Source organism: Polypterus senegalus, chromosome 10, assembly GCF_016835505.1.
Source record: "Polypterus senegalus isolate Bchr_013 chromosome 10, ASM1683550v1, whole genome shotgun sequence".
Classification (NCBI taxonomy): domain Eukaryota; kingdom Metazoa; phylum Chordata; class Cladistia; order Polypteriformes; family Polypteridae; genus Polypterus; species Polypterus senegalus.
Window position 1 is genome coordinate 73,473,538 of NC_053163.1, and position 72,089 is coordinate 73,545,626.

Genomic DNA, 72,089 nt, shown 5'->3' on the forward strand with positions numbered 1-72,089 from the left:
GCCAGTCACAGAGTCTGTGTACTCCTCCAGATTTATGGAGTCACCATCCATAGCAGCCTCCCTGAAAATGTCCCAGTCTGTCAATTTGAAGCAGTCTTGGAGAGCTGAAGCAGCACCAACCTGCCACACTCTGATGTTCTTGCAGGCTGGTTTAGTGTGCTTCAGCAGGGACTTGTATGCAGGAACCATAAACACACTGATCTGGTCTGAGTAGCTGAGGTGGGTACTGGGTAGGGCCTTGTAAGCATCTGGAGTGCTCAATGGAAAATTGTATATTCATTTTCTGCCAAGGATGAGAAATTCTCTTTTTTGTTATGATTGTATAGAGTATGCTGTCATTATGCATACAGTATGTACAGTGCATATGTGTGTTCCTGGGGGTATTTAAACAGAATACAGTATAATACCATACATATACAGTATAAATATAATAATTCTACCCAATTCGCAGGTGCCTGATATTCACAGAGGTCTCAAGGCTGTCCAGTGGTTACTGAATATCTGGTAAATGTTCTTCCAGATTATCCAGTTTTTGTGTTTACTGTGTTCATTGCAGATGCTCTTGGAGTCTACCCACACTGGGCCCGATGTCGTGACCAGTCCTACAGTGCATCAGCCCACACCAGATTCTCAGCTTGCATGGTGATCACAGTTTATCTTTGCCCAGTTGGTCTGATATCCTGCACTGTCTTTTGTTATTCAACTTCTAAAAGGTTTCACTTTTTGTACCCCTTTCTTTTCTTATTGATTTACCAATACATACCAGATAAAAATTTATAATATCAAAATCTTCAGTTTAGATGCTAAAACCAGAAAAATAGTATAAAATAAAATAAACTCACTGAAGAACAAACAGGAACAACAACAACCCCTTGAAATACACACCAGAATTGCTAAAGGAAAGAACACATCTGACTTGGCAGTCCCATTCCCAGTGTGTCATTATACAGACGTATTGCTGTTGGTATAAAGGAGCCCCCGTAGCATTTCTTGACACACCTGCTGAAAGTCCTCAGTGTTGGTGTGTCAGAGAGGGGATGTGCAGCATTGTTCATACTAGCACTCAGTTTTGTTTTAATTCTCTCCCTGCTACAACCACCAGGGGGTCTACGGGGTGTCCCATAAATGAGCCCATCCTTTAAATTACCTTGTTTATCTGGTGGGCCTCTCTTGAAGTGATGTTACTAGACAAGCACACCACAGGGTACAAAATTGCACTGGCCATCATAGAGATATAAAAGATGTGAAGGCTGTCACTTCCCACATTAAAGGAACACAGTCTTCTGCCTGCGCTGGCCTTTCTTATGTAGTTCCTGTGTGTTCTGAGACCAGTTCAACCTGTTATTGATGTGGACCCCCAAATACTTGTAGGAGTGGACCAGCTCTTCATACACTCCTTGATTAATGACCGGACATAGAGACTTTTTGGTGTCATTAATCAGTTCTTGGTTTTGCTGATGTTAAGATGCAGACAATTCTCTTTATACCAAGAAACAAACCTCTCCACCTGAATGCTATACTCTGTCTCATCTCCTTTACACCCGATAAGTGAAGAATCATCTGAGAATTTCTGCAAGTGACACAACCTGGTGTTATATTTATAGTTTGATGTGTACAGCTTGAAGTGAAAAGGAGACAGGACTGTCCCTTGTGGTGCTCCAGTGTTGCTCACATCCGTATCAGAAACACAGTCTCACAAACTCTGGTCTGCCCAACAAATAGTCCATTATCCAGGACACCACAGGCTCATCCACCTGCTTATCTCTGAGTTTACAACTTAACAGAGTTAGCTGGATTGTATTGAAGACACTGAGGAAATCCAAAAATATAATCCTCACAGTGCTGCTGGCTTTGTTGAAGTGAGAATAAGCCTTGTGGAGCAGATAGATAATTGCATCCTCCACTCCAGTCTTTGTACGACAGGCAAGCTGCAGTGGGTCTAGATGGTCTATCATAAGAGGATTTATACTCCAGAAAGAGTCTCTCAAAGTTCTTCATGCTCAAGAGCAACTGAATTACTTGAAAATAGTTTCTGCATCTATAAAGAATCCTAATCTATTCTCATACACCAAAAAGGTATGAAACCAGAGTCTTTATTTGTTATTAATTTTACCTAAATGGTAATTGTTTTAGCTTAAATATAAGAAAAGCACCATGTACAGCAAGTTTAGGAAAGTATTTAAATATTTATTCATTAAATAACGGTTAAATAAATCTTTGGAAAAAACACAATAAAATGACAGTTTTTGTAGTTGAAGGCAAGGATTGCCACACAATTTCACAAAATCTAACATGACATTTTAACATTTTCACAGTTTTAATCAGTCATATACACTTGGACTTTGCTTGTCCTTTGACTGAAACTGTGAAGGCCCAGCACACGTTCTTTAGTAGCATTTAAAACAAAAAGACCTCGCTTCACATGGATACGGTTTGTTCAAACATTTGTCTTCTGTTATAACATGGTGCTTAGTTTTAGTCACGCACACATAATCAGGGTTTTTCACACACTGGATCCTATAACGAATATGTTTTAAAATTAAAAACACTTCATTGAGAACCACAAGGACACGATAATATAATTAACAATACTGCTGTAATTGATTAAAAGGTAAGACAGACATGAGTATGCGATGTAAAGGTTACCTCCACTTTTAGGTTTATTCCTTAGTGGTGTACTGGGGGCTAACATGCCCTCCTTTCCTTTCAATGATTTTTCCTTTATAAAATGATGCTTTAATCTTAATAATACTAGACACTTAATCAAGAATCATTACAGAGCTCTCAGTCAAAGCTCTTCTCTGATAAATAGCCAACCATTTTCTTGACTTCTTTGCAAGTTTCCTAAAAAAAAAATCTGTGGAAATAATTTAAGTGTAATTTTACAACAGCAATTCCTTAACTGGTATTGGGCAACTTTTTAGATAAACATCAGTGGTCAAGGAACAGGAATTGGCATTTGTGTATCATCTAAAGAAATGAAAAGCTTATTTTTTTCTCTTGAGAGAGGGTTGTTCTTTTATCTTCTCTTTTAGGTTTGTAGCAAAATGTTGAAATGTCTTGCATGATGAGTAAACGGAGCCCGCCATATGTTCTGCTTTTTATTTTAAGGTAAACCAGGTTTTTAATGCTACTTCCTCTGGTATGAGAGGCCTCACAGTGCTGTTCGGCTTAACAGCCACAAATGTTCTGCCTGATATCACCTAACACTTCTAAATGCAAAGCTCGAATAAGGATAAAGTGCATTATGCAACAAAATGAAGGCAGCTGCACTGTGTGGCAAAATATCAGTTGCTGATCAAAGTCAATTCTTATTTTGCTGTTCTGAACCTTTATACAATACACAGCATTTGTAAATCCGTATCCCATACTTGGCTGCATTTGCATGCTATGGGTAACACCAGTGGGAATATTTCACGTGACTGCCCTAAAAAGAGAGAGAAATTTCTAGAAAACGTTACCTGAATTAGCCAGGCAAAAGGACCTTCCATCTCTTTCAATTGCATAAAATTAAATAATAACCAGGTTCGCCAGAAATTGCATTTTTTTAAGGTAGAAACTGTATGTGGAGTAATACAATATGCAACTTGCATTTCATCTTTAGTTGATTGTTGTGCGGGTAGAGCAGCAAATTAATAGAAACCATTTCTCCGAAAACACGAATTCAGAAATTCACATGAATGAGAGACAAAGTGGGAAGGTATGAGACCGCATGTAGTCCTTGAATTAAAAGTGTCTTCTGTCTTCTTCATTCAAATAATAACCAGTGATGTTGTGATTGCACAACAGACAGTCATATTAAAATGTAAGTATGAAAGTTTTCTTTTGTTTTTAAACAAATGTGGATATATCAATGTTTGATTTTCATTTAAACAGCATCCATTGATAAAGGTGATATAACAAACATCACGCCACATTTATATTTTGTAGTCGACTGTGAATGCAAATTTGAAATGTGGAAAAAGTAAGGACACCCCAACGTTCATCTCTACCTCAAATATCTCAAATTAGAATCGGATGAACCCAGGGCCGATGCCACCATTAAGGCAAATTAGGCGTTCAGATCATAAGGTGGAGAAAAACCCAGCTGCACGGGTTAGCTACCAAACAGTCAGTTGGCACACTAATAAGCTTGGCCTAGGGTGCAAGATAACACACAATAAGGTGAAAATGATTACAACATTTTAAAAGAGGACCTTGTCTTATTTAAACCACAGACATTTGGCTTGGTTTGCTTCTTGTTGTTGACGGGTGTGTTAACACCAACCTAAGATTGGAAGAGCTCTCTGAGGACTTCAAAAGGAAGGTTATAGATGCCTGTGAGCCTGGGAAATGATTTCAAAAGATCTCTAAACAGTTACAAATCCACCATTCCACTGTCTAGAAGATTATCTACAAGTGGAGAAGACTTGAAAAAGCTGCCAACTTCTTCAGACAAGGCCACCCCAGCAAACCTAACCTGAGGGCAGAACGCAAGATGTTAAAATAAGTCTGCAAGAATGCCAGAATTTCATCTTGCGGTCCACAGGTAGGTCTAGCCACTGCTAATATCAAAATGCATGAATCTACCTTTAGGAAGAAGCATCATGGATTAAATCTACATGGGAGGTGTGCCAGGGGGAAATCTTTGCTCTGCAGAAAATAACACCAGGGCAAGAGTGAAGTTTGCACAAGGACAAGGACTTTGGGAATAATGTGCTCTGGACCAACAATGTATAGATAGAGTTATTCAGCTAGAGTATAAGAAGACATATTTGACAGCATTTGATCTGAAGAACATAGTGGTGGAAATGTTATGGTTCAGGGCTGTTATGCTACATAATCCAGGGCTGTTATGCTACACTATCTACTAGCGGAGGGTGCTTACCTGTGAAATCATCTGTCACAAGACTGAAGCTCAACCAATAGTTGACTTTGCAATATGTCAATGACCATAAACATACCAGTCAATCCACCAAAGGAATAACTGAATAGAAAGAAACGAAGAGTCCTTGAATGGGTAAACCAAAGTTTGGATCTAAATTATTTTGAGATGTCATGCGGGAATTTGAAACAAGGAGTGCACACAAGACACCCCACAGGCATTACACACCTGGAAGAATTCTGCACAGGGGTGGGAAAGACTTTCTCTCAGTCGAAACCAGAGACCGGTAGGCAGTTATTGGAAATGCCTATTTGAGGTTGTTTCTGACAGGGAGGGCAATGCCAGCTATTACAGCCAAGGGTATACTTTTTTCCACAAACAGAAATGGCATATCTGTTCATTGTTCATTATATCAAATATGGCATAGTCAAATTTCCATTGTTTTTCTTTCCCATTTGCATCACCTTTATCTAAAAACAGGGTTTAAATGAAGATCAATTTGTAATATATCTATATACTGTATGTCAAAAAGAAATAATTTCATGGGGTGAACTTACTTATTCCCATGAATGTAGAAGTCTCAAACCTGCTTCATTCAATTCAGGGTTCTATGGATTCAGCATGTCCCAGTAGCTTTGGTTGCACATTATTAATTAACCCTGGATGGGGTGTCAGTCCGTTACAGTGCACACTCACATTCACATTAACAATCCCTGGTATCAATCCACAACTACCTCAATGGAAGGTTTCTGCTTTGGAAGACAACCTGATTTGATAGAACAAAAATGATCACTTCATTATCCATATAGTTCAAAAAGGGATTAATCTTAAAACACTGTTGCAATTAAAAACCATTATATGTGGGAGTCCAATGTTTTGTCGGATTATGGAAAACGGTCTTGTTAATATGAGGCCTTTAATGAAGTTTGGATGAACAACATAGATTTGTCTTTAAAAACTGTACTCAGGTCCAACTTTTTTCACATTTTCAGGATTCAGATGGTACTGGAGTCAATGATTCCAGCAGAATAATTTCAGTAGTGCCTGTGCCATTCTGATCCTCTTCCACTGGACAGGATACAATCCTGTGAAACTGGCCATTCTTTAATAGTTCTTGCCTTGAAAACCTCCTTTTGAACTCGTCTGTGGTAAAGTAATACATTATAGGATCCAGTACAGAGTTCATGCTGGCCAAGCACAAAGTTATAGGGTGGATATGTAAAATGACAGTCCTCGCTGAGCATGTAGACAACTTGCCTGACATAACAAGAAAATGAAAAGGAAAGGTGATGTGGTAAGGAGCAAAACAGATGAGGAAAACAATTGCACAGCACAGCACCATTTTAAACGCTTTTTTCTTCTCTCCGCTGTCCTGCACACCGTTTTCCTCCAAGAGGCTCATGGCAGTTTTCCAAGAGCAAGTGAATATCACACAAAGAGGTAAAAGGAAACCCATCATCTCCCCCAGAATCATCATAGTCACGCCTGTCCCAAGTGTAAGGTTTGCTACTGGAAGTTCAGTGAAGCAATGGGTTTTGTTCAAGGAATGAGTGCTAGAAGAGTCTCGTCTCATTAGGGGGAATGAAAGACATGACAAGCAGACCACAAACCATCCAATAATACTGACGTAGACATCACATTTGCGCTTCAACGAGTCCCCAGTATACCTCAGCGGGTCAATGATGAATAAACAGCGCCTCACACTAATACACGCCAGGAAGAAAATACTTGCGTACATGTTCACGTATTTCAGATAAAAACAAAACATACAGATAAACTCCCCAAAGGGCCAAGAATTATTCAGGTAGTAATAGATCCTGAGAGGTAGAGAGAGAACCTGCGCTAAGTCCGCCAAGGCCAGGTTGATCATAAAGATGACTGCTTTTTTGGTCTCCTTGATATAAATATAGAAGATCCACAGTGCTAGAACATTGCCAATTAAACCAGGCACCAAGATCACAGTATACGTAACGGCATACGTGAAATGAATGTAATTTTTTCCTGCGCCGCACTCCATTGAGCTGTTGGCCATTTTCCACTCAGAAAATCAGTGGTCCTTTACAAACACGATTTTCACCTCTTTTTATTTATACGTCTCCCCACTTTAATTTTTTGATATTTCTAAGAAGGAACATGTTAAAGTAATTTTAGGACTTCATCAGCTCATGCTTTTATTTTTTCTTCATCTGGGAGCTTATAAGGAGGATGATATCCCGTTTTTGGGGGCATATCACTGGTTTCTTTGGATTCCCATCCATTGCCTGTGTCCCATCGTATTCCTCAAGAGGGATGTCTTCTTTAAGACACTTAGGCACCTATGGACTCTTTCTCTTCTTTTTCTTCTTGTAACTGAATTCCTGGAAAATATCAAAAGAGGCAATGTATTAGGTGTAAGCAAGTAGGGGTTTGTAAGAAGTACTTCCTTCATTTTACATTTGGCTTTAATCAAACTAGAGTACCAAGAGTATGTTTGTTATTAGTAGACTTTAAAAGCTTGTAAAATCACATAAAATAAACTCTAAATACATCCATTTTTACATTCACTTATTTGGCTGAAGCCTTTATCCAAGGTGACTTACAAGGGACGTTCAAAAAGTTTCCGCACTTTTATATTTTTGTTGGAAGCGGTGAAGGCGGAAAGAGTAGTAGTTGGTCATGTCTGAGAGTGTCATGTGACTAGTTCTGTCTGGCAAGCCAGCTGCCCTTGCAGTTTAGTATAAGAGTTGTCACCCTGTGGTGAAGAAGGAAACTTATAAATTGCACCAAAGAGGAACAGCGTTCTGTCATACACTTTTTGTGGGCAGAAGGTGTGTCTGGAACACAGATTCAACTCTGCATGTGTGCTCAGTATGGGGATAAAGTTCTCTCTTGTACAGTCATCTATGAGTGGATTGAAATGTTCAAAAATGACAGTATAAGTGTGACGGATGCAGAGCACTCCAGACGTCCAGCTACAGCTATGAACAGATTTTCATGTGATGATGATGTGAAAGCAGCGGTCCGTCAGTGGCTGCACACTCAACCAAAACATTTTTTGCTGATGGCATTAAAAATTTTGCACGACACTGGGAAAATTGCATCACAAGGGAAGGTGACTATATAGAAAACTAGTAATTTGTTTTTGAAATTCTTAATAAATAGAGTTAAAAAAAAGTATAGAAACTTTTTGAACGCCCCTTGTACAACATTTATAATACAATTGGTTACATTTCTTTTGGTTTTCCAATTGTAGTACAGGCAAGTCAAGGGACTTGCTCATGGTCATGCAGTGTAAGTCACAGGATTTGAACCCACAGCCTAAGGACATCCTAAAATTCAAAGCCTTCACCACTACACTACACTGCCTGCTATCTTTTGGTGTGTTGCGCATGTAACAAGTGAAAGCAGCCATTGTGATAGCCGTTTCTGTCTGCCCATCCGTTTTTCATGTTGCATGAAACAACTCTGCCCCAGTAGACCAATTCTGTTAAAATTTGGCACACCTTTTCTTCAAATAAATTTCTCCGGGTAGTACAATTCTCATTGAGTTATCTCAAATAGATCGTGCTGTACAAAGTTTTGAATTTTTGAAGTCTCTCAATGAAAAGTGTTGGTGGTGCATTTGAGAACTTGTTTATCGTAAAATGGAGAAATGTTCTATGCGACCTCGACTACGGATTAGCTTACTGTTTCAGTTTTACCTTGAGAGCAGTTACTTGTACATTTTCCTCTTTTACTTTTCCGGCAGCTGCTTGGGTACACGTGAGTCAGATGATGGGGAGGCACGTAGGCAGGCCCCTTGTACAGAAACACACACAAATATAACAATCTGGTAATGAACAGAGTAGGAAAGAAAGTCTTTAAGCTCCAATCAAAAACTATAGACAGGACTATAGGTGTTAAAGTTACAGTATAAACTACCTCATGGCTGCATTATCTGCAAATTATTATTGTAAAGAAAAGACATTATCAACCTGCAACTAAAGCATGATCAAACTAATGAATTATCCAAGCAGGGCAGAACTCCCCAAAGTCATATGAAGATAGCACGGGCTAAGAAAGGGAGCTGCAGTTTATGTACAGGTAGAAGATCAGAGCCATGGGGCGTATAGCAAGGAACGTACCATGCTTAGTGGTTTCTATGGTTCACAATGAGCAAGGACAGAGCAGAACTTGTGCCACGCTAAAACAATTGCTTAGTGGCACAATGCTTGCCAAAGAGTTTGGGTTACAGCCTGAAGAGTTGTTTTTTTCTTCTGTGTATTTTGACACTGAAATTAAGTGTCAGCTTTGGTATTCCCATTATACAATAAATCAGATCCTTTTCAAGTTCTTAGTTTTTTAGATAGTGTCACACACGTGCGATTGGTAGGCAGCTAAAGGGTCTGAATAATAGTAGTACCACGCCAGACCAGGTGGTGGAGAGCTGCCTGACTTTCTCTCTCAATCCTCTGTAGACCAGCCACAAAAAATCCCACTCGCTTCTGGCACCTATGATGACATCACTTCCAGGTCCGGTCCCGATGATGTCACTTCCTGACTCGGCCTTTACAGCTGCCATTTTCTCATCCAAAAATCAGTTCTGTTTTTGACTGTGATCTGTGAACAACTCAACCATTTGCCCATTTGCAGCTAGGGCATAACTTTTTTGATGTCTCTGGCTCATTCATATGACAATATTTTTACTAAATTATTGTGTTTTAACCAATACTAATAGCTAGATGGGGAACTTATTTCAGGTGCTTTTCTTCGTTCATGGAGGAATATTGACTGTGATTTTATGCTAGCATTGTTTATTTTCTTTTTATAGTTATTTTTGTGAAATTTTAACTTTATTGTTCAGCTCTCATTTCGTTTGTGGTGTGGTATTATTACTCAGAGGAAATTGTTGTGTTATTATTACTTGGAGCGGATTGTGTTTACTGCACTAAATATTTAGATTTTTACCTTTTTGGGATTCCTGTTGTTATAAAAAAAACACAATTAGTCACAGACCTTCTTTATCTATCAATGGTACACTCGTCAATGCCATTTTCATATTACATGAAGTAGAATTGTCTGTATATTGAAGCTATTGAGCTGCCATAAATTTGTTTGTGTTACATTTTTAACTGCATTACTTTGTAAGGTGGTGTTAAAAGCAGGTGTTTGATGTAGTCTATTAATAATTATAAATATCTTTTATTATCATGGTTATTTTTGAGTATGACTCATTGTTACAAAAATAATTAATAAAGAAAAATGTGATAAAGTAACTGAAAAATGTAAAATGAATCTATTTTCATATTAGTTAACTAAGTGCCCAAACACACCTGAATGTTACTCCATGTGTACATTTTCAAACTTGTTTAAACTTATTTTTTCCAACACAATAGCAACATTGAGACAGGTGGCAGTCCTGGACATCACGTCAGTCTCTCAGAAGATACTCATACATATATTGAACTAATTTATCATCTCTGGTCAGTCTGATTGCATAACTCTGGACTGCAGGAGAAACAGGAGCTGACTGAGGATGCACATACAAAACCCTGCTGAGACCAAACCCACTTCTGTGAAGTGGCAGTGTTACTTGCTGCACCATATTTTTGGCCTACATAAATATGAAACTCGGCAATGGTTTGGAGCTCCATCCAGAGTTGGTTCCTACCTTGCATGCAATCCTGCCAGGATAACTTCTTTCTCCATCATCCCAGAACTGGATTTGGTGGGTTTGATAAGAATAGTCATGAACACAGAGCTTAAAAGAGCAAAAGAGTGAAATGACTGGCATTGAAAACCATACATCTATGTTGCATCCAACCAATCCCAGTGCTACTTCTTCCACTTCATCTTTTCCCACTTCTATGTGGGGTTGATGTGATCGATCAACTTTCTCCAAAGAGCTCAGTCCTGCACCTCCTCACCAATCAAACCCTTTTTCTTCAGATCTTCTTTTATTTTATCCATCCACCTCTGCTTTGACCTTACCTTTAATCTTTACCTTAATTCTTCAGTCACATAATACTCCTGATATTTTCTTCCAATTGTTCGACACATACTACACTCTATGGGTTATCTCTGGATCTAGTTTTCTATCTCAGGCTTCCAATCAGATATTTAAATTTATCTACTCTTTTCAATCCCTAGGTTAATTTCTGTATCCTAGACATCATTAAACCTCATATATTATGTCTTCTTATTTATCTTCAACCCTCTGTCTTCTAAACATCATCTACATTCTTCCAGCTTCCTCTTTTCAGGTGCTACACAGAAAAGGGTCATCAGCAAAAAAGCATGGACCAGGGATATTGGTCTTTTTTCCTATAACCAGATCAAAGAAGTAAGAATTTAAAGATCCCTGGTGCAGACCTACTCTAATTGGAATCTTGTTTGTTACCTTAACAATACTTTTAATTCGAGTTCTCACTTCTTCATACATATCCTGGACAATCCTCACATACTTCACTGGTACTCCTTTTTGTCACATGCACCTGAAGACCTCTTGACGTGGCTCTATATCATAAGCCTTCTCCAAATCAATAAACATCATTTGCAGTACTTTCTGCATTTCTTGATTCTTCTCTATGAGCTGTCTCAATGCCAAATCTGCATCATTTGTACCTCTCCATGGCATAAAATCAAACTGCTCCGCCCCTATGGTGATCTCTTCCCTAAGCCTTCTCTCTATAACACTTTCACACATTGATATAGTTTCCACAATTCTGAATATCACCCTTCTCCGTATAAATGGATACAATCACACGAGTCCTCAATTCATCAGGTATTCTTTAAAACTGATCAGTCTTCAGCATTTTCTGATCCCATGACGCATAAGCGCCCTCTTCTCCGAAACTCTTCCACACTTGGTATTGGTATTTCATCCAGTCCTACTCAACTAGGTTCAATCCTAGTTACTTGATCTAATTAGAAAAACATCTTGAAGATACAACGCATGAAGAGTATCACAACTACATACTATTGCACAATAACCTGCTACACAAATACCGTAACCAAAAAAGGATAATTATGTTATGTGGAGTTATGCTCTTATGTTATGCTAAGTTGTGCAACACGGCCCCACAACAAACAGAACAGAAATTCTGCTGTAGCAGTTTATTTATTACAAGGCTGCAAAGGTGCAAACTAAAAGTGAATTAACTGACTTACTAAGTGAAAGATAAATTAAAAAAATACTTCTTAATGTACATTTCCTTTATCAGATTCAATGCTCAGATTGACTATGACAAAGTATTAGTAAGTATAAAGCTATAAATCCAGTTTACTGATAAGAAAACAAAAGCTTGGTCTATATCATCATTCCAGCCTAATAATTTGCACTTCATGCTAGTTCACAGAGTACTACGTTGATGTGAGCATCAACCAAGAGAGAGAGAATTTCTGCTGCAGTAGCTGCTTCTTTTAACTTGGCACAAGAATGCCAGCTCTCTCTGTCACAAAGTAAATATTTTATTTTGTCAAGGATGGATGTGTCAGACCATACAAAGTGAAACAGAAGGGTACTGTTTTTGATAGACGGAATGGTGACACTGATTTGTGCAGGAGTTTTGGGTGTGTACAGCATAAGTTTGTACTTCACTTGATTTCTCCTGTAACTTCTCATCATTTATTGTGGTTTCTCTCTGTATTCTCCTCTCTCCATCATCTATCAGTACCTTAAGTTCTTTGACTTTTCTTACCCACGATTTATAAAGTAGAGGTTTCATTAATGCTGTTGCTACTGACAGAAACTGACTTGTAGTAAGCCATCTTAGAGTAAGTATATGAGGTGAGTATCGTGCCTTGCCTCGGTATCAAGATCTAAGATGTCACCGTCTTTTCATAAAGCATTCTGTTTGTGGCTAGCAGCCAGTTCCTGTGCCATTTTGTCACTCGTAGTATACTGACAGACCCAAGTGAGCCCTTTTCAGCTATAGGAGTATTGGACCCGTTATGTAAAGCTCATCCAAAAAATCCTTCACTGACTACATTTACTAATTTAATTGCCATGCTGCCAGATTCAGATATCTTGTAATGAAGTGTAACCACAGACTGGTAGCACAAACTTTCTGAATGAGGAGTTCCTGAATGATGTTGGCAGAGCTGGTAGCATTACCTTTATTTTCACACCCTGTGCAATAACTGAGATCATAGCATATATATCTACTTCACATTATTTTCAGGTCTTTAAATATTTGTGCTCACATATCAGCTACTTGCGAGATTAAAAATAATGGTATTCTATTAAGACTTGGATACCAATGCCTGCGATGGGCTGGCGCCCTGCCCGGGGTTTGTTCCCTGCCTTGCGCCCTGTGTTGGCTGGGATTGGCTCCAAAAGACTCCTGTGACCCTGTAGTTAGGATATAGCGGGTTGGATAATGGATGGATGGATACCAATGAGACAGTATAACCAATACATTTGATTTCCAAGGTAAATAATACTTTTGAAAGTTTGCATGTTCTTCTAGTGTCTACCTAGAGATTTCTCTAAATTGTTCAGTTTCTGCCTACACCCTAAAGACATGCTTGAAAGCTTAACAGCAATTCTAAAGGGCCCCATTGTAAGTATGGCTTATGATGGACTTTCCTTGTGTCTAATGGTACCGTGACAGCTTTCAACGCCAATAGCCTTATAACTGGATTAAACGGGTATGAACGTTAATTAAACTTGTTTAGAAGTAATACTTTGAAAAGCAATGTAACAATCCAATTTGTTGCCATGTGGGGCCCAGAGCCAGTCCCAGCAGCACTGACATCCAGTCCATCACAAAGCACACTCACACAGGCATCAAATGTGAATTGTGAATTAACCATCTTTGAGAATTATGGAAGTAAACCCAGGCAGACATGGGACAACATCCATGTGGCAGGACTAACCTCTGTACTGCCATAAACTGTTTACTTTAAAACTGGATATTCTTGGCCTTTCACAAATTAACATTACAGGAATTCCTAAGTAAATGGTTCAGTAGCTCCAATCCAGTAATAAGACATTTCCATAAATGTCTTGAAAAATGATTCATGATTAGTTCATAATATGAAGAAGCAATAGACTCAGTAGTCCATTATAGTTACAGTAAGTTTATGTAATAGTGACCTAAGGTAAGTTTTATTGGTGTTTTTGGAATGAAAATTCTGGTTGAGAAATATGTTCCAAATGTGTGCTGACTTCTCTACCATGAACCTTAATGTCCCCAACTAATAATATGACTCCCTCTTTTGCTAATGACTAGTAAAAATACAGATTCATGCACCTTTCACATCATAAAAAATCAATCAGACACTGGGATTGTGGTGCCTCGTTTGCCATCCCTACATTGTGATACCCTCTGACATTATCATTTATCTAACAAAATCCAGAAATATTGATTTTAAAGTGAAGTAAAGTGAGGGCCTCACAACCATTCAGAAAAATCTAATGGTTATGAACTGCCTGAATGGAAACGGCAACACCTCGAGTTTAGAATCAAGTGGCTTTGAGGTGAAAAAGCACAAGTCACGATAACATGGACAGGACACGCAGAATACACACAGCAGGTCTGAGAGCAACGTTAACTACCATATTTGCTGATGAACACAAGGACAGAAAAGAACGGGAACAAGTTAGACAATGTATGCATGGCGTAGCACTCACGTGTGTTCAGAGAATAAGTTAACTGATATGAAAGTTGGAGAATTTCAACATTTTGTATTGATTTCATCCCAGAGTCAGTTATTACAGTCTTGATTATTAAATTTTGTTTAAAATTTCAGTCACATTAAGGACTAAAAGTGATAATAGAACTTTTTTTGCTTCACTTTATCATTTCCCAAGGGGAAATTGCCTTTTCACATGACCATTGGTGGTCAGATTATAGAGTCAATCATTGTACAGCACCCCGGAATCAATTTTCAGGTAAATGGCTTTATGGAGTGATGGCAGTAATGGGATTAGAACCAGCAACCTTCCAGATACCAGTGCAGATCCTTACCCACAGTACCACAATTCCATGTGTTAGTAGATGACATGAAATCCATGTCTTTTAACAGCACTTTACACTTGAGTTAAAAAACAGAGGACAACCAGGCTTGTGGGGGCTCAATGGCTTTCATACACAGCAGATTGCAATTCAAGTGATGTAAAAATGAATGGCTGTTAGTTTTGGAGGATCTGTAATTAGTTCTTGTTCAATTTTTTCTAAACATAAAATTTTGGAAAGTGAATCCAACAGAGCAGTAGCCAATAATTAGCATTTTAAACAAATCTGTTAATACAAAATGACCACTACTAGCGATAAGTCCCTCTCAATATTAACCTATGAAAGGAGAAAAGCAAGTGAAATAAGTTTCTCTGTCTAGCTGTTATAATTAGCTAACACTCAGTAATTTATTTAAATGATAATAATAAGAAAGAACTTGGAAAGAAGCTGTTTATTGTAAAACAGGAATATGAGTGGTACATAATGGGCAAAAAGATCAGGGGCTTGCCAGAATTGTTTGTATATATCTGGGATTGGAAGATCTGGGGCTGGGCACCAGAGATCAGGGTCTTAAGCCACCGAAGCCTCCCACCTTTTGAGACCACTGTGCATTTTTAGATCTGTCTTTCATTTAAATCAGTTGCACCTTTCCCATGTTATTATTAGTTCTAACGCCGTTTAGCTGCAGGTTGCGAATGTTTTTTCTTTACAATAATAATATGCAGATAATATTGTTGAATCAATTCAGTCTTATATACCCAAATAAATGCTTTGCCCTTCCATTTATTTCCAGAAAAGTGACTTTTTTGTACTCTTCTTGTCATCTTTCCTAATGCAGCAGGAGAAGGGTGCTGCTTTATGAGCTGTTTGCTCCCACACTCATCCGAGAGTCTGATTCACGTGAACTAGGCACCCGAACACCCTTCTGAAAAGTAAAAAAGTAAAATATGTAAAATATACCAGTTGCTGTAACTGCTCTAAAGGTAAAATTGAAACAGTAGACTAATTCCTAGTTGAAGTCAAACAGACGTTTTAAGACGGACTACCTCACAAATTGACAAATGTGCCAATGCTTTTCAAACAGAAATTTAGAAATTTTAAAACTTCGTACAGCACAATCTGTTCGAGATCTGAACAATAATTGAACTGTTTCAACAAATTTCTTTGAAGAAAAAGCATGCCTCATCTCAACAAAATTGATCTACCAGTTGGGTTGTCTCATGCAGACATACGGCCAGACAGACATGACAGGCATGGTCTTTGGCAGTAGGTGCTTTGCAAATTATATGCAAATAAACAGTTTTCCGGATACTTGTACATTCCTGCCTTTTTTGAATCAGGATTCTGTGCTTTTTGGAAATAAGTGCCTCCTACAGCCCATGTAGGCTTCCTTGGTGACATTTTTAAATTTGGCGCAGCCCTCCACAACAGTGACATTGATCTACTTTCTTTCTTTTCTTTTTTCCCTTTTCAAATTATTGTGGCTACCTTTAAGCGAGCAAATGGTACTGGATGTTTTGGATCTTTTGCTGTTGCAAGGCTTTGATTAGGAAAAACTTGAACTGGAAGTGCAGACATGCAATTAATAAAAAGAAAAATCCAACAACAACTACAACAGATGGTTTACATTTTGATATCACTAAACTGGACGGTTCAGATGGCACAAACGCAAACACTCAAGAGTATGGAGGACACTGCAGGGCCAATTGGTCCAATCCCTCAGCCAGAAAAAGCCTTGCAGCGCCAAGCACAGAGAAAATTTCATATACCATCAGAAGTAATATTTTTCTAGATAAGTAATTGAATTGAGAAAATGACAGAAAACTGGAGAAAAAACTCTTTAAGTAGACAAATTTGAAATAAACATTTTAGCAATTAGTGAAATTGTGAATTTCCCCTTGGGATTAATAAAGTATCTATCTATCTATCTATCTATCTATCTATCTATCTATCTATCTATCTATCTACTAAAGGAAGAATATCATTCTTTTGCACAAAATCTGGTGGGGCACAGCCCCTTAATACAGACATGCCACTGCACCACACAGAAATACTTGCTCTGTTTTTAAAAAATGGCTTAATATATTAGGAAGTAAATTTTGTTTTGCATAACAAACTATATTACAATTTAATTTCTAGAAGATCATTGTAGCCCCGGCAGGTATGGTGTCCTACAATTAGGATCCTAGGTGAGGGCTACACTGATAATCTACTGCCTTAGAGTGCAATGCCTGGAGTACCAGACCACCCAACTCTCTGTGGTTAAGGTTTTCAAATTAAAAATGCAATAAAGACAAAACCACACGCATAATACATACATTACCTTCAGCTTTTATACAATTTGTGGGAGTCTTTAAATATCATGCCCAGGCCCAAATGTCACACAGCAGTAAATGTACTGTAATATAGCAGAGTTGTCACTTTATTTATCAAGAACAAATGAAGAATAAATGTGAGATCTTACGTTGCTATATCACACAGTTTTTTTTAAATATGTAATTCATGTTATTTTTGCAGCTTTCACCCTCAGGTTGTTCATTGACTTCCTTTTGTGTAAAGACAGAATAACTCAGTCAAACAGAAATAATTTTAACTCCTTATTTTGCTAAGATACATTTTGTAATTCTTGCAGAGATTTGTTCTTCTGTACTGCAAATGTGCGCATTGGTCAGAAATGGAGGAAGGATTTTAAAGCTCAATGTAGAAATAAATGTAAATAAAAAGACATAAAGGCTGCCTGCTTACTGGACTCTTGAGGATCTGTGGAATAGCTGACCCACTTCCCAGACAAATACACCGTTATAATAATAAGAATACATTTTATTTATATAACACCATAACCATGCTTAATGTGCTTAACAAATATTGAATAAAGGTACCATAGGTGCAGAAGGACAGAAAAATCTCAATAAATAACACTGTATAGAATCCAGAATCAAAGCATCAAACACCAAAAAAGACACATATGTTGTAGAAGCCAAGGTGGATGGACAGAAATTCCGACAAGGCTTTACGTAATCAGGAGGCCATAAGGGAAGGATTTGGTTGCTGGTACCTTTCCTGGCCAGGAAGATATATTTTAAGAACAGGGAAAGACCCTTGTCCCTTGGGGCCATGTAGTCCCCCATTATGCCAGGTGGCATTTCTCTATCTGCAGGGCACCTTGGGAATTGTAATCCTGATGAATAACCCTGTCAGGGTTTGTGGGTGTCTCTAGATGGAGCTGTGGGGAGAGGAACCACACATTTTAAGGAGGTTCTGCCTGCCCTGGAAGTGCTTTCAAGGTGTAATTGTGTGACACCAGAAGTATTCCCAGGTGTGGTATTAAAGAAGCTGCTTGACGTCATCCAGAGAGATGGAGCTGGTAGGGGGAGGACAAGACTTTCCTGCAGGAGAGTAGAGGAGATTTAATATGGGAGCTGTAATTGTGAGTACTTGTGTTGAAGAAAGGGCCTGAAAAAGGTATTTGTGTGTAATAAAATTCACTTTATTTGACCCCCTGGTTGCATCCATGCATTTCGGTTTAGGGCTCTGGGTCACCCTCTGTTGGTCAGAATGTGAATGACACAGTTCTCAGTCAGTACAAGAATCTATAAACAGAAATAAGGTACAAATGCTAGAGTATGGCAAACAACTAACATAATCTGCAATCATGTCCACCTATCATAAGAACTCTGGCAGAAGGGTGAAATGAGAAAGGGTGTAAGAATGGTAATGTTAGTTTCCTGAACAAATGTGTTGTAAGCGGCCTTTTAAAAGAATAAATTGAGCCAGCAAATATAATCATATTGGAGATGTCATTCCAAGGTCTGGATGAAACCAACCTGAAGGCTCAGTCATCTATCGAGCGTACGTTAGTTTGGGGCACCACAAGGTTCAGTGGACCAGAGTAAGGAGACACAATTGCACTGATGCAGGATGCTATTGAAGTGGTCCAACACCAGGACATTTAAAGATGCAAGGGTTAACAACAGCATTAAAAGACACAGAGAGGCAGGGAAGACTAAACAGCATACAACAGTGCAAGTGGTATATACTGACTGCTCTGTCTGAGTGAGGACTCTTTTAGTTTCCCACCAGTCTGAGCTGAGATATCAGTTCAAAATGGCCACCCACCAATAGAGAATTATAAAAGGCAATGCAGGGTGTGAAAAAAATTCAAATTATCAGATAGGATAGGAATGAGCAGAAATACTATTTGCTGTGGAGGTGGGAGCAGTTCCTTTATGTCAGTTGAATATGAAATAGACAAATCAAATATGATACCAAGACATCTTCTTGAAGACAAAGTTAGAATAGTATCATCAACTAGAGTAAATGAAAAGGAGTTCATTTTCCTAAACTAGGCTTCTTTTGAGTTGTAAGTTCAGTTAAAAATGTTGTCCTCCATCCTGCATTTAATTTTTTCAAAGGCAAGTTGTGAGCCGAAAGATCATTGATGAACTTTTGTTGCTAAAAGTATTACCTGCATTAAAACAATGGCCTGGTTCAAAGCTATAAGTAATATGACCAAAGGATAGCAAAAAATAAAGGGGTGTAAATTAAGCTTTGAGGGACTCCTTGTGTGACTGGCATTAAGCTGGTCCTGCCATTGCCCAGACTGAGAAACTTCTGCCTGTCAGTTGAAGATGACTTCAACAATTGGACACCAGAGCCAGAGAGACCCAAATATTGTATGAAATTTGCACAGTCTACTATTGGAATTAACGGTATCAAATGCTGCACTAACAGCTAACAAAATTAATGCACTTATCTGCCCACAACCTGCTGCCATAGCTAAGTCATCAGCGACTCAGAACAGAGGAGTTTCAAAGCTGTTACTTGAAATACGTTAAGAACTTGTCAGTTGAGAAGCCACACCATGTTCAAGAACTTTAGATAAAAAGATCAGTGCCAGATAGGGTGGAAGTTATTCAGATTGTCAGCCTCAAACCCTGACATTTTTAACATTTTGGTTACAGAAATAACTTTGAAAACAGTTTGCACAGAGCCAATATTGTATAACTGTCATAACTGCTGGGTCTACACTGGTGCTGGGATCTCGTATGCAGGTGGAAGGCATCGTTTGACTGTGCAGGCGAAATTAGTGAAAGCATAGTAAAGGAGCTCAATGGAGAGGGATGATAAGAGAATGATGAATAAGCATTGGCCAAACTGTTTTGTTTTTTAATTTTATGATGAAAAAAGTGATGGAGAACAAAATCTTTTAGGTTATCATGGCCATTCTCTATCACTCTACCATAATACTTTATGACAATCCTCTTACTTCTTATTTCTATTTCTTATAACATTTTCTTTTAATTTTCAGTGTAATCAGAACAACCATTGTGTCAATTCTTTCTTAAGGCTTGTTAGCTGTGAGGGTCACCACACTATCATGCCACCTGGTAGATCTTGCTGTTACTGCTCTCTTAATCCCTAAGTTGTATGTAAGAGGCTATCGACAATTTAATGGCTATTGCACAGTATTGATTTAGATAAATCTATGAGTGAAATGATTGGTGCAAAACTGAATATGCAGCTAATCTCAATGTTTTACTTCCAAGAAATAAATTGTGTTTCTCATCCAGCAAAATGTGAGCCATTTATACAGTAAAAGTAAAAGTCATCTAGTTCCTGCCTGGAAGTGATTTCCAGCATTAACTCCTAATGTGTCTTTTTGTCATTTACTATTTAAATATAAGATCTCGGGGCGGCACGGTGGCGCAGTGGTAGTGCTGCTGCCTCGCAGTTAGGAGACCCGGGTTCGCTTCGGGTCCTCCCTGCGTGGAGTTTGCATGTTCTCCCCGTGTCTGCGTGGGTTTCCTCCCACAATCCAAAGACATGCAGGTTAGGTGGATTGGTGATTCTAAATTGGCCCTAGTGTGTGCTTGGTGTGTGGGTGTGTTTGTGTGTGTCCTGCGGTGGGCTGGCACTCTGCCCAGGATTGGTTCCTGCCTTGTGCCCTGTGTTGGCTGGGATTGGCTCCAGCAGACCCCCGTGACCCTGTATTCGGATTCAGCGGGTTAGAAAATGGATGGATGGATATAAGATCTCAAGTGAAAAAAAAAAAAATCACCAGAAGTGTGTGTATCCTAAGTTTGACTAGGGCAGTGGCTAGGTAACGGCATAGTTATGTGTAATTTGTTTTCCCATAATGAAAGCATAGCAGTGTGCACAGTCGAATGATTTGGTTTGTCTTTGTGTGGAAAGTATGTCACATTTTTTTTTAAAAAAACATATTGCACTCCTAAACAGTTATGTGAATGAAAGGGACAACTGGTTTTACTGGTGCATTATTCCTGCTCTTTGCAGCTGCTGAGAAAAAAACAGCTAAAAATGGAGGGGTGAATGAGAAAGAAGCAGTATTTCTTGTTTTCAACTCAAACAAACATTTAAAACCCAAAAAAACCTTTCCAGTGAGTTATGCATTTTGCAATTGCAAAATCGCATGCTAAACAAATTTTAGTATCGGTTTCGCAAAACTGCATGTGAATTGAAACATGCATGTTATTCACCAATGAGATAAGAATGAAGGATTTCAGCTCCTACAAACCAGCCTTGGTTTGAACATCTGATGCACCCACAAACGTTTTCAACAATACATTCTCAGGAAATAGTCATGTGACACAATGGCAAATCAGATCATCTGGAAACAGTCAAATTGGAATCCTGGCTCTGCCCCTGTGTCTCACATTATTCCTATTTCTCTATAGCTTTTTTCACAAAAACACTCTGGTTTCCTCCGATGTTTCATACATGTGTAGGTTAGGTTGGTTTGTTGGTAATTTTACATTATCTTGGTACATGTGAGGATGAATTCACAAGTGTGTATCTGTGATGGACTGGTGTCTGCTGGTGGCTCCTATCTTGTGCACAATACTGCTGGGATATATACTCAGCAAAAAAAGAAACGTCCTCTGACTTTCAACTGTTTTTACTTTCAGTAAACTTAATGTGTAAGTATTTGTATGAACACTAAAAGAGTCAACACCATAAGACATAAACTAAAAATGTTTCACAATGTGTCCCTGAATGAAGGGAGGCTCAAAATCAAAAGTACCAGTCAGTATCTGGTGTGGCCACCAGCTGCTTGAAGTACTGCAGTGCATCTCCTCCTCATGGACTGGACCAGATTTGTCAGTTCTTGCTGTGAGATGTTACCCCACTCTTCCACCAAGGCACCTGCAAGTTTCTGGACATTTCTGGGGGGAATGGCCCTAGCCATCGATCCAAATCGATCCCGCTCCAGGGTACAGGCCTCGGTGTAACGCTCATTCCTTCGACGATAAACACAAATCCGTCCATCACCCCTGGTGAGACAAAACCGTGACTCATCAGTGAAGAGCACTTTTTGCCACTCCTGTCTGGTCCAGCGAAGGTGGGTTTGTGCCCATAGGCAGCGTTGTTGCTGGCGATGTCTAGTAAGGACCTGCCTTACAACAGGACTACAAGCCCTCAGTCCAGCCTCTCTCAGCCTATTGCGGACAGTCTGAGCACTGATGGAGGGATTGTATGTTCCTGGTGTGACTCGGGCAGTTGTTGTGGCCATCCTGTACCTGTCACGCAGATGTGATATTCGGATGTACCAATCCTGTGCAGGTGTTGTTACACGTGGTCTTCCACTGCGAGGATGATCAGCTGTCCTTCCTGTCTCCCTGTAGCGCTGTTTTAGGCGTCTCACAGTGCGGACATAGCAATTTATTGCCCTAGCCACATCAGCAGTCCTCATGCCTCCCTGCAGCATGCCTAATGCACGTTCACGCAGATGAGCAGGGACCCTGGGCATCTTTCTTTGGGTGTTTTTCACAGTCGGTAGACAAGTCTCTTTAGTGTCCTGTGTTTTTAGAACTGTGACCTTAAATGCCTACTTTCTGTAAGCTGTTAAGGTCTTAATGACCATTCCACAGGTGCATGTTAATTAATTGATTATGGTTAATTGAACATGCATGGAAAACATTGTTTAAACCCTTTACAATGAAGATCTGTGAAGTTATTTGGATTTTTAAAACATTATTGTTGAAATACACAGTCCTGAAAAAGAAACGTTTCTTTTTTTGCTGAGTATATATTGGCTCCTTTGACTAGAATTAGGATGGTTTGATAATCATAAGGATGGGTAGATGGATGGACAGGTGGATGGATGGGAAAACATGAAATTATTGAATATGGACAGTTCACACTCGTACAGTTTTCAGTCACCACTGTGGGTTTCTTTTTTTGGGTTTGCTATTTGGTCATCAGTCACAATGAATACAGTGTAACTTATCTAAAATGATGCTCTGATTTCCATGAAAATGGTTTTGGAATGGTGTGGTGAAAAATGTTACTCCTTTAAGTCCAACAATCTTTATTTATATCATTCTTGCAGGCCCGGATTCTGCCTTCTGCTAAGTATGTTTGGGACTGGCTTTGGATTGAATTAGATGATTCTGTTAATACAAAAAGAGGCTTCTAAACTGGTATAAATAAGTTTGATCAATGCAGATACGGTTGGAACAAACCTAAATTTGTGCAATGTGGTGAACAGGTAGTCCCATTCAACCAGGTTAAATGCTTTTTCTGCATCCAAAGATAATATGATCTCTGGTGTGTTATATTTTATGGGTGAGCATATTACATTAAACAAACATTGAAAATTAGCTGCCTGCTTTTAACAAATATGGTTTGCTCTTGTGATATTACAGAAGAAAGCACTTTCTGAATCCTTCTAGCTGGAACTTTGGAGAGTATTTTAACACAATTATTCAGAAATGAGATTGGTCTGTATGATGCACATTGTAGTAAGTCCGTATTTTTCTTTGGGAAGACAGTAATTAATGATTGGCGAAACGTTTGAGGTATAATTTTGTTGTGTCTAGCTTCTATAAACATTCCTAACAGTAGTGGAGCTACTGCAACTTATTTGAAAATATTTTATAAAATTCCCCTGGGTAATCAGGGCCTGCTGCTTTCCCACTCTGAAGTGAGTTAATAGTGTCTAGTAATTCTGAGAGTGTCAGAGGTTTATTCAGTTTCTCTGCATTAAGAGTATCTAGCTGTGGTGTTTGTAATGAAGCAAAAACTTTTTAATTTGTATTTTGCGTCTTAATAATAAAAAAATAATAAAATAAAAAGAATCAGATGGTTCTGAAGATTATATGGATAGCTAGAGAGATGTTTTTTTTTCTCCATGAATAAGCATCTTAGGTTAAAAGTGTGAATTATTTCATATAAAGTAAATATATTTCAGTATTGTTAGAATTTATAAGGTAGCTGCTGTCTCCCCCAAAAAATAGCTGCAAGTGAGGTTTTTTTTCTGCTTAATTCATTACTGTAAAATGTTACAGAAAACACGAAAGCTTAACCTAAAAATATATATTACCGCATGCAAGAAAGAGTTTTTTTATTATTTAGGAGGAAGCACTTTGGTGGTGGATACATCCCTCGTTTGCATCATCTTTGAATATGTTGAAGACGCATTTTAGTACAGAGATAGCTTTGCCAAGCAAACTTCTTGTTTTTGATCACACCCGAGCTAAACCTGCTCACAGAAACACTTCCCATTTTTTTGTTTTTTTTGTTTTTTTCAGAGAAAAACTTTGGATTTTTGTTAACATGATCAGAGGCTGAATCAAGATAATGTCTGGTTTGAAACATCCTCTTGTATTGTAACTTGACAGCCTTTGTTGGCCCCGTTAGCATGGAGTCTAAGTCTGCAATGTGCAATTTTTATTTATGTTTATTTGTTTGTTCTGCTGGCTCAATCTCTTTTAGCCAGAAGTTACTCTTTTGTGCATTGAATTTAATCCAAAAGTATTCATTACATTGCATTATCTATTAAATGAATATCTGATATCTAGTGAATATGGCATTACAGTCAAGTGCCCACCCTGTCAGCCACAGTCCTGCTGCCTTAGCTTCTTATGATCTTAATTTGGAATGGTGGCTCAGAAATTGAATTGCACTAAACTTGCATTTTTACAAACCACTATCTGTATTTCCACAGAAATGGCAGTTACATTTTGCAGAAACAAAGTTCCTCCATTCTATTGTAATCAAATTAAAGCTCACAGGACAGCTACTGAATGCAAAGATCATTTGTAACCATCCACTTGGCTATGGTTAGACCTCTAAGGTTTGGCAGCAAAGGGTGTTTGTAGATGTTTGCATAAGATTTCTTTCCAAAGCTAATTTGTCAGGAAAATTCAGAACCTTACATTTGCACAATCATAACAAGCAAATACAGACATAAGAGACTGATAGAATGATATTGGACCACATCATTATAAAATGGTCCTTCAGCTTAGTGAAATGTAATTTTTTGAACTGATTATTTAATGAAATAATTGCTTATTATTTAATTGTTATATAATTAAACCGTCATAATATCTTAACAAAAAAATTCAAAACATTCATCCGTCCATTATCCAACCCGCTATATCCTAACTACAAGATCACAGGGGTCTGCTGGAGCCAATTCCAGCCAACACAGGGTGCAAGGCAGGAAACAAACCCCGGGTATAGTGCCAGCCCACTGCAGGGAGCACACACTCACACACACACCAAGCATACACTAGGGACAATTTAGAATTGCCAATGCACCTAACCTGCATGTCTTTGGACTGTGGGAGGAAACCCACACAGACACGGGGAGAACATGCAAACTCCATACAGGGAGGACCCGGGAAGCAAACCCGGGTCTCCTAACTGCAAGGTAGCAGCACTACCACTGTGCCACTATGCTGCCCCAACTCAAAACATAATATTAGAAACTAGCCAACCCGCGGCGTAGCATACGCCACATAATTATGTATTATGGGTGAACACTTCCTGAAAGACACAGTTGTCCAAATGGGGTTGGTTTTGAGGATACGACTGTAGGTGAATGAAAAGATGTAACTCTGGAGAGGGCAACATACAATACAGCATTTTACACGCTGCATACAGCGATTCACATTCGCAACAAACTGTTTTACACGCCGCATACAGCGATTCACATCCGTGACAAATATGATTCTTCTTAGATGGTGCTGTCATGTCCACCCACGCTCTTGAAGCATACACACTGCCTGGTCATGTGCCCGCTCGCAAGAGCAGCCAACAGAGACCCGCCCACCAACTGTAAGACCATGGGACACTCCTCGCAAACTGTTCTACATGCCACATACAGCGATTCACATCCGCGACATGATTTTTCCTAGATGGTCCTGTCGCGTCCACCCTCGCACTCGAAGCATACACACTGCCTGGTCATGTGCCCGGTCGCAAGAGCAACTGACAGAGACTCGCCCACCAACTGTAAGACCATGGGAAACTCCTCGGAAACTGTTTTACACGCTGCATACAGCGATTCACATCCGTGACAAACAAACTGTTTTACACGCCGCATACAACGATTCACATCCTGCGACAAACATGCCTCTTCTTAGATAGTCCTGCCGTGTCCACCCTCGTTCTCGAAGCATACACACCGCCTGGTCATGTGGTGCCTCTGTGTGAACCAGTCAGGCATAGACAAGGTCAGCTGCTGAGAGAGCGTCTCGACTGTTGCAGGGCCTGCATTGGTGAAGCAGGTGAGACGGTAATGAAACAGAGGCACAGGGCTTATTGGTTTTTAAAGACTGCTTCCTTCATTGTGTTTTAACCTCAGTTTTAAAGGATTGTATTAAGGATCCCATGGGATACCCCTCGCAAACTGTTTCACACGTTGCATATAGCGATTCACTTCTGCGAGAAACATGCCTCAATGAACAGTCAACGTGGCTCAGAGGTGCATGTGGACTCTACGACAGATGAACATAAATGATGCCGTTTCCTGTGTCATCACGTCCGAGTTGGTGGGCGTGGTTCTGCGAGTTGTCATCGTATCCAATGGTCTTAGAGTTTGTGGGCGTGGCTCCTTGCTGCGTGCGCCATGGGTGTCTTACTTGTTGGCGGCTTAGTGAATCCACGCCCCTTCCGGCGTGTTTTCCATGGGTGTCTTGCCCTAATGAATTATATATATAGATGTTATTAGTGGCTAACTTTGTCACACCCTGGGTTTTTTTTTTGTTACTCATTTTGAGTTTTGTCCTTTCTTCCTTCATTTAAGGAATTTGCCATTCAAAAATGATATTTCTATTTTCTTATTACTATGTTACTTACCCCATGTAGTTTGTAGAGTTGACAGACAAAAATATTTAAAATAACCACATGGAGAACAGACATGACAGAGTTTTTAATAGACCTCGTGTGAAGAGGGACTACTTTCATTTTCTGGAGTTATTTATTTAATAATATTTTAGCAAATAATATATACATTTTGCATGTTGTGGTCCTATGGCTACACGACTTGACACGTTGGATTATGTGACACAAGTAATTTGTGATTTATTTCACGGATGTTTTTGATGTTGTTTGCTGTTGTTTTGCGTTAGTCACCATTTTGTTCCGTTCTATCAGAAATGTTATTATGTCTGCTCTCCATCAAAACATATGATTAAGAATTTTTCTCTTCATCAGTACAAAGTACATGTCCTAAGTATAATATAAAAAATATTTACTTTTTGGGTGGACCTATTCCTTTAAGATATTCTGTTAAAGTTTCATTTCTGTTGTTTTCTAATTATTAATCATCTTCTTTTCATTTCTTTAGTTGGTTTAATTATGGTCTCCTTAGCTTCTCTTAATTATGCAATTAGGCTTATAAGCATGAATTTGATACCAAACTTCAGCCTAACCACAGTACCTCATGAGTCTTTCTGCCTCTGCAACTTTGCAGTGTCATTTGTGAGGCCTTCTCCATATTAACAGGGAAGCTTTTGAAAAAACATCATTTTTAAAAACATTTTGGCCTTCAATTCACAATGATGCAGCATTTTTGACCAGTCTTTTTGTAAATGCTTTCCAAAGAGCATCAATTTAAAAATACTGGGCCTCACGTGTCAGCATGAATGGGAACAATAAAGCTTTTTGAAAAAGGTGATGAATGGTTGTCATGTGATCGCACACAAACTTTAGTTTTGTTTGAATATATTTCTTCAGTCTGGGGATATTCCTTTCTTAGCTTCTCTGAATTAACATTAGAACATTAAAATATTTCTGTATTTGTGTATTTTGGCAAGAATCCTAATCTTTATTTTCCATGACTCTGGCTATTTTACAGATTTTTGTGGCCTTTAAAAATAGTTGTATTTCTTTGCCTGGACAGACAAAGTTTTCTTCAGGCAATCTTTGTTTCAATTCTGCCTGTGGGAAACTATAGCCAGTCACTAGCACGGATATTGGAGGAGGGTTGGGGCAATGGGCTAGCAACCCAATCTCTGTAAAACCCTTTATCGCTACAGAAACAATAAGCAATATCCAAAGAAATCAACAACGCCAGCACAAAGATGATGGTAATTCTATGAAGGTACTGGATGAAAGCCAACAGGAAGTTCAGCACCTGATGTGTACCAAGATTCTGAGTGCAAAATTAACAATCCGAAACTTTGTTTTCCTCATGCTTTTGGCATTCTGGTTTATTTTTTATATTCTCCTTAAACAAATACTGCCCTTGACTGACAAACCAGCATATACTCAATCAATCAATCAATCAACATTTATTTATATAGCACATATTCATACAAAAAAATGTAGCTCAAAGAGCTTTACAAAATGAATAGAAAAATAGAAGACACAATAAAAAATAAACATATTCAATGGGAAGGAGTTGCACATTTTGGCATGTGACGTACATTAAACTGCAGACACTAGTGTGGATGAAGAACTTGTGAAATAATAAAGACATTTTCAAATGTTTCCACGTTAGTGAGAACTAAGTCTTAGTTAAACTCTAACTGTGATTTTCTACCCTCTTCATACCTTTCTGCTTTGCTGTTTTGTTTAGTTTCTTTAGTCCTCCCTCAGGACTATTTTGTTTTGGTTTTGGGTATTTGAACTTTAAGATTTTTAATTTTGGCTTGTCTGATTAAGATTGTTAGTTACATTTTTGCTTGTTTATTTTCCATTTTGTACACTCGCTGGCCACTTTATTAGGCACACCTTTTCATCTGCATCTTAACGCGAATATCTTATCAGCCAATCACAGGGCAGCAACTGGATGCATTTACGCATGTAGACATTGTCATGACAACCTGCTGAAGTTGCATCAGAATGGGAAAGAAAGGCGATTTAAGTGATCGGTCCAAAAAAGGGAAAATATCCAGTGAGCGGGAGTTCTCTGGACAAAATATGCTTTGTTGATGCCAGAGGTCAAAAGAGAATGGCCAGACCAGTGTAATAACCACTTGTTACATATGGCAGAAGAGCATCTCTGAACGCACAACATGTCAAACCTTGAAGCAGATGGGTTAAAGCATCAGGAGACCATTCCTGTGTGATGGGTCTCGATTTCTGCTGTGACATTAAGATGGTATAGACAGAATGTGGTTACAACAACATGAAAGCATGGATCCATCCTGCCTTGCATCAACTGGTTCAGTCTGCTGGTGGTGGTGTAATGGCATAAGGGATATTTTCTTGGAACACTTTGGGCCCCTTAATACCAGCTGAGCATCATTTAACACTAGAATCCCTGAAGCCTACGAAAAAAGTCATAATCCTGGGCCACCTTAAATTCCTTCGCAACTCTCCATCAGCGTCTTTTGTTTTATAAATGTGTCAATCAGCACAAGCAGCAAGCAGACTGCTATACCATACCCCCCACCGACACAGATGAAATTCTCCCAGCTCAAGTTTGTTTATCGTGGTGTGAGGTGCCTGCAGTTGTATATAGTAAATAATTATTTGGAATACATTTCATGTGTGTTCCATGTCTACAATGATCTGGTTAAATATAGGATGTTTTTTCTTCACTCACCTCTGCCATGAATATTTCTTTCAACTAGGTGAGCGTCAGTTCCACATACTGTATGCCTTAGGACTGATTGCTCACTCACTTCTGTGTTCTGTTCCACCAAGAATTGGCTGAATGATTTAATTGCAGATAAGGCAGTCCCTCAGCTACCTCAGGGTCAGAAAGAGGAGGAGGTGGATGAGGTTCATAGTGGTTGTAATGGAAGGAGACAGAGGTGCTTGTTATTTCAATTAAATTGTATGGAATTGACATTTACTGTGTTAAGCAACAATCTTAAAATAAACATTATTTTATTTTATTTACCCTTGAATGTGTGTTCGGCTGGGTTGTGTCTTGCAGCTAGGGCTGTGGAGTGACCCATACAATCCACAATACATATACTGATACAGTTACATCTGACATCAGTTTCTGCATTCCAACAATAAAAATAAGCATGGTTTGAGAAAAGAACCAAAACATGGCACCATACTAAGGAGGAAGCTTTCAAAATTGGAGATAAGGCTATATAAAAAAAGCTAATTATTCACTATCAAGGGCAGGTGAGAATGTCAAATGCAAATTCGAGAACAAGCTAGAACAGTATTTTTCTTATAATGAGTGTTCTTCTATTTGGAAAGGATTGTAAATGTTCACTGATTATACATGCAAATCCCCTGTGCCTCTGAATGACCACTCTCTTGTCAATCGGCTGAACAACCAGCTGATAGGCCCACCTCACCACATACCCTGTTTACAGCCCTGTACATTAAATATAGTTGTTTTTACAGAAACAGAACTGTTATTCAGCAGGTGGCAGACATAGACACTCTATACCTCCACACTGAGATGCTGTGCAGATGAGTTAGCGCCTGTGTTTACAGACATTTTTTACTCCAGAGGGTCTGTTTCAAAATATCCATTTATCCTGATGCCCAAAAAACCATGCGTTTCCTGTCTTAACGGTTACAAATCAGTAATAAGGGAAACATTTAAACATCTATTTTGTCAGCATCTCTGAGCAGTTCACAGATTCTGTTCTTGACCACCAACCCCTTCAATCTGCTTACTGTGTCATCACATGAGTTGATGCAGTTGGCATGGGCATCTACTATTATTTTTTACAGCATTTACATTCCCCAAATAATTATACCAGGATTCTGTTTGTGGATAACACTAACTCTTTAACATATTATAGCCGACTATACTTCCTTAGAAGGCTGGCATCCTTCAAAATCTGCAATAAGATGTTGCAGATGTTCTATCAGACGGTTGTGGCGAGCGCCTTCTTCTATGTGGTGGTATGCTGGGGAGGCAGGATAAAGAAGAGAGACGCCTCACGCCTGGACGAACTGGTGAGGAAGGTAGGCTCTATTGTAGGCACACAGCTGGACAGTTTGACATCTGTGGCAGAGCGAAGGGCACTGAGCAGGCTCCTGTCAATCATGGAGAATCCACTGCATTCAGTGAACAGTATCATCTCCAGACAGAGGAGCAGCTTCAGCGACAGATTGCTGTCGCTGTCCTCCTCCACTGACAGACTGAGGCGATTGTTTCTCCCCCACACTACGCAACTCTTCAGTTCCACCCGGAGGGGTAAATGTTAATATTATACAAAATTATTGTCTGTCTGTTATACTTTCATTGTTATCACTCTTTAATTTAATATTATTTTTATCAGTATGCTGCTGCTGGAGTATGTAAATTTCCCCTTGGAATTAATTATAGTATCTATCTATCTATCTATCTATCTATCTATCTATCTATCTATCTATCTATCTATCTATCTATCTATCTATCTATCTATCTATCTATCTATCTATCTATCTATCTACTAGCAGGACTCTGCCACTTGTTTCTGGGTCTCTGACTTCTGAGAAACAGATGTCAGACAGTAAAGCTGGGCAGACATTAGACAGAGCTCCTGGCCCTTATTACAAGTTCCCCTCAAGGCTCTGTTCTGTCTCCTCTTCTTTTCTCCATCTATACCTGCACTTCTAGTGACCCCTCTGCAAAACCTCTGACATTTGCCAGTGACACTGCCCTGATCACAGATGGGAATGAAGCATCATATCGAATGGAGGTGGATCAGATGACCAGTTGCTGAAAACACTAACAAAAGTGGAAATGGTTGTGGATTCTAGAAGACAACCTCTTCTACTACCATGGCTATAAATGGTGTAGCTGCCAACAGGTCTGAATTACTTTAATAGATCCTCATTTACAAAGAGAGCAAATAATTTAACTTTTCACTTATTTGTTGATTTTATCTACTCTCTATATATAAAATCCTAAGCCTAAAAGTGCAACGATTTTATGTGACCTTTTATGTCATGTTTTTTGTCACGCTTTAAAATGGGCTTATTTTAAAACCTACATATATATATTTTATATCATTCTTTTCAGAATTTATTGAAATTTAATGTGATGTTGTTAGATTTTCAGATTCTTTTTCCGTTTTTAAATTCTAAACTAAAAAATATCAAGTACTCACGTCCGGTGAGACAAGACTTTGTGCCAAGAGACTTAAATAAAACGGAAATAAAAGACAAAGAATAGATAACAAAGACAGCTGCTGTACAGGCTTTTAAATGTTTGAAGCACCGTGCGAGATGCAGATCACGTGGCACAGCAGCAGCAGCAGCAAGCCAGCAGCTGATCGAGCAAAGAGGAGATAAAAAAAAACTATTTGTTTCCCATTGTATCACCATTTAAGAGGGGATTTCGGAGGAGTGACTCCATCTCCTTGGGGTGCATTCAGCCCCCCTTTTCATAACACGAGCGGCAGAGATGCAAAGTGGCTGGCAAGTAAAGAGAGCAGGGGGTTGGAGAGCGAAGCAAGCAGGGGGTAAGCCCCCTAGTCATATATAACTTCATACAATGTATACATTATATAAATAGAAAAAAGAAAAGCAGAGCATTTTTACATGGTGAGCTTTCCTCTACACTCTCTTAGTCAAAGTAACAGTAAAGCATCTATTGAAACAGCCACATCCCAAGACAGAGTACTGAGCAGAATAATCAACTGTACATTTAATATACAAAAGTTTTTTTAACAAGCCTTCCATGGCAGTCTCTTTTTCACACGGTTTATAAAGTATCAGTTTGTTTATTCTTTAGGCATGTGAACACAACTTAGGAAGCAAGGAAATCGGCAGCGGATGTCTTTTTTCCAAATCAAGGTCAATTGCTAAATGTCATATTTTGATGTCATTTTCTTCCAAGCTGCAGTGTTGAATTTTGGAAATGTATGCATAAATAAATGATAATCATTTAAAATGAATAGAATTTAATAAAAAATTAAACAAAACCTTATAATTATTTCTAAAAAGCTTCAGCCATATAACCAAAAGGAATCTAAAAGGAATTTTGTTATGAGAATGCTGCATATTTTAAACGCTTTGAGAGAGACAGAGTTTATGATGTATATTTTTTCACTAGAAATGTATAATAAAGAGCAATTTTAGATAAAAAAAAGAGTTAAGTAAGAGGAAAGCATATATATAGCTTTGTTGCATTCTGACCTTTTGCCTGTTTTATCTCAATGTACCATCAAGTGTCAAGGGGGTGAATAGGTGAGAGTGTTGTAATGGCTGGAAAAATGTAACTGTTCACTTTAAAAACACTGAATTTCTTCTGGAAGTGTATCATTTGTCATGTTTTCCAGAGGTGTCAATATTTATGAGAAGACCAAACAGATGCCATCATTCTCATTTGTATGTTTATATTCTGGAACACTGACGCCAGAGACTGTTAGTGAAAGTCAAATCTGCATGCTTGTTTAAAGCATAGTCAGAAATGATTGTGCTTAAAGGTGATATTAAAAGTTTGTGCTGCTCATGGCAAGTGTAGTCTCAAAATGTATGAAAGTGATACAAAGCGAGCTTTTCAAATGGTGACTACTGAAGGAAGTGGTAAAGTGATGACTGAGATTGTCCTCTTTATTGCTGCATGTTACAATTCCACAACTGTGCTTTATTTCTTTTTACCATAGTGATTGAACTGTAAATATCTATAGCTTCCTTTCTCATTTACCATCTTGACCTTTCATTAGTGTGGAATGAGACATTTAGTTTACTGGATATGTTTAAAAATATGGACAATTTTTGAAAATCTTTTGAGCCATAATTATTTTTAGTAGTAATATAACATAAGTGCTGCTAATGCAATTAGATATATTTTTACTGTGAATTTAAAACATTTCAATTTTTTTCTGATTTTTATTATAACAATTAAACAAACTAAAAGCTATTTTAATATTTTGACATGCTTATACATCAACATTACTAAAGCAGCTAGGCTTTCTCCCAATAATTAGCCAAATAATTTGTGAGCATTGTTAAACACTGTGCACTTGCTGATATTGGCAATGAGCCTTAATATTAGTTAATTTTGTTGTCATTTTAACAATTACAGATGTAAGCCATTTATCCAAATGTGCTTCCTATTTATTTCCCATGCCGTTGCCTATTAACACCATATCATTGTTGGCCATTCCATTGCTTTTGTGGATTTTGTATTTTTTCGTTATGGTGGTGCAGGCTTTCTTCTTCTTCAGTTTACAGTCACCTTGAATACCAAGTCAATTGGTGACCCCAGATTGGCTCAGTATGCATGTGCCTGTGTGTGTGTGTGTGTGAAATCTCTCTGTATGTGTGAATGTGTCGAGCCACTCATCCAATGCTGCTTCCCACCCTGCAACAGACAAGGTGGGTTCTGAAGGCATATGTCCTGCTATATTTCTTGTTTTTTTGATCTTGACCATCTTAAGAAGGCAGCGTCAATATTATCAGTCAAGGCTTCAAAAGAGAAATTTGGTGAATCTGGAACAGCTATGTTATTTTAATTAAATGTCGTGAATATTGTAGTGACACAGGCTGTACAAAATTTCAGGATCATATGGGAATCTCTTTTAGATGTCATAAAAATAAAGAAAAACAGAGAACAACAGGTGAGAATCTAATGCAAAGTATATATTTTCCTAAATGTTATTGTACTCGTCACCCCTTATAAGGAAGAGACAATACGATAAGATAACAGTACCTTACTGACATTGCTATGTGATTACTTGAAATCCACAACACATTTTTTTACTTCAGTGAGAGTAAAATCATATGAATGTCATTTGAGCAAGTCAAAAGTGTCATTTTTCTTTGCTTGTGTTGTCATCCATGTAGCTGGACACTAAACATGCATGACTGCTACACTTTGTCCTGTCCATATTAGTCTCCCCACCCAAAAGCCAATGGAGTTTTTATTTCAGATTATGTGTCTGATTAATTATCTAATCGCTGTAATAATCACAATTCATCATTAACCTTTCACCAACATTCTGGTTACTAGTTTGGAGTACATGAAGATATACAACAATGATTTGTCTCTTAAGGGCCACCATTTGCTAAATATCACAGTGAAAGAAAGAAAGAAAGAAAGAAAGAAAGAAAGAAAGAAAGAAAGAAAGCAACAAACGTTGTGTAGTAATCAGCTGAAGAGATCCCAGTTATTTTTGACTCCTTTCTTTCCATTCATACGCAGCTGCCCCTAAACCACTGAATATTCCACTCCATAGAACCCCCCGGGGTCTCAAAGCTACAGTGGTGTGAAAAACTATTTGCCCCCGTCCTGATTTCTTATTCTTTTGCATGTTTGTCACACAAAATGTTTCTGATCATCAAACACATTTAACCATTAGTCAAATATGACACAAGTAAACACAAAATTGAACTCAGGTGTGATACACCACAGTTAGGTTATTTTTTAACAAGGGGGCAATTACTTTTTTACACAGGGCCATGTAGGTTTGGATTTTTTTTTTCTCCCTAAATAATAAAAACCATCATTTAAAAACTGCATTTTGTGTTTACTTGTGTTATATTTGACTAATGGTTAAATGTGTTTGATGATCAGAAACATTTTGTGTGACAAACATGCAAAAGAATAAGAAATCAGGAAGGGGGCAAATAGTTTTTCACACCACTGTAAATTGCTGGAGAGCTGCAATGGCAGCATGTTTTTGTTCCAAATTTAACAACATGAAATCAGAAGCCACGAATGAAACGCATCATTTATGTAGAGGATTGTTCTCCTGTAAATACATTTTAAATGATAAAAATTTTCTCTTACCTCACATTCATTTGTTGCCTGCAATCCCTCAACATTTTTCTTTCTTGTCTCTCATTTTACAAACTGATCGTCTTTTCCAACTTGACTTTGATCATTTGTGAGGTTCTGTTTGCAGAAGTCTATTTATTACATAACATACTCCAATGCCTTTGAAGTAAAGAGCTGGATGGAACAAACACCTGCAACGAAGACGGCCATTGAAGAACAGAGCATGAAGTCTGTAGTCAGTGCAACTGTGAGGAGCTAACATAGACATCATGATGAATCCAAAAAGAGCTCGAAACAGGACAGTTACAGATTTGAGAGGACGGGATCTTCAAGAGGATGTTACCTTTAATGCCTCACTAATCAGTTGCGGAGGATTCCTTTTTTTTGTCAAACTGCAGTTCTATTAAATTGATAATCAAGCTCATTCACATATTGTATGTCCAAAAGGTATTTTATGTATCAACTTTAAATATGTGACAATGACAAAAAAGAGAGTTAAAAAGTAAGTTAAAAAACTGCTTTTTTGAATCTACACTGTTGGTGAAAGTTATTATGAATAAAAAGGCAAAGACTGAGTGCAGATCAAGGGCATCACTGATCTTCGTCAGTTGGTCAGTGTGTTTTGAATTGTGAAATCCAACATTTTCAGCCAGTTTCCTCACTCTGCTGTCAAGACACTGCAATGTGCTTTATTGCACTCAGCGAGATAACGTCTCATGACCTGATTGTCAGCATCTTCCCACTCGTTATCAACAGGATACCATATATACAGTGGGGGTCACCTTCATCCAATATTTATACACGATACTATTGTTTTCTTAAGTTTTCTTCCAAAGCGCAGTTCTGAACAAAACCTTTTTCTTTCTTTTTCAAAAAATTATCACAAATGACCACTGGGGACAGGAGAGAAATGAATAAACTGACCACTACAGATCACAGTATGCCCAGGTGCTTATTCTCTGAGAGTCGCCATACACTCTTAAAAATAAAAGGTGATCTTCAGAACAAAGCCATCGGGGAACCATTTTTGTTTCCCAAAAGACCCATCCACGTGAAGGTTCCTGAAAGAACCTTTATTTATTTAGATCTATAACACACTCCATACAGTAAAGAACCATGAATACAAATTTGTGAAAAAACTACTAGTTATGAATTCAAAGGGATACTTGCTGCATAAATATGTAACACAGGCTAAGATGAGATTTTCCTATTTTGTTTATGTCCTTCTAGGTAGCCCAGCAAACTTTAAACATTTGTTTTTTTCTACATATTAGGTTGTATTTCAAAGCACAAAAAACCACTTCTTATGCTAAAAACCCTTCCCAGAATGAAGTGATGCTTTGTCAAGCAATAGCTCTATGAAGAACCACACAACCCATAAAATGCCATTAAAGAAGCAGACTTTTAAGAGTGTTGGGGATGTAATGGTCGAGGGGCTGCTAGCAGACAATTTGACTCTGAGGTGTTTTTTTTTTTTTAAGATTTTAAAGAAGCTGGCGTCAGAAATGATTCTGCAGAAGTCCCACAAAGTGTCTTCATGGAATTGTTGCAGGCCACTCATTCAGTGAGATGTGGGAAGAAGATCAAATTGTAGTGATGCAGACAAACAGAAAGACATCTTACTAGATAGTTAAGGATATTAAACCAGTAGAGAATTGGGCCAAGTGGTGCTCGTTTGGTTTAGATAACTGTAATTCATTTGAGTTAGGTATATTCCCTTTATTCATCTCTTCATATTTCACGTCCCAATAATTTGATGAACCAGCGTATTCAATTTTAGAGTCCCAAGAAACTGAAGCTCATCCCAGCAGTACTGGCACAAAGCAGGAAGCAACCCATGATGGGCCGCCATTCTTCTCTTTTTATCTAATTAGGTAAATTTAGGGATCATTCAATTACTAAAGGTTTACGTTTGATGGTTTTTCAGGTTCTGCGGTGGGCTGGCACCCTGCTCGGGGTTTGTTTCCTGCCTTGCGCCCTGTGTTGGCTGGGATTGGTTCCAGCAGACCCCCATGACCCTGTAGTTAGGATATAGTGAGATGGATGGATGGATGGATGGTTTTTCAGGTTCTGGTTGCTTTATTCCAAATAGGGGAATATGTTTACTGTACATGTACCCTTTAAGATAATTGTTTACCAGAAGAGATTTCTTTCCTGCCACTTCCACGATTGACTAATTCATTCAAAATCTCTTTGTAAGAATAATTTTAAAAAGATTGCTTTGGAAGGATCAGTCTACATAATGAGGAAAATTAATATTTAATGATAGGAAGAAGAAGAAACACAACATTAGATAGAAAAGAAAAATAACTGTAATGAGATTTTAGATATTACCTCATTTAAAACGAACCAAAGGACACAAGATTGTCCATTAACCTTTATTTCCCACTTTTGTTTTTTGAGGTTTGTCTTGCACTGAAGCAAGTAGAACACTAACGGCTTTAGAGTGCTTGTTAGAAGAATAATGATAAAAGATCATTTCAACTCTATGCTTGTATATTTCACTTCTCCACTTTGCTTTAAATTTCAGTATCATCTTAATGAATCTCTTTATCTCTCTTTTGTTTCCTTTAAATATTTTCTTCTAGCACTCCTCCCTGGCACATTTCACAACATTGTTAACAATATCCAAAATATGTGCATTAGGCTCCTCACCGATTTGGGCAATCAAAACATTAACGTGAAACAGATGTAACGAAACATACTGGGCTTTGGATCTTTTGAAATGTTTAGATATTTGGTATTTAATTTGTGGATTCAAGTTATAAGGGATTGTGAATATCAAAAGATAGAAAGGTAACCCTTTAGTTTAGTTACTGCAAAAATGCATCTGTTACTCATGCACTATTACGAAACAAGACCTTGACAAACACTTCTTTGTGTCTTTATAACATTTACAGGGCATCAGTAAAGTGTTTACTCCTCTGTGTAATGTGACCACCTATCAAAACTTCACTTTGAAGTGGCTTGATACACTTCTCTTAATATTACATGTTTAGTCAAAGACTCATATTAACAAGTCATTTTACCATCATGTCGGTATGCCACACAGCACAGACATGAATAACCCATCTACTGTTATTTTATAACCATCATAAACACCATGACATGGTGACAGAAGTGTGAAATTGTAACTGGTGCATTTTTGCAGTACCTAAACTAAAGGTTTACCCCTTCACAAAATCCAAAACATATTAAAGCAAAATGCTGATTATCAGAACATGTGCTAAGCCTTTTGCATGGTTCTTTACAAAAGATTAATGCCCAAAATAAGAAAAAGCATATTTCATTACATGCAAATAAATGAATGTATTCATTTTCATTTAAATAACGTTTGCAGTCATAACAAATGGATGAAGCAGATCAGCTTGCCTTTATGGAAATTGCTTTAATTTTCACTTACAACATACCCTGTTTGGCAAAACTGATGATTGGACATAAAACACACACACACACGCACACGTGTAAATGCTTTTATCTGGATCTGAACACAGACATGCACTTGTTAGTGGTGTAGTGATGTAGTGGTAAGGACAAGGAGTAGCTACAGTTTACTTGCCAACATGAACAATAAAATTACTTTCTGAAATATAACTATGCAAGTTTTTAACAGTAGACTGATTTTGTATGGGCTGAAACGGTAGTTCTTTCAGTGGAGGATTCTTTGTATTCGTGTTCTGACTTCACTGATGCTCAAATTTACAATTGTACCGGTGATCGAGTCACAAGTGGGGTTCCTCATCTCCAAACTGTGCTTATTGTTTTATTATCCATTTGCTCTTTTTACTGGTGCAAGTATAATTATCATTATAGTTTAACAAATCAGATTAAATGTAAACTTCTATGAAGAGGTCATTACTTTTTAAAACATTAAAAGTGTTTATCCACATTATATAATAAAACTCTGTATAATTATACAGACAACAAGCAATGCTTGTTATAACCTCGAATTAGAAATGTGTAAAGACAGCAGCCCTGATGCTGCAAATGCTTTTACATTGGTAAAACCCCAAGCTTTTGTAGCAAACAGTAAAAAGTGTCATTTTGACCCTTCTTTGCCCTAACAAATGGCGTTCACCAAAATCAGATTCTGTTTATCTGAAAGACAGCATTTTTCTTAACTGTAATTTCAAAGTTGAAGGGAATTCCCACCAGGCTTTTGCAATTTTGTGCTAAAACAATGCAAGGCACTTTAACGTTTGCATATTCTTATCGGCACACACACACACACACACACACAGGGTTGCTTTTTTAATGTTTGCTCTGTCATTTAAGATAATTTCTAATTATTCATGATGATTAGAAAATCACTTAAATGTTCGATGGGACATTAAAGTTTTTTATGTTACAGACCAAACTTTAATGTACTTGGCTTGTGGTTTTACAATATAAAACACTTTACTTGTTGAACAATGAAAATAGCACAAGTTGCAAAAAGGCAAATGGGTTTTCATACAAAACATACAAATCTTTTTGGTAACAAGGATATAGATGTCATCAAAAAGAAAAGGTTAGCTCAAGGTAACAATTTCAAAAAACTAGTGTTACATTTTGACAGCATAATACAACTCTTATTGTATCTGGGGTGGTGGAATGTTTAGATTAAGAGCACCTCTAAGGATAGTAATGAAAAGCAAAATTGAAGATGAAGGGATTAAACGTATTTGAATGTTAATGTTTTGAACATACCACATAAAGAAGTGTTTAGTAAACATATCTTGTGTGTTTGCTGTATTATAATGCTTAAGCTACTTATTGCAAGAAAACTGCACAGCAAGACGTTTCATGGTAATATCATTTGAGCGTATCCTTCTGATGTCTTTTATCAAAATATATTATCAAACGACTTTTACTTCTTGTGTTAACTCTCTAAGTACATTGCAGCTGTAATCCACTGATGCTCGACTAATGTTTCTGCAGAGCCACTGCACTCATATACACCTCAAGGTCATATCAGGCATGAGACACAATACTTCAGGAAATCTTGTTATTTTTACAACCAGTTATATGATGTGTTGTTCATTACACCAGATTTTTACAGTTAATTTGTACAACAGGTTAGCATCCTTTTCACATTACATACTCTATACTGATTATATATTGTTAATGCCTTCATCTCTCTTATTTAAACTGCTGTGACAGGGGTCTGGCATCCATAACCAGCCAGGACACCCTTGCACACTATATTCAGGGGAATCAGCCTTGGACACTGCAATACCTCCCCCTGGATGCCAGATGGCTGCCTCCCTGGGGTGGAGCAGTGCCTTGGGTTCCCGCAGGGCATCCGGGGAATTGGAGTTGGGTGCAGCCCTTTTGGGTCCTGCAGGCACCGCCAGAGGACGCTGTGTTTAGGACTCCTGAGCCCGTATGGGCAACATATTCATCACACCTAGAAGTGCAGCCGGAATTCAGGGATCAACTATAAAAGGAGCCAGCAATCACCACTCTGGGTCCAGAGTCGGGTGGGAGGAGGACAAAGCTTGGTGAGGAGGAGTGATGATAGAAGAGAGTGTTTGTTGGTATTTAGTGCTATTGGGACTGTGTATTGCCTGTGGGGTTCACGGGGAAGATGTGCCTCACAGGTGAAGAAAATAAAAAGTTCTTGAATTTTACATGTACCTCTGTGTTAGTCTGTGCCAGGTCGGGTACTATATAGTGCCATGCATTTTCATGCCTTAAAAGTGAACTGCCTGGGATATTCTCTTTTTTCAAAAATGTTTGCAGCATTTTTGCAGCATACATACACACTCACACAAATATATGCATATATACTGTAGTATAACTTGTGCTTTTTCATATGGATGTTGTATTACTTTGGTTAAACTAATTATAACTTACTTTATTATATTCAATTCATAATCAACTAGTGCACCATCCAGGATTTGGCTGATGCCTGGTGCAACTCTAAAATGTGATTATGTATCAGGTGGAGAATGAAATCTGGTTTGTTAAGTTTGACTTGATTGTAATGTTATTTTCTTTGTTTTATAAGTTACACTTGATCTTGTAGAATGTTATTTTCTTCAAGTAAAATACAAAAAACAAATTAAATAAAGTGGTAAATGGATGGAAGGACTGCTCACTGTGCACAACCTTCTCACTGCTGATTTTTGCATTATCCTTTGAACCCTTAACTTATATGTACTATGAGCAGTGCACTCATTTTGTTCTGATCGTAAGAATGTTATTCAGTCACTTTTGTATTAAAATTATATGAACTCTGGATATCAAGGATCTTCTACACATTGTTTTAAAGTACACTACTGGGTTTCAGAATCTAAATATATTTAATTTTCCCAGTGAAAAAGTATTTCTTGATGTTTGTATATAAATTACTCTTCATTGGCTTGTATCTTTGATCCTGCACCTATATTGAAAATAAATTTAGCGTAACAGCTGGCATTCATCTTAGTTAATCTGTATACAATTTTAAATGGTTATGTCATGTCTCCTGTTAATCTCTGTTTATGCTGACAACATTCAACTCTTTCAATTATATCTCACAACTCATAATCTTTAGTATGGAAACAGTTCTAGTGTCTCTTCTCTGGATTTAATCCAGTGCTGTTATGAACCATTAGCAAATTATTAGATAGATAGATAGATAGATAGATAGATAGATAGATAGATAGATAGATAGATAGATAGATAGATAGATACTTTATTAATCCCAAGGGGAAATTCACATAATCCAGCAGCAGTATACTGATACAAAAAAAAAAAAACAATATGAAATTAAAGAGTAATAAAAATGCATGCAAAAGCAGACAATAACTTTAAATAATGTTAGCATTTAGTCCCCCGGGTGGAATTGAAGAGTCACATAGTGTAGGGGAGGAATGATCTCCTCAGTCTGTCAGTGGAGCAGGACAGTGACAGCAGTCTGTCTTGAGTCGGGAGTGGAGAAGGGCGGAGCTTGGGAGGAGAGGCAAGGAGGTAGCCTGAAGGAAGATGCATTATTGTGAGGCCTGGACTTTTGGAGTACTTTGGGGTTGTGGTGCACTTCTGTAAATAATAGTATGTATAATAAACGTGTTGTGGGTAACTTAAACGTTACATTTGAATTTAGAATTAGAGTAATTTTGTTTAAAAATCCTTTACACCAAGAAAGAAAACAACTGGGGATGGCTTTTTTGAGTGTATAAAAGAAATTAAGATCTTCTACACATTGTTTTAAAGTACACTACTGGGTTTCAGAATCTAAATATATTTAATTTTCCCAGTGAAGAAGTATTTCTTGATGTTTGTATACAAATTACTCTTCATTGGCTTGTATCTTTGATCCTGCACCAATATTGAAAATAATTTTAGCGTAACAGCTGGCATTCATCTTAGTTAATCTTTATACAATTTTAAATGGTTATGTCATGTCTCCTGTTAATCTCTGTTTATGCTGACAACATTCAACTCTTTCAATTGTATCTCACAACTCATAATCTTTAGTATGGAAACAGTTCTAGTGTCTCTTCTCTGGATTTAATCTAGTGCTGTTATGAACCATTAACAAATTATTAGATAGATAGATAGATAGATAGATAGATAGATAGATAGATAGATAGATAGATAGATAGATAGATAGATAGATAGATAGAAAGATAGATAGATTGATTCAAGGTATTGTGTCTTGAATATGTTTACTAGTAAATTATTAAAAAAAGAGAAAAAAAAGTTTAATACCTTGCTAGTTGGATCAACATAGTCTTTCAAATTATAACATAACAGAAGAAAATGCATTAAATCAGACATTATCATGGCTTGTGATTTGATTATGTTTAAACTTCACACTGAATGGTGATGCATATTTTAAATGTTAGCTTACATATTCATTTCAGTTGGTTGGTTAATACTCAATACTTTTAAAAAAATAATCGCATATCACTGGTAATAGATGGATAGATTTGGATGTCACTGTATTATCAATATTCTTACTTGTATAAACACATTTTTGTTTCATCTTTTTTCCAATCATTTCTCCAAATTAGTGAAATACGTAAAGTGTAATGGGATGTTGTAACAGTAATGATTTTACCTTGCTGAAGGAAGATGAAAATGCAGCTTTTAGTTATTCATGTATTATTTTGCATTTAGCAATTACAGAGTGCTGTGTAAGGAGACTGACAGAGTGTGTTCTGGAGTAAGAAAGTAGATTCCTCATACATATAAGTAAAAACCTGACTGCCTTCATGCCCCGTGATGAACTAATTCTTTAAAATTAAGTTTAGTCTTACTTGTTTTTTATTTTACCAACAACAAAGCTCTAATTGTTATTGACTCTGTTCTGAGTTTTGAAGTGATACATGGCATGCAATCCCCCAAGATGGTGTGGTGATGAGGTATTCCTGTGACTTTTCCTGGGATTTTGCCTCAAAACAAAATGATGAGATGCAATCAAAAGAGTGATATGATCTTTACAAAAAATCAGAAATTGTCTGGCTAAAAAGAACTAATCATTGATTTACATACAATGACTCCTTTCAATTATTTGTAAGCAATTTAAAATTCTGCTTTGTTTACATGGATAAAGAGATTTTTATTAAAAGTTCTTGCATTTTACTTGGAATCCCTGTTAAAAAAACTTAAAAAGTAAATTAAAAGTAAAAGAAAGTAAGAAAGCTACCAAGCAGTACATCATAATTATGTCACCGCCGTCGCATTATAAAAACAACCCATGGCTGTAAAGCTATGGCTTACCTCCCAGTCACCATTTAAGATGCGGTTCATAGGTTACTCCTTTACTTATACACAGAGAAACATAACAGCATAACATCATTTTCTCAAGCCCTCTTAATCTAATTTACAGTCAGCTGGAGAAGATTCTGTTTCAGCAGCACTGGGTTCAAGGACCTAACCAGCCCTACAGACAAACAATGTCATAACAGTTTATTCAGAAAGACTAAATGCTCTTCTGGTCAAAGTGCATGAAAGATTTATTAAATATTTTTTTTACAGTTTTGTTAAGCAACAAGGCATGCTCATTTGAAAATATATTTGCTGTATATCATGATAAAAACATTTTTTGGTCCAATAGAAACATGGCTAACTGGAACCTATTCCCAGAAAACGCAACAAAGTGTTCAGGTAGTGTTACTTTACACAGGAATTGACCACAGACCTAAGATGTGGAGTGACTTATTTAGCTGCGCATTTTTTAATTCTGAGTTGTAATCTACAGCAAAGCATGGACTTTAAAATATTAGCCTGATAAATAAAACAGTGAGGCCTTCATATGGTGCCTTTTAACAAAGGTGTTGCCAAGTCTGCTGTTTTCTCGCCCAATTGGCCCAATTGTTGTCTGCAGGAAAAAAATTGTTTTTTTTGGGGGGGCTAATTTTTTTAAAACAATTTTTACCATGTTTTTCATGCTATATGTTCTTCACCCTTAAATTACTGCGTCCTACACACTCATCTCATAACTGACGTCTTAACCCCCTGTCATTAGCTGATGAGAACTTTATAGAATTCATATCCATGCAAACTGATTATTTTCCTGAGAAAAATGCATTCTCAGAAATCTCAGCAGGTACACTCTGTGAAACTCTGAAGGTATTTTTAAGAGGACAGATTAATTTATATCTGATTAGTTCATATCTTACTCACAAAAATAAATTGGAACACAAGAAGACATCTGAGTTAATCAGTGAAATTACCAAAATAGATCTCAAATATTCCAGGTCTCCAAAATAGGCACTTTATAGGAAAAGACAGGTTTTGCAATAACAATTTTAACTCTTGACTACTAAAGAAACGCATATCTTTAAATTGAGACATCATTATTATAAATACAGAGAGAATGCTAATAATATCTTAGTCCAACAAATCCACAAGCGTGTAGTCTATAATGCAATAACAGCAATTAACAACACAGATTGAGAAAAAATGATTGACAATAAAAATATAACCCACACATTCAGAGAGTGCAAGAAGACCTTATATTCTACTCAGGTCAAAGAAGATGAGACAAAATCTTATCTACTTTCTTGATTCATTACAGATGTCACAGCTAGATAGACCAATCTCTCTTCTGAATAATGCTGTTAAGATACTTTCCAAAATTCTAGCCAGAAGGATTGAGAAAGTGCTTCTTTCTGTAATATCACAAGACCAAACAGGATTTATTAAAGGCAAACACTTAACTTCTAACCTTCAATGTTTGTTTAATATAATATATTCACCCATTAAATCTAACACCCCAGAGATCTTATTATCTTTAGATGCAGAAAAAAAGCATTTGACATGGTTGGATGGGACTTCCTATTCAGCATACTGCACAAATTTGGCTTCAGCCTAAACATATGTGCATGGATCAAACTACTGTACACTAGTCCAGAAGCCTCAGTTTGTGTTAACAACATTTCAGACTACTTCAAACTAAAATGTGGTACTCAACAAGGATACCCTTATCACCTTTGCCCTTTGAAACCTGCCATTGAACCACTGGCTGTCTACTTTTGAAATGCATCAGAGATAGAAGATATACACTTTAACAGAAATTATCACTACATGTAGATGATATGGTACTGATTATATCTGACCCACAACACTCTGTGCTTGTAGTCATACAAACATTAGCAGATTATTATCGAGACTTAAAATCAATTTGAAATCAAAGTGTGCTGTTTCCAGTGAATTACCTAGCTCACAATGTCAGACTGGATATTTATTTTAGCAGATCAGTTTAAATATCTAGGGGTAAATGTCACAAGCAAATATAAAGCTCTTTTTCAACAACATTTTGCTGTTTGCATGGAAAAACTTAAACTAGATGTAAATAGATGGACTACCCTCCATCTTACATTAGTAGGGAGAATCAACATTGTTAAGATGACCATCCTCCCCAAGCTTCTCTTCCCATTCCAAAGCATCCCCGTATACATTAACAAATAATTTTTTAAGATATTAGACTCAATGATAACTTCATTTAATTTTAATCTGAAACATCCACACATGGAAAGGGCATCTCTACAACAACCTAAAGCAGAAGGGGGCATGGCACTACCTAACTTTCAATTCTATTACTGTGTGGCAAATATACAAACTATAAAGACCTAGACATCGACACAAATTGATGAATTTACACAAGCCAGGTCTGCAATAGAAATAAAATCTTGCAGTATTTCTTTTATATTTTCTGCTGTGTGTCCCAGTTAATACAAATGACTGTCAATACACTTATAACCAAATTGTCCTTAATTCTCTCAGAATATGGAACCAATGTAGGAAGCACTTTAAAACAGAGAAGCTTTTATCTGTTGCATCTCTACATAACAACTACCTTTTTCCACCCTCTCAAACGTATACAGTATTTAATGTCTAAAAAATGTTGGGGATTAAAACACTTAGAGACTTGTACATAGGTAATGTCTTTGCATCCTACAAACAATTGAGTTTCAGATTCAACCTCTCCCAACACATTTCATCCACTACTTTCAAACTAGAAACTTTGCAGAACATTCCAAATTTTACTAACCTCCCATCCAGAAGAAATATTGATCAGTCTTGAAAACTCAGATAACATCTCTACAATTATAAAAATATTTCAAAGTCCCTTTCTTTTGAAGATCACAAAGTACATTGGGGAAAGGATCTGTCACCTAATATTTCAGAAAAGGATTGAAAGGCAGCCAGGCACAGAATTCACTCGAGTTCCATATGTGGAAAGCACTCAATCATTCAACTTAAAATCTTTAATTGAGCACATTTATTTCGGCTAAAATTGTCCAAAATGTTTCCAGGGCAAGATCTAACCTGCAAACGTTGCAATCAAGCTCTACCCCCACTAGGCCACATGTTTTGGGCGTGCACCAAATGAACAATATTTTGGACAAAAAATCTTTAAATGCCTATCAGACAGCCTCTGTGTTACAATCACTCCTAACCCAATAACAGTTGTGTTTGGTGTACTCCCAGATAGGCTTAAAGTGGAGAAGGACAAACCAACTGTAATTGCCTTGACTTCACTACTAGCATGTAGACTTATCTTTCTCAACTGGAAGAATCCCACCCCACCACTTTTAAATCAATGGGTAACTGATGTTCTATACTACTTGAAATAAAAAAAAAATCTAATTCTCACTTAGAGGATCTGTTGAAAACCTTTTTTAAAAAAACATTAGATATAATCAGTAATATTTTAGAATAAACTTCCACTTCTGGGAAAACATACTCTTCCTTTCTTGTTTCCCTTTATAGAGTAGCTCTGGATGCTGACTTTCCTCTCTTTCTCTTCGGTGGGGGTTGAACTTTGCTTTGTTAAGTTTGACTTAATTTTATGGAATGTTATTTGCTTCTAATTAAAAGTAAAATCAATAAAATAATAATAATAATAATTCAACCTGTACCCAGCTGCCCCGATGATGCTGGGACTGAGTGTGGATATTGGCATTTCTGCCTTTGTTCAGTGCCGTCAGGCTTTGGCTAATAGTAAATTTAGGAATAGGAATCTTTAAAAAATGTTATGGAAGAATGAATGCCATTTTTAGTCATTTGAGACAGGACAGTGTAAAGCTTATCCTTTAACTTAGACACTGGAGATTTAAAAAGTCAGAAACACCAAACCCCACATCAGAACAGATGTACTGTAAACATCACAGCAATTTTTTATCATCTAACTTTCTCATTTCTAGCATTAGGATTGAGTTGTCTGAAAATCATAATACTAGCTTGATAAATTCAACAAAACTAAGAAAACAATAATGTAAATGGTGTGCTGTCAGCATACAGATATGAAAAAGTGGAGGCTGCATTTCACTGTAAAACTTAAAAAGGTGAAGTCTCCTATTGCATGACCTATTGTATCCTACGGTGGGGCACAAAACATGTTGATTTGTAACCTAATGTGTTCTTAACTAACTGGTGGCTAACTCTCGCTTCCAGCCAACTGCTTCTCACTTGTCTGGCCTTAGTTGTGTGTCCCACAAAAATTATTAATGGGAGTCAGTGGAATGGTTTATCATACGTGTGAATCTTTTCTAAGTATTTTAGTGCTCTACTTTGTACTTCATTTTGTACAGTTTGGTGTATAATGTACATGGTGCCTATGGTAATGTCACGTGTGAGTATGTATCTAGCTTGGAGGTAGCTAATGCATGTTAACAGCAGGATGTGTGGCTTTGTGGCTAAGATGTTAAATTGGAAATAGTCATTGTTCAAGTTAAAATACAACCAATGACATACTGTGTGGCTCTGATGAAGAGAGTAAACCTCAACTTGTTTAAAATGCAGCATGGTGGAAAGAATATGATGGGATGGCACTTGACATTAAAAGCACTATGTAAGGCTGTTCTCTATGAGAAAAAAATAATTATCTAGTGGAAAAGTTCATTACTGGTAGATAGCCTTGGAGTCTTTGAAGTTATTCAATTTCTGTGACATTTTCCTTCAGGTAATCTGGATTCATAGAATTGAAAAGTGCCCAAAGCCAATGACCGTAAATAGAAAGAATTGCTAAACAAGCCTACATTCATTATCTTTTTTTTTTTTGCTTCATTGTAGAGATCTATTAGGTTTGTTATCAAAAAGTCAAAAAATTTGGAATTTATTTCTAAATCTTGCTATAACTATTCAGAGTGACAGTTTCCTGTTTGAAATTTAGATAGATAGATAGATAGATAGATAGATAGATAGATAGATAGATAGATAGATAGATAGATAGATAGATAGATAGATAGATAGATAGATAGATAGATAGATAGATAGATAGATAGATATTTGCAGTTCAGTTTCAGATGAGGCACAATGTCTCTTATTCTGCAAACTAAAGGCTATACATCTTTATTAAGAGAGCATTATGCAAGACACTGCTGGTTTAATCTGGAAACCACAATGCCACGTGCTCAGTCCATAGCAGTGAGTTACTGTGGTAAAAATCACTTAACTGACCAATTCTCCAATAACAGAGAGTGGTTGCAACGCTGCTTCCGACCTGGCCTTCCTCTTCTCTATAGCTCTCTGTCTTTAGACAGCGTCACAATGTGACTGGCCGGGTTGGCTCCACTGTCCTCATCAACTTGAACCCGGAACTGTCGATAATGAAACTGAGGATGAGCCGGGCAAATGACACAGTCAGCAAGGGTAGGTGCCAGTGCTCAACGGACAATATCCAAAAGTGTAGTGCTTCAATAGATAAATAAAATAAATAATCCATAAATTCAGGTTAAAATCCAATAAACAATCATTTTAAACAAGGTTAAAGTCCAAGCCAGAATGCTTCCTTTAAAACCCAATCGAGCTATGGTGCTTCTAAAACTGACGTCTCCTCTGTCCTGGATGGGACCCTACAACAAGAGGAGATGTCCTCCCAACAGGCAGAGTCACCCTTCAAATGCTGCTCGGGTGCCTGCCCACCAGTCCTTCTGTATCAAGCACTGCTCCTTTCTCCCACCCGCTGTCCCTTGGCCATTGGCTGGACTTACTCATAGTGAATGGCCACTCCTACTCCTCGGATATGCTCAACAGGAATAACCCACATGCCCCACCTCAAGCGCCAGCCACACTCTCCACTTCCAGTGCTCATTTTCCTGACTGCATGTCTACTCTCCTGCAGCATCTGCTCCCCCACCATTCTACCATCTTCCTCAGTCCTTTAACCTCTGTCCCTTTTCTTTTGTCCTTCTCCATTGTCCATTGCCTTTCCCCATTTCACTGTGGATGCTCCCTTTATAACACCAATCGGGTGTAGATGCTGTCATCACCTGCTCTCAGGTGTGAATGAAGTACTTGACCTGATCTGCTCGCATTTGTATGTGAATGTGTGTTCAGCAAAGCACCCCAATCAACCAGGCTTGCCAGGTCCTTTAAACATTTATAGCCCAAAATAGCGAATTTGCCCAAAAGATAGCCCAATTAGCTGAGGTAGACAAAATAACACAGCGGGAAGCAGGGGGCACTGTCAGAGCAAGAGGGTGTGGTACATACCATCAAAGCTTGGCGTGTGGGGGGGTGTCCCCTCAGAGATATGTCTAGATTGATAGAATTGGTATATGCCATCACACAAAATGGTGAGGGGATTTTACATTGGTTAGTCAGTCATTCTTTAACCTGCTCAGTCCTGAACTGGGTCCTAGGGGTCTGCTGGAAACTACCCCAGCCAGTATAGTGTGCAAGGCAGGAATAAACCTTGGACAGGGTGCCAGTCGATTGCAAGGCAAACACACACACACCAAAGAACATATACAAATGCAAACAGCAGATAATATGATAAAATGTGCAATGGAGGGGGTACAAAATAGCCCAAAATACCACATTGCTGTTAAAAAAAAAGTAGCACAAAAAATTGCATCCCACAAAAGCCCACAGATAACAATCAAACGCCACAAGCCTACCTCATCTCATGCAGACAACAGGGGATGTGTCATGGCAGGAACAAAACCCTTCAAAACCTTACTAAGAATAACTTTGTAATCTTCGGCAAAAGAAGTATCTGTGAAAGCAGGCTGGATGGGTTCAGGGAAGCAGAGCTCATAAAAAGATTATTGTGGGGGCGAAGGAAATGCTTAAAATCACCTCAGAAATCACCATCCAGCCAGTAAAGGTGAGAGGTAAGCAATGCATAGGCTCTGGAGGCAGAAGGAATGAAAAGAGCAACATGGCCAGTAAAGAAGAAGTGCTTAACGCCATCACGGTGTAGATCAATCGCCCTGGGACTTAGAGAGAGGGTTAGTCTTACGTGTATGAAGGCCCAAAAAGCCATTAGGGTATTTGTATTCTATTATCACTCCATCTGTGGATTCCCTTCCTTATGTTTCCCTTTTTTTGTACACTAATCCTTTATTTTTTTATATGTTGGCCTTTTAAAGTTATTAGGGTTAAGGAATGGATCAAATGGTGCGTCACATCACCCGCACTATACATATTTTCATTATTAAATCTCCTCAATCCAGTTTAGGATGCACCTTTATTCACTCTTATGGAGATCAGTTTCGAGCCACCAATTAACTTAACACACACATTTTAGTATAAATATTTGTGCTTTACCTTTCATGAAAGGATTTTAGAAAAATGTTCCTTATAAAAGTGAAACAAATAAGTAAATGTTCTTTGTAATAGGAATACAGTTAAATTTTAACCTATTAAGTCCAATATATGCATCTGCTAGATCGTTTTAATGTATATAACATGTCATTCGTTTAGTACAAGTATGACCCTTTCTCTCAACAAATATTTTGATTAAAGCCAACTTATCTTCTTTTTCCTGTATAACAGATGATATGCCTGCCATATTTCTCTTTTTATAACATTTAAGTGGTCACCAAGTGTGCTTTTTATAGAAACTTCATTTGTATATAGAATTAAAAAAATGAGCTGTATCTTCCAGGTGGGTGACATTGTGGTGGGAGGTTCTGAGAGGAAATGTTGCCCATCCAACCATTTTATGCTTTTGTTCTTGTATAATGACAAGACGACTGCCCTCCCACACTGCACATTCATTCTAGAGACTGCAATTCTAAGCATGCAGGTCTTGTGCACAGCTCTACTCCGCAGAAACCACACAAAGTCTTCCATTTATTGAAGGGGAAATTGGGCCCTTGCCTATTATTTCCAATGCAGAAAAGAATACATTCTAAATGTAACGCAAAGACCTTTGTAACCACTATATTGATTTCAGTCCCAGCAAATTTTGTAAAGTATACTTAAAAATGCTAAATTATTCGGTGGGATCAGAAGAGAGACATACAAGTGAGTCCTTAATCATTATGTCTTCTTAGAACCTGTAAGACATATACAGTAGAAAAGAGCTGTGTCAGTGGATCACCCTCTGGGCTTACAGTATCTGAGATATGTAACACCACTCTGACCTACTGACCTATAAATCATATGGCAACTAAAAGGAAGTGTCTCTGTGAGCAGAACACAATGCAGGACGGAGCACCTAGATTGGGACTTTCGGGAAGAAACGTTTCACAAAACTCTAAATGGCTCTTTAATTTTGCCTCTTTGGATTTCTATTTTACACCACATAGTGCCTCTTTGATTTCCGTTTGCTTTTGATTAAATGGAGACAACCTGGTTGGCGCCCAACATTAACGCTTAGACTTGTCTTTCCTCACGCGACCACTTTATATATATATATATATATATATATATATATATATATATATATATATATATATATATATATATGGTGATACAGATCTAATTATGCAATTTTCATTACACTATAACTTATTATTACATAGAAAATCACCCGAAAAATCCCGGACCATCGAGAAGTGTGCGAACTGATGACGTGAAGAATCGTCTTCGCGCCAAGCTGGAATTGTCCCCGCATAAATCAAAGTCATCCAGATGATCTGGATCTGCATAATTAGATCTGGACCACCCTATATATATCTACATGTATAATAATAAAAGGCAAAGCCCTCACTGACTGACTGACTGACTGACTGACTGACTGACTGACTCACTCACTCACTCACTCACTCACTCACTCACTGACTCATCACTAGTTCTCCAACTTCCCATGTAGGTAGAAAGCTGAAGTTTGGCAGGCTTATTCCTTACAGCATACTTACAAAAGTTAAGCAGGTTTCATTTTGAAATTTTACACGTAACAGTCATAACGGTCGATAACGGTCGACAACGTTCGCCATGTTGAACTTTCTTTTTTATGGCCCCATCTTCACGAAATTTGGTAGGTGGCTTCCTTGCGCTAATCAAAACCAATGTACGTACTTATTTCGGTGGTATGATGCCACTGTCGGCTGCCATATTGAATTTTCCAAACGTCACTAATTCTCCAACTTCTCGTGTAGGTAGAAGGCTGAAATTTGGCAGGCTCATTCCTTAGGTTTCATTTTGAAATTCTACGCATAACGGTCATAACAGTCAACAACGTCCGCCATATTGAACTTTCTTATTCATGGCCCCATCTTCACGGAATTTGGTAGGCGGCTTCCCTGCGCTAACCAAAACCAATATACATGCTTATTTCGGTGGTATGACGCCACTGTCAGCCGCCATATTGAACTTTCCAACGTCACTAATTCTCAAACTTCCCGTGTAGGTAGAAGGCTGAAATTTGGCAGGCTTATTCCTTACAGCTTACTTACAACAGTTTAGCAGGTTTCATTTCGAAATTCTACGAGTAACGGTCATAACGGTCAACAACGTCTGCCATGTTGAACTTTCTTATCTACGGCCCCATCTTCACGAAATTTGGTAGGTGGCTTCCCTGAGCTAACCGAAACCAATGTACGTACTTATTTCGGTGGTATGACGCCACTGTCAGCCGCCATATTGAACTTTCCAACATCACTAATTCTCCAACTTCCCGTGTACTCATATACGTCCATAGCCTGCAGCTCAGTCGCCGTGTGAGGCGGCGTTGGGTCCCCCATCCAAACGCCTCCCACATTGTTGGCTGCCTGCCTATATAAGACCGTCCGTTGCTCCAGTCTCTACATTCCCTTCCTTGCTTCACGTCTCCCTACTGATAACTACAGCCTTTTTGTTTAATCCACGGCTTTTCCGCTGTTTTATTGTTTGTTTATTACAATTATAGTTATTGTGTAGGTATTTTACACTTACTTTACATTGCTCAGGTACCCATTTCCTTTATCATTCCAACCCCCATTACCATGTCTATTGAGATGATCATATTGCACGGCCATTTCAGGCTCACTCTTGATATCCGGAGGAACATTGTGTCTTATGTATTGAATGACTGGAACAGGTTCAAGGTGTGGACTGATGATGGTACAGGAGATAATTATACTACACAGGAGCACTATAAGAGTGAAATGCTTAAGCCCTTCACCTATGGTTCTGCATGTGAGTTGATGGCTGCCACTGAATTGTTCAGTTGTCGCTTTCAAGTGTACCGAAATGGCCAAATATTTTACACCTTTCGACAACCACCAATGCCTCTTAAACATCTTAGATTCACAGGTGACGATTTCAGTAGTGGACACTTTGATGTTTATGAATATTTAAACTCTCAAAAGCTGGATGTGATTTTATCGATGAAACCAGTTGTCTGCTTACAACGCTTGACAGATGCCAAATGTCACTTCAACACAACAAATCCTGCAAATACTGTCGTAATTGAAACAAACCATGAAACTCAAACCGATTATGACAGCAGCAATCCAAGCTGTGAGATTTGAGACAAGATTACTGTTCACATGGCCAACTGTACGTTGCATCCTTAAGAGTAAGCTCAGTGCACAGCTTGGTCATGTTACAACCGGAGAGCCGAACTGACAACATGGTATACAAAGAGATCCTTAACAAATAATTATTGGCATATTTTCCCTCAGTTTAAAAGGTTTACTTTTCTTCTTAATAAAATTTGAATGCAGTACTTACGCAAGCACGGTTTTGCTAGTGTATATATATATATATATATATATATATATATATATATATATATATATATATATATATATATATATATATATATATATATATAATTCCCAGAATTAAAAAAAAACTATATTATATAACTTTATGCAATATTCATTGAGTGATGACTGCAGTATGCTTGTCCTAGCACTTTTTCTATTACGGTACTTATCTTTTGTTAACATGTGTAGCACCTCCTGCATTTTTTTTTCTTAATCTCTAACATGTTAGCAAATCTTCCCTTCATTCTCAGTTTAAGAACAATAAGCAGTCACTGGGAGTGAGGTCTGGTAAATATGGGGTGTGTGAAGCAAGAACCACATTAGTTTTGGTCAAAACCTGTTTGACTGACAATGTGATGTGTGCAGGTACTCTGTCACTGTGTAAAATCCAGTTGTGAGTGCCACTTCTTCCTGATGACTTGCTGTAAACACTTCTGTATTTCAATGTGCGAGTATTGTATCTCAACAAACTTATTTTGAAGGTGATGAAAGCAATTTCTGGCTCACCCCTCAACCCCCCAATATACAGTACATACACGGTATATAAAGCCTGCATATTCATTTAAGGGTTGTGGGGGCTTATGCCAGCACCATTGGCCAAAAATAGATGCAGATTCAAAGAAAGAGATGAATATATATTATATACAATGTACTTCTGCTTTATGTTATGCTATGTTATGTTATGATATGTTATAGCTAGGTACATAAATGAAAAAAGGAATTGTGGGCCTGAATTGGTGCTACCAGGGAGTGAGAATTCCTTCTAACTAATAGATATCTTGGGCTATGATTGGTTATAATTAAAAGGAGACCTGGCAGTTGACACAGGAGCAGTCAGTGGTCCACCTTGATGGGGATGGAAAGACCACTCAGCACAGAACCAGACACCCCCTGACTTTACTAGACTCAAATTACTAAACAAAGCAATTGCAGTAGAGGAAGCCTTGAATATCAAGTTTTCAATTATACCAAATAAAATTTTAAAAATAAACATCAGATAAAAACGTGGATCAGGCAGAAAAAGTAACAATCATGCAATACAAGTACTATGCAATGCTGAACTATGGACATCGGTTATTTTGAATCAGTAATGCAAGTGCTTATGAAATGTCTGTCAAATCACAGGTCAAGCACATGATTATAATGGAGTTCAATGGCTCATCAAAAATCAGATATAGTGCTTCATCTGAGATGTCTAGTAGTGGAACCAAATGAGACTGATGGTCTGAATGCTCTTCCCTCTTTTCTTAGCCTTCTTGCATTCTTAACTAGAATTTTGAAAGGCACATTCAGAAAATGACTCCTGGCCACAAGAGGGCACAAGGCCCAAGATAGAGATGTGTGAGGCCATGGTGTCATTTATGTGGAACGGGCAGCCTAGGTTTTATCCTGTAATATCTACGTATCTGTTTAAAGGTCCCAAAGCCTACAAGACAGAACTCTAAACTGGTGATCCTCTGATTCCATGGCAAATCAGATATCTCTCTGCTAAGAACTTTTAAAGCAGACTCTCTAATAGAAGGTAGATAAGCTAAGAGTTGGGAGGCTAGAAGAAGCAGGTTTAGCACAGAGACCAGATAGTGAGTATGGACACCAAGCCATCTCACCTCTAGACCGGGGCTAAAGTCTGATTATAGCAGGCCAAGAGTGGCTTCAGGCAGTGTGGTTGTCCTTGTCTTATTTATGCTTTGTGACACCCCCCCCTCCCCCTTATTTATGTATCCTTGTATAATACTTTTGCAAAAATATGTTTCTTTGCTTAAAAAGCACACTTTTTATGCAATGTCTAACTCTTTGGCTTTATTTGGATTTGGGTGATGTGTGGAATGTCCCCAGTTGATTTTGGGTTGCTTGGTGAACAGAGAGATTTTAGGCAAGCAATGGTGGTAGAAGAACGGGGCGTGGGGCGCACAACCTTGCAGAATTACAATTCCATACCATCACCAGATGCTCACAAGGGTCGACACATACAAACATATTTTGACTGCATGCATAAAGTGACATAAAGCCAGGGGAAGGAACATCAAGTAAATGTCCAAGCACGGCACACAATAGCCTCCCAGCACCAAAATTAAAAATGAGTTATTTTCAGTAGCAGTACTCAAACCTTTTATCAATATTGCAAAACTGTATATTGTATAATTAGAACAATTATACATCAAAATCTGATGGTTAGATCAGTAATAGTTATACTGTTATATGAATAACTATTATATGTATTACATTACTATTATATGCATTACATTACTGTTACATGTAGAAAGTAGAACAGAATGAATGTATGTTTAGTTGGATAAGTGGAATGAAGTAACAAAGGACTACTGTATGTAAGGCTCAGATAAAATGTAACATATAGTTACAGTAACATACAGATGTGTTTATGTCATTTTTCAGCTACTACAAAATAATCATTAAATACACTGTATGCTAAATAAAGTAGAAGTGAGCAATGATGAAGATTTTTTCTGGATAAAACAGAAGTCTTTTCAAATTTAGCAAAATGACCTGCCCTATAGTTACTTAATTGTTTCAGATTTACTGTAATGAATGTAAAGGCGTTGCTCAATGACGATTTTACATTTTCAGTTCCTGCCTCAATTCAATCATTGCTCATTACTTTATGTATGAATAGTCTTCTCTACCCCTCTTTCATAACTTCACAAGAATAACAGCACGTGAAAGTTATTCAAGAATAAACTGACAGATTAACGGATATTTTACAACACTGCTGCCTGACAACTCCAGGATTTGACTAACACTATGATCATAAACTGCCCCTGTATGTACATGTGATTTATTTATGTCCATCCAAAGATGCATCAGGAGATTTCTGGATAGGTGTGATCCATGTGAAACTGCAATGGATAAAACAGTGACATAATGGATGATCATAGATGGATATCTTCTTCTAATCTGGATAAATTAATGGAACTGCTTATTGATTATTGAGTAGCTTTCCCCTATACTCGTCATAGGACATGAGTAAATAACCGACAGTGTGACATATCTGTGCCAGATGAATTATCACACGATGGTCAGAAGACATCTGCAGGTCTTCTACAAGTTCATACATTGCTCACCTAGCCAACATCACATCCTGTCCTGAAGACACTGTCCAGGGACTACCATCACAGCACGATGCCTAATATCTAGATTCTCCCTTTTAGCAAAGAAACTCATTTATCGTACGGAACATTTAGCTTACTTCTGCTTTAATAAGTTCCACAAGAGGCTTTTTTTTGTGCTGTTCTTATTCAGGAAGTACATATTTTGATGTTGTCAGCCTCAAGCTGAACAAACTTGTTTTGTTCCTTTTAAAAGAGCAGAACTTTTTTTTTCTGACTGTTTAAAAAAATTAGAAGATTGATAGAGGAGACCAAAGTGAGAAGCTGGAGACAAAATCTTTGAGACCTTAGAGGAGGTTACTATCAGTACTGGGTGGTACAAAACTATCTGAACCCGATATACAAGCAGAGATGGTTCCATTTATTTTCAGTTTTTTAATTTTGTACATCCAGGTCCAGTTTTTACACAGTCCTGCTGTGTTTTACATCTGCAGTACAATAAGAAATAGAAGTCTGTTACAAACTCTCAAGAGGCAGGCATGACTTTATAGTAAAGGAATTTAAGCCCCCTACGCGTATGTAAGCCAAAAGTGCTAGTAATAAAAAATAATTTAAAAAAATACAAAAACAAGTCAAGGCCTTTGTGAAACCTTACCGTGTGTCAGACTTTATGGCTCAATTGCAGCTCCCAAGACTGTTTTGTGAATTGCTGTGGCTCTTTTCTGTGTCGTCTCGCTGGCTCTCACTCGGCTTCTCTAAATGAACTGTTTTAATGTTTCGTCAGTTGTGCACATGCTTTCAGCCAATACTGCGGGGTGGAGGCTGTAAGGGAAAAAAAAAAACAGAGAATAGCGACCTGCATGTCACACAGTGTATTTATTTCCTTTTAAGAAAGAACTGCTGGTGCTGTGTGTAAATATTTTATTAGACATTGGCTTCTTTTAGACTTTTTACATTGAGGTTAAGTGAGAAAAGTGTTTACTGGGAAGGTTAAATGAAGCAGGGTATGATAATGCTGAAGTACTTCAAGTTCCTGTCACTTTGAAACGCTAAATATTAAAATGAGCTCCGCACAACCTGTGTTTGAGAGATCTGTTGACACCTATAATTTTAAAAGTGGAGACCCTGGCTATACAACATACAGGTGGATGAGATATAGGAACAAATTATTAAACTACCCATCTGCACATTTTCCAAACCCTCTTTTCTAGAACAAGGGAAGCTGAATCCTATCCCAGCAAGCACTGGGCACAGACCTATCATATACACTCACCTAAAGGATTATTAGGAACACCTGTTCAATTTCTCATTAATGCAATTATCTAATCAACCAATCACATGGCAGTTGCTTCAATGCATTTAGGGGTGTGGTCCTGGTCAAGACAATCTCCTGAACTCCAAACTGAATGTCAGAATGGGAAAGAAAGCTGATTTAAGCAATTTTGAGCGTGGCATGGTTGTTGGTGCCAGACGGGCCAGTCTGAGTATTTCACAATCTGCTCAGTTACTGGGATTTTCACGCACAACCATTTCTAGGGTTTACAAAGAATGGTGTGAAAAGGGAAAAACATCCAGTATGCGGCAGTCCTGTGGGCGAAAATGCCTTGTTGATGCTAGAGGTCAGAGGAGAATGGGCCGACTGATTCAAGCTGATAGAAGAGCAACTTTGACTGAAATAACCACTCGTTACAACCGAGGTATGCAGCAAAGCATTTGTGAAGCCACAACACGCACAACCTTGAGGCGGATGTGCTACAACAGCAGAAGACCCCATCGGGTACCACTCATCTCCACTACAAATAGGAAAAAGAGGCTACAATTTGCACGAGCTCACCAAAATTGGACAGTTGAAGACTGGAAAAATGTTGCCTGGTCTGAAGAGTCTTGATTTCTGTTGAGACATTCAAATGGTAGAGTCAGAATTTGGCTTAAACAGAATGAGAACATGGATTCATCATGCCTTGTTACCACTGTGCAGGCTGGTGGTGGTGGTGTAATGGTGTGGGGGATGTTTTCTTGGCACACTTTAGGCCCCTTAGTGCCAATTGAGCATCGTTTAAATGCCACGGGCTACCTGAGCATTGTTTCTGACCTTGTCCATCCCTACATGACCACCATGTACCCATCCTCTGATGGCTACTTCCAGCAGGATAATGCACCATGTCACAAAGCTCGAATCATTTCAAATTGGTTTCTTGAACATGACAATGAGTTCACTGTACTAAAATGGCCCCACAGTCACCAGATCTCAACCCAATAGAGCATCTTTGGGATGTGGTGGAACGGGAGCTTCGTGCCCTGGATGTGCATCCCACAAATCTCCATCAACTGCAAGATGCTATCCTATCAATATGGGCCAACATTTCTAAAGAATGCTTTCAGTACCTTGTTGCATCAATGCCACGTAGAATTAAGGCAGTTCTGTAGGCGAAAGGGGGTCAAACACCGTATTAGTATGGTGTTCCTAATAATCCTTTAGGTGAGTGTAGTGAGCACACACACATCAGGGTCAATTTGCCATTGCCAATCCTTCTAAACTGCATGTATTTGAACTGTACAACAAAAATAAAAACAAGAGCACCCAGAGGAAACCTAACCCACACTTGGAGAACATGCAAACTCCAACCTGGAATTTGAACCCAGGTCTCCTTGTTGTGAGGCAGCAGTGCTACCACTGTGCCACCACAGTAACTAATTGTGACTGGCACACTCTTCTGCTTTATAGCATATCATGGTGAGCTGGTTATAAGCAGTCTTCTGCCTTTTTTGTAACCGTTGTCTGAATTAGGCAACCTATCAGGTGGAAATGGTAAAAGGCTGAACTACACCTCTAGATAGATAGATAGATAGATAGATAGATAGATAGATAGATAGATAGATAGATAGATAGATAGATAGATACTTTATTAATCCCAAGGGGAAATTCACATAATCCAGCAGCAGTATACTGATACAAAAAAAAATATTAAATTAAAGAGTAATAAAAATGCATGTAAAAGCAGACAATAACTTTGAGTAATGTTAGCATTTACTCCCCCGGGTGGAATTAAAGAGTCGCATAGTGTGGGGGAGGAACGATCTCCTCAGTCTGTCAGTGGAGCAAGACAGTGACAACAGTCTGTCACTGAAGCTGCTACTCTGCCTGGAGATGACACTGTTCAGTGAATGCAGTGAATTCTCCCTGATTGACAGGAGTTTCTTTCAGCAATGTCTGGTGTCATGTGTGTGTTTACGGCATAGACTGTGGAACCAGGGAGTCATCTGGGTCTAAGCCCTGCATGCATTTAACCTATTATCAGGGATGAGCCAGCGATTCGAGTGAAATTTAAATTGCAATGAAACATAGAATTTTCTTTTATAAAATTAATCGAAAAACTTTGCCATTTCATGAACATTGAAAGAAAGGTGTGTAGTATACTTTGTATGAAAACCCCTTTTCTCTATACTTTCAATTCATCTGCAACCTTATGTCATGATTTGGTATGATTTTGTGTCCTCAAAGGCAGCCAGTGTTTGTTTCCTTTGTTAGATTCACTTCCAGTGTTGTTAGGTGCATGGCCTCTGGGAACATGATCCGTGAATAACCAACGTAAGTGGATAAAAGGACGGTTAGTTGTCCTTACAGGATCTGTGGATACCAAATCTCTAAAGTTTATCTTGTCTCATGTGTACTTTTGGTTTGGACCCTGTTCTGCTCTCAACCACCATTATTGTCTCTCATATTCGGCTTCAGTTTTTTCTCCCAGTTTTTGCTCAAACGTTTATCTGTCAGTTCGCTGACAGAACACCACTGCCGATGCAGGGACTACAATTTCCATCAGGAAGAAGGAGTAGACTGGGGCTGATGGGAGGAAACCTTCATCGGTGCACATATCGTTTAAATATGAGCCCTGGTATAAGTGGGGACTATCACTCAAACACTTTGGATAACAAACTCATTGCCTCAATGGATTACAGTGTTTGTCTAAGAGTATGTTTTTGATCTCTTCATAATCTTTGATTAGCCATGTTGTATTTCCAAAAGTAACTGTTGCCCTGATTGCTTAGTGAGAAACTTCTGGGTCCAATGGGGGTGCATGGTGTTGCCAAAGCATTTAGAGCAATGTTCCTTTCTTTTCATCCCACAAGAACACCTGTTTTTTCTTTTCCTTATTGAGCGAAACTGTATGTAAAGGGACACTCAACTCCTTCACTCATCAATACCTACTACTGTACTACATTTTCTGACATTATAATTTGCATAACCTATGCGGTGAGATTCAGGCTATCAGACCACCAGACAAGGACTGTGATAAGGTAGGACATGTAGTTCAAACGTGCAAATAAGAATTTTATAGTACTGTATACATATTACAGTATATCTGAAATTAACTAATTATATTTTTTTATCATAGCAAAGCCTTGTAGTGCTGAAAAATCCAGCACCGAATGTAATCTGTCTGCGTTTCACGTGAGAACTACTTAACGGATTCAGATAATTTTTTTTCTATAATTTGCTTGAACATTGAAGAAGCACTAATCTGAGAGAGAGGCTCTGGGACGAGGAGTGGGGGAAGTGTGACATCAGGAGTAGGGAGCCGGGCAGGACCCTCCTAACTGTACTTTTTCACTACTACGCAGGCGGAGCCGCAGGGGACAGCTAGTCATTAATAAATTTCAAGCATCATGTACTTTGTGCATGTTGTTGTGTGTATGTATGATGAGAAAATTACTGAGCTAATAAAAAACAAAAAAAAAGAAAGAGCAAATTATGCGATGGAAATAAGCCATGATGAAATAGAATGACATACTGTTTTTTTCTACAATACTGCTGAGTGTCATATAATGAGCATTATATAGATAGGGGGCCTATCGCTCGACTTGAACCCTCAGACAATACGTCAGACACCAGGGAAAAGTCCAAAGTTTGGATTTATTATAATAATAATGTGCACAAAGCACGCTCCTCTCCACAATACTCATTCAAATAAACAATGCTCCCACAATAATCAATAATCCTCCTCTCTCCCAGACGCGTTGCCACCCAGCTCAGCTCGTTTGTCTGGGATTTCCCAGAGTCCTTTATAGTCCTTAACCCGGAAGAGTTTCGCTCCTCTCAGTCCATATGATTGGTAATACTTCCGGGTCAGATAAAAACTCTTCTTTTTCATCCTGTAAATTCTTAATTTCCTCTGTCCCTGTGACCAGGCTGTACTTCTGGGGTATAGGGCAAATACAAGTCTCTGAGCCTCCCTGCAGCATCCCCTTGCGGCCCCCATGGTATCCAGCAGGGCTGTGAAGAAAAACTCCAATATCCATGATACCCTGCTGGAATTCGGGGCACCTCCATGCTGCCAGAAGGGCTCCATCTAGTGGCGTGGGGTATTGGCCAGGATGAATTGCCGGCCATAATTCACTATATATATATATATATATATATATATATATATATATATATATATATATATATATATAGTCACAAGCGGCTGGGGACCAGACCCAGCCGGGGCGCCTGGAAGGACCAGGAGGTGGTGTGTACGTCCTCCAGGCCATGAGGGGGCAACCACCCTGGATCAGGAGAGGATCACGGGAGAGGAGCAAGGAGGCTCAAACCCATTGGGGCCCATGGCCACTGCCAGCAGGTGCCCGAGTCTCAGAGGGCCTGGGAAACATCTACTTCCTCCACACCAGGAAGTGTCGTCAGATGGAGCACCTGGAGCACATCTGGGTGGGAATAAAAGGGGCCGCCTCCCTACAGTCTGGGGGCTTGAATCGGGAGTGAAGAAGGATGGAGCTTGGGAGGAGAGGCAAGGAGGTGGCCTGAAGGAAGTGGCATTATTGTGAGGCCTGGACTTTTGGGGGACTTTGGGGTTGTGGTGCACTTCTGTAAATAATAGTATGTATAATAAACGTGTTGTGGGTGACTCAAACGTGTCCGCCGCCTGTCTTTGTCTGGACTGGTTACCACTATTGATATATACTAGCAGAATACCCGCGCTTCGCAGTGGTGAAGTAGTTTGTTACAGAAAGTTATGAAAAAGAAAAAGAAACATTTTAAAAATAATGTAAGATGATTGTTAATGTAATGTCATTGATATGAGTGTTGTTGTCATGTCTATCTATATATATATATCTATATATATATATATATACTCAGCAAAAAAAGAAACGTCCTCTGACTTTCAACTGTTTTTACTTTCAGTAAACTTAATGTGTAAGTATTTGTATGAACACTAAAAGAGTCAACACCATAAGACATAAACTAAAAATGTTGCTGTGAGATGTTACCCCACTCTTCCACCAAGGCACCTGCAAGTTCTTGGACATTTCTGGGGGGAATGGCCCTAGCCCTCACCCTGCGATCCAACAGGTCCCAGACGTGCTCAATGGGATTGAGATCCGGGCTCTTCCACTGCGAGGATGATCTGCTGTCCTTCCTGTCTCCCTGTAGAGCTGTCTTAGGCGTCTCACAGTGCGGACATGGCAATTTATTGCCCTATTCACATCAGCAGTCCTCCCTGTAGCATGCCTAATGCACGTTCACGCAACTGAGCAGGGACCCTGGGCATCTTTCTTTGGGTGTTTTTCACAGTCGGTAGACAAGTCCCTTTAGTGTCCTGCGTTTTTAGAACTGTGACCTTAAATGCCTACTTTCTGTAAGCTGTTAAGGTCTTAATGACCATTCCACAGGTGCATGTTAATTAATTGATTATGGTTAATTGAACATGCATGGAAAACATTGTTTAAACCCTTTACAATGAAGATCTGTAAAGTTATTTGGATTTTGAAAACATTATTGTTGAAATACACAGTCCTGAAAAAGGGATGTTTCTTTTTTTGCTGAGTATACTGAATGAATGGTATTGTCTTTAAATAATAATAACCAATATTTCAACATAAAGTGCAGTTTTACTTCTTAAAAAAATAAGTAAAAAACATAAAAGGTAATTTGACCAACTTAATCTTTAAACTCTGAGTAACCTTAGCCAAAATTATTTTGTATTGTACATTAGGCTAAAACAGTGTGATCATTGAACATTTTGTAATTAGATGTAATTAGAATTACTAACGGTCACAGAAGTCCAATGATCCCCAGTAAGAGCCACAAAGTCCGCTTTCTGTAATGCATCTAATTTTGCTTGCTTTTCAGTGTGCACAAAACCATCCTTTTATCAAGGCTTCGCTCGGGTAGTCTTTTGAAATGAAATTTTGCTCCGATCAGTCGTAGAAACGCGCTTTATTCCGACTCTAACATTTTTGTAGCTGTGATGTGTGCATCAGTGTAATTGATGTACCAGGAAATCATGCATTGACAAAAGTTCCCCTTTGCTTGGAATTGAAAGTGTGATTAAATGCGTTATTTTTTGTTATGGAGTACATGCATCGAAGCTTCTCAGCTGTGCTTGTGCTAAGAAAAGGAAACATTTTAAAAATAACATAACATGATTCTGCATTAACTTTTTAACATATTTTTTCATACGTCCCAAACCAAGGAGATGCGGGGGTAAAATGAATCGGGAAGCGCACGTACATAGTCAGTGTATCCCCTCTCGGGAATCGAACCTCGGATGTCGGCACTAGAGGCGAAGCCTCTACAATTGTGCCATGGCGTGTGGCTTGTCTATTTGGGAGTATGTAGATCGGGGTATATAAAACTGCTCAAAAAAATTAAAGGAACACTTTGAAAACACATCAGATCTCAATGGGAAAAAGAAATCTTCCTGGATATCTATACTGATATAGACTGGGTAATGTGTTAGGAACGAAAGGATGCCACATCGTTTGATGGAAATGAAAATGATCAACCTACAGAGCCCTGAATTCAAAGACGCCCCAAAAATCAGAGTGAAAAAAATTATGTGTCAGGCTAGTCCATTTTGCCAAAATTTAATTGCAGCAACTCAAAATTGTACGGAGCACTATGTTCTTGTATACATGCCTGACAACATCGGCGCATGCTTCTAATGAGATGACAGATGGTGTTGTGGGGGATCTCCTCCCAGATCTGGACCAGGGCATCACTGAGCTCCTGGACAGTCTGAGGTGCAACCTGGTGGCATTGGATGGACCAAAACATAATGTCCCAGAGGTGTTCTATTGGATTTAGGTCAGGAAAGTGTGGTGGCCAGTCAATGGTATCAATTCCTTCATCCTCCAGGAACTGCCTGCATACTCTCACCACATGAGGCCAGGAGTTGTCGTGCACCAGGAGCCACTGTACCAGCAAGGGTCTGACAATGGGTCCAAGGATTTCATCCTGATACCTAATGGCAGCCAAGGTGCCTTTGTCAAGCCTGTAGCGGTCTGTGTGACCCTCCATGGATATGCCTCCCCAGACAATCATTAACCCACCACCAAACTGCTCATGCTGAATGATGTTACAGGCAGCATAATGTTCTCCATGGCTTCTCCAGACCCTTTCACTTCTGTCACGTGCTCAGGGTGAACCTGCTCTCATCTGTAAAAGCACAGGGCACCAGTGGTGCATCTGCCAATTCTGGTATTCTATGGCGAATGCCAATCGAGCTGCATGCTGCTGGGCAGTGAGCTCAGGGCCCATTAGAGGACATGGGGCCCTTGGGTCACCCTCATAAAGTCTTTCTGGTTGTTTGGTCAGAGACATTCACACCAGTGGCCTGCTAGAGGTCATTTTGTAGGGCTCTGGCAGTGCTCATCCTGTTCCTCCTTGCCCAAAGGAGCAGATACTGGTCCTGCTGATGGGTTATGGACCATCTATGGCCCTCTCCAGCTCTCCTAGAGTAACTGCTTGTCTCCTAGAATCTCCTCCATGCCCTTGAGACTGTGCAGGGAGACACAGCAAACCTTCTGGCAATGACACGTATTGATGTGCCATCCTGGAGAAGTTGGACTACCTGTGCAACCTCTGTAGGGTCCAGGTATCGCCTCATGCTACCAGTAGTGACACTGACTGTAGCCAAATGCAAAACTAGTGAAGAAACAGTCAGAAAAGATGAGGAGGGAAAAATGTCAGTGGCCTCCACCTGTTAAACCATTCCTGTTTTGGGGGTCATCTCATTGTTGCCCCTCTAGTGCATCTGTTGTTAATTTCATTAACACCACAGCAGCTGAAACTGATTAACAACCCCTCTGCTACTTAACTGACCAGATTAATATCCCATAAGTTTCATTGACTTTATGCTATACTCTGATTAAAAAGTGTTCCTTTAATTCTTTTGAGCAGTATATATATATTCGCAGCGGAGAAGCAGTGTGTTAAAGAAGTTATGAAAAAGAAAAGGGAACATTTTAAAAATAACATGATTGTCAATATACAGTAATTGTTTTGTGAGTGTTATTGAGTGTTGCTGTCATCAAGGATTTGATTATCATTATTTTTTTCAATCAGGTTCGTATTTGTAGGATGTGTTGTGTTCAAGTTACATTCCGTGTTTGTCAATCGTTGTAAAGATATCAGGTTTCATTCATCGATTCGTTTCTTACTGCATCAATAAACAGCTCGTCTTCCTCTTTATCTGAGATGTGACACACTGCATGCACGGGTTTTTTTTTCCACTGTCTTCCTTTAGCGGGACATCGACTTTTTCCACCGTGTGCTTTGTTTCCGCAATAGCTGCACTTATGAATATGCTTGTATGTATCAGACGCTTCATATTTTTTTGCTGCCTTCTCAATTGTGTAATTCGGTTTTTGTTCAGCACTCTTTGGAACTGTTGCTTTTTGCCTGTGCACTGCATCAGTTCACGTGAGCCGCTTGGTGTTCTTGCATCGAAGGTTCTGAGCTGTGCTGGTGCCATCTCGTGTGATGTCCACAGCTGTATGTAATGTTAGCTAAGGCCCGGCGCTTAAAAGTTTCTCTCGCAGTTTCACTGAGTTTGTGCCAAACACCACCCTGACCATCTCATCTTCCTCTGCATAAGCACAGTCCTTCACCCGTGAATATTTAGCGCAGTGTTTCTATTGGATTGCTGCTGACGAATGGCCTTATATGGACAGGCACTAAATTACCAGTGGCAGCCTGTCTATGAACTTAATTTAAACTTTAGGTTTACACCGTGCTTTGTTTCCAAAGTAGCAGCACTCATGAATATGGTTGTATATGTCAGTCGCTCGCTTCTTATTGTTTCGCTGCCTTCTCAACTATATAATGCATGTTTTCTTCAGCACTTTTTGGAGCTCTTCCTGGTTTTCTATATACTGCGTTTATAGTCAGTTCACGTGATTATGTGGGAGGCGTGATGATGTCACATTAAACTCTGCCCCCCACGGCCATCCAGCTTAACTCCATTACAGTATATGGAGAAAAATAGCTTCCAGTTATGACCATTACGCAAAGAATTTCGAAATGAAACCTGCCCAACTTTTGTAAGTAAGCTGTAAGGAATGAGCCTGCCAAATTTCAGCCTTCTACCTACACGGGAACTTGGAGAATTAATGATGAGTCAGTGAGTGAGTGAGTGAGTGAGTGAGGGAGTTAGTCAGTCAGTCAGTCATTTAGTCAGTCAGTCAGTCAGTGAGTCAGTGAGGGTTTTGCCTTTTATTAGTATAGATATACTAGCAAAATACCCGCACTTCGCAGCAGCGAAAGTACTGCCTTAAAATTTTTATTAAGAAGAAAATTAAACCTTTTTAAACTGAGGGAAAATATACCAATAATTATTTGTTAAGGATCTCTTTGTATACCACATTGTGAGTTCGGCTCTCCAGTTGAAATATGACCAAGCTGTGCGCTGAGCTTACTCTTGAGGATGCAACATACAGTTGGCCATGTGAACAGTAATCTTGTTTCAAATCTCAAATCTGCTGTCATAATTGGTTTGAGTTTCATGGTTTGTTTCAATTATGACAGTATTTGTAGGACTTGTGTTGAAGTGACATTTGGCATCTGTCAAGCGTTGTAAGTATACAACCTGTTTCATCGATAACTTTACATCCAGCTTTTGAGAGTTTAAACATTCATAAACATCAAATTGTCCACTACTGAAATCGTCACCTGTCAATCTAAGATGTTTAAGATGCATTGGCGGTTGTCAAAAGGTGTAAAATATTTGGCCATTTCGGTACACTTGAAAGCGACAACTGAACAATTCAGTGGCAGCCATCAACTCACATGCAGATGCATAGGTGAAGGGCTTAAGCATTTCACTCTTCTAGTGCTCCTGTGTAGTATAATTATCTCCTGTACCATCATCAGTCCACACCATGAACCTGTCCCAGTCATTTAATACATAAGACACAATGTTCCTCAAGAGTGAGCCTGATATGGCCGTGCAATATGTAACAAAAAGAATGGAAAAGGTAAATGCCGTCTCCGGGCATGGAAACCACTCGGTAAGTGACAGTTCTTTGATCAATAGTGATCACCTTGATAGACATGTTAATGGGGGTACGGTTGGAATGATAAAGGAAATGGGTACCTGAACAATGTAAAGTAAGTCTAAAATACCTACACAATAACTATAATCGTAATAAATGAACAATAAAACAGCGGAGAAGCCGTGGATTAAATAAAAAGGCTGAAGTTATCAGCAGGGAGACGTAAATCCCGTGGCGAAGCAAGGAAAGGAATGTAGAGACTGGAGCGACGGATGGCCTTATATAGGCAGGCAGCCAACAACGTGGGAGGCGTTGGGATGGGAGATCCAACGCCGCCTCACACGGTGACTGAGCTGCAGGCTATGGACGTATATATGTACGTAAGTAGGATTTAGTTAGCGTTGGGAACCCACGTACCAAATTTATTGAAGATGGGCCCATAAGTAACAAAGACTGTTGAAAGGTTCAATATGGTGGCTGACAGTGGCGTCATACCACCGAAATAAGTACGTACATTGGCTTCGGTTAGCGCAGGGAAGCCGCCTACCAAATTTCGTGAAGATGGGGCCATGAATAAGAAAGTTCAACATGGCGGGCGTTGTTGACCATTATGATCGTTACGTGTAGAATTTCGAAATGAAACCTGCTTAACTTGTGTAAGTAAGCTGTAAAGAATAAGCCTGCCAAATTTCAGCTTTCTACCTACACGGGAAGTTGGAGAATTAGTGATGAGTCAGTGAGTCAATGAGTGAGTGAGTGAGTGAGGGCTTTGCCTTTTATTAGTATATATATATATATATATATATACATATATAAAGTGTGATGCATCTTTAGGAGCTACAGCACTAATGAATCTATACAGTTTAGCACTTTGTACTTGGGGGGTGTCGGCTTTAGATGCTAAGCGAGCACACAGGTAGCAGGAGTTGCTATGATGTATTGCTCGATGACTTTTCATTAAAGTTACATTTGAATTTAGAATTAGAGTGGATCTTGTTTACAAATCCCTTACACCAAGAAAGAAAACAACTGGGGATGGCATTTTTGAGTGTGTAAAAGAAATTAATAACATTTACTGTTTCTTGTTGGCAGACATTAATTCAAGCCCATTTTAAGAAGAAGCTGTTCTACGTTTAATACAGAGTCGTGATTTGCAACAATTTAAAAATCAGTGCTGAATGAATCAACATTGAATCATCTTTATAACTTTACTGAATACTGCTATTGGTACTCTGATACAGAGGCTTGTAGCACTCACCATGCCTCAAACACCGACACCACGAGCCTCTGAACCCCCCCATTGGAAATGCTTTCGGCGGTCCATGGTTGAATCCATAAATGTCCTTTGTGTCCTACTGCAGCTTGATGTCAGCCTTTAAATAGGACACAACCATCTTTATCAGCCAGATGTATAATACATATAATATGGATAAAGACAACTATGAGTGAATTTTGTTTAAGAGGGGGTGGGAACAATTAGACAAGTGATACATCTCTAAACCAATCCAACACTTCATGAAGGCGATGCTCATCATAGGAGCTGTGACTTCAGACTGCAAAGATCAGGGGTGGTCTCGTCAACCTAATCCGAAAGACAGAAAGCTTTTGATTACAATGAACAATCTACAGTAAAAAAGTCTCCTAAAAATATTATTAGGTATATACATGTGTGGCATGTGTGCAGAGAGCCAATTGCATGTTTTAAAAATAAAAAGAACCTGATGGAAGGGAAAACCCTTTTTGTAGCATAATATAATAAATACATTGTTGCAGGTGCTGGGTGTACTCTCTGTTAATCAGCGTTATGATGATCATGATGAAGAAGTTGATTTAAGCTTGAAAGAACTATAAGCTATATTCATGAAAATATTAACTGCAAAATATGAATTTAAGTAAACAATATGTCATACCGTGTCAAAAGGACTGCCTTTAAGAGAGCTGATAATGAAGAGCTACAGGAGATGCACATTTCAGTACTCAAAACACCCAAATCAACAAATCTGCTGAACGACACCAAGAGACCCAATGAGGGTGCACAACATTGAACATTCATAAATCTCAATAATCTTGTGGATGTCTTCACCTGTGAAGCCTAGAACACTCAATTCACGATCTAGGGGTTGTGGTATCCTGTGAAGAATGCAGCACTATGATGAAATGACACACAGTTGATGGGCTTTATCCCCCAATAACATCTGCACTGCACTTCAAAAGCAGATGCGCCACACAGTTAACACTGCTGCGCTACTGCCAGGACCGCCAGCAAGAGAGATAGCCTAAATGTAAGCAACAAGTGTTGATCCAATTTAGTCCCTATTGTCCAACCCCCTGTAAAAATGTCAGTTAAACTTAGAAATCTGTGACTTTTCACAATCAGGGCTTGCACAGAAATCAATACTTGATCTTGACCTTCTCTGCGTATCATTACACAGTCCAAATTCCATTCTTTGCCTTTATGAAGTCATGAAAATGCGTACTTCTTCGGCTCATTCACAAGTGAGAATTGTCCACACAGTGCTTAATTCTTTTCACATCATAGAACAGGAGCTCTAACTAATAAATGACATACAAATTACGGCACATTGCAAGACACTGATTGCACCACTATAAAGTTGGACAACACACCCTTCAAATCGCAATGCAGCCTTCCTTTTTGTCAGAACCCCTAAAATGCCTTCTCGATCCCCTGGGATCCTCTGGTCTAATTGGAAATGCAAATACGCCCTGCCAGAATGTGGC

The 72,089-nt window shown here is 38.5% G+C and overlaps 1 protein-coding gene across 1 annotated transcript; it reads right to left on the reverse strand.

Annotated features, from left to right (window-relative positions):
- Positions 1 to 2,166: 2,166 nt before the first annotated feature.
- gpr174 (G protein-coupled receptor 174) lies at positions 2,167 to 58,821 on the reverse strand. Its single transcript, XM_039765969.1, has 2 exons — positions 58,732 to 58,821; positions 2,167 to 7,221 (listed from the first exon to the last, which is right to left on the reverse strand). Exon 2 carries the CDS (start codon positions 6,894 to 6,896, stop codon positions 5,853 to 5,855), a length of 1,044 nt encoding a protein of 347 aa, XP_039621903.1. The 5' UTR covers positions 6,897 to 7,221; positions 58,732 to 58,821; the 3' UTR covers positions 2,167 to 5,852.
- Positions 58,822 to 72,089: the final 13,268 nt, after the last annotated feature.

What these genes read in the sequence shown, in the direction of transcription:
- gpr174 (XM_039765969.1), bottom strand. Translation starts at nt 6,896, where the DNA reads ATGGCCAACAGCTCAATGGAGTGCGGCGCAGGAAAAAATTACATTCAT.